General features: G+C 56.4%; 7 protein-coding genes, 1 long non-coding RNA gene and 1 other non-coding gene across 19 annotated transcripts; 5 read left to right on the top strand and 4 right to left on the bottom strand.

The window, feature by feature from the left end:
- Positions 1-7,144: 7,144 nt before the first annotated feature.
- LOC118656235 (keratin-associated protein 10-2) lies at positions 7,145-13,980 on the top strand. Of its 5 annotated transcripts, none has more exons than XR_004967552.1 (6): positions 7,158-7,310; positions 7,544-7,576; positions 8,350-8,493; positions 8,741-8,896; positions 13,296-13,634; positions 13,902-13,980. XR_004967552.1 is itself a non-coding variant. In XM_036309290.1 (5 exons), the coding sequence occupies exons 2-5, from the start codon at positions 7,571-7,573 to the stop codon at positions 9,046-9,048; spliced, it is 363 nt and encodes a 120-aa protein (XP_036165183.1). In that variant the 5' UTR covers positions 7,152-7,310; positions 7,544-7,570; the 3' UTR covers positions 9,049-9,155. The 5 variants fall into 5 exon arrangements, 2 of the variants coding, with proteins under 2 accessions (XP_036165183.1, XP_036165182.1); XR_004967553.1 differs by having other exon boundaries at positions 7,159-7,310; positions 13,296-13,499; XR_004967554.1 differs by lacking the exon at positions 8,350-8,493 and having other exon boundaries at positions 7,145-7,310.
- Positions 13,981-14,117: 137 nt separating this feature from the next.
- On the top strand, positions 14,118-19,226 carry ALDOA (aldolase, fructose-bisphosphate A). Of its 3 annotated transcripts, none has more exons than XM_036309286.1 (9): positions 14,118-14,258; positions 16,500-16,626; positions 16,711-16,922; positions 17,423-17,477; positions 17,607-17,767; positions 18,103-18,186; positions 18,302-18,476; positions 18,638-18,837; positions 18,924-19,226. In XM_036309286.1, the coding sequence occupies exons 2-9, from the start codon at positions 16,515-16,517 to the stop codon at positions 19,017-19,019; spliced, it is 1,095 nt and encodes a 364-aa protein (XP_036165179.1). In that variant the 5' UTR covers positions 14,118-14,258; positions 16,500-16,514; the 3' UTR covers positions 19,020-19,226. The 3 variants fall into 3 exon arrangements, with proteins under 3 accessions (XP_036165179.1, XP_036165181.1, XP_036165178.1); XM_036309288.1 differs by lacking the exon at positions 14,118-14,258 and adding an exon at positions 15,079-15,219; XM_036309285.1 differs by lacking the exon at positions 14,118-14,258 and adding an exon at positions 16,172-16,327.
- Positions 19,227-22,207: 2,981 nt separating this feature from the next.
- Positions 22,208-29,911, top strand: PPP4C (protein phosphatase 4 catalytic subunit). Of its 4 annotated transcripts, XM_036310049.1 has the most exons (9): positions 22,208-22,329; positions 22,475-22,631; positions 26,531-26,582; positions 27,092-27,142; positions 27,329-27,430; positions 28,041-28,214; positions 28,312-28,438; positions 29,202-29,391; positions 29,477-29,911. In XM_036310049.1, the coding sequence occupies exons 2-9, from the start codon at positions 22,534-22,536 to the stop codon at positions 29,604-29,606; spliced, it is 924 nt and encodes a 307-aa protein (XP_036165942.1). In that variant the 5' UTR covers positions 22,208-22,329; positions 22,475-22,533; the 3' UTR covers positions 29,607-29,911. The 4 variants fall into 4 exon arrangements, with proteins under 4 accessions (XP_036165942.1, XP_036165943.1, XP_036165944.1 ...); XM_036310050.1 differs by lacking the exon at positions 27,329-27,430; XM_036310051.1 differs by lacking the exons at positions 22,208-22,329; positions 22,475-22,631 and adding an exon at positions 22,675-22,960.
- Positions 29,912-30,298: 387 nt separating this feature from the next.
- TBX6 (T-box transcription factor 6) lies at positions 30,299-35,540 on the bottom strand. Its single transcript, XM_036310044.1, is given in 8 exon segments — positions 30,299-30,902; positions 30,984-31,167; positions 31,250-31,323; positions 32,396-32,466; positions 32,546-32,692; positions 32,775-33,042; positions 34,235-34,520; positions 34,523-35,540. Coding segments are annotated over 8 exon segments (1,386 nt in total). The 5' UTR covers positions 34,671-35,540; the 3' UTR covers positions 30,299-30,694.
- Positions 35,541-35,695: 155 nt separating this feature from the next.
- YPEL3 (yippee like 3) lies at positions 35,696-38,951 on the bottom strand. Its single transcript, XM_036310053.1, has 5 exons — positions 38,814-38,951; positions 37,959-38,141; positions 37,813-37,856; positions 37,515-37,623; positions 35,696-36,181 (listed from the first exon to the last, which is right to left on the bottom strand). Exons 2-5 carry the CDS (start codon positions 38,073-38,075, stop codon positions 36,092-36,094), a joined length of 360 nt encoding a protein of 119 aa, XP_036165946.1. The 5' UTR covers positions 38,076-38,141; positions 38,814-38,951; the 3' UTR covers positions 35,696-36,091.
- A 99-nt stretch (positions 38,952-39,050) lies between these two features.
- Positions 39,051-43,184, top strand: LOC118656609. The gene is made up of 2 exons (XR_004967644.1): positions 39,051-39,201; positions 41,996-43,184. It is a non-coding gene; the product is annotated as an uncharacterized LOC118656609 (long non-coding RNA).
- On the bottom strand, positions 40,126-46,109 carry GDPD3 (glycerophosphodiester phosphodiesterase domain containing 3). 2 transcript variants are annotated; one of them, XM_036310046.1, is made up of 10 exons: positions 45,483-46,109; positions 45,176-45,218; positions 44,834-44,969; positions 44,712-44,757; positions 44,441-44,559; positions 44,272-44,361; positions 43,811-43,944; positions 42,265-42,324; positions 42,109-42,160; positions 40,126-40,325 (listed from the first exon to the last, which is right to left on the bottom strand). In XM_036310046.1, exons 1-10 carry the CDS (start codon positions 45,619-45,621, stop codon positions 40,188-40,190), a joined length of 957 nt encoding a protein of 318 aa, XP_036165939.1. In that variant the 5' UTR covers positions 45,622-46,109; the 3' UTR covers positions 40,126-40,187. The 2 variants fall into 2 exon arrangements, with proteins under 2 accessions (XP_036165939.1, XP_036165940.1); XM_036310047.1 differs by lacking the exon at positions 45,176-45,218 and having other exon boundaries at positions 45,483-45,622.
- A 140-nt stretch (positions 46,110-46,249) lies between these two features.
- MAPK3 (mitogen-activated protein kinase 3) lies at positions 46,250-52,498 on the bottom strand. The gene is made up of 9 exons (XM_036310045.1): positions 52,329-52,498; positions 51,214-51,396; positions 49,337-49,526; positions 49,040-49,156; positions 48,663-48,777; positions 48,144-48,275; positions 47,877-47,986; positions 47,629-47,783; positions 46,250-46,825 (listed from the first exon to the last, which is right to left on the bottom strand). The coding sequence occupies exons 1-8, from the start codon at positions 52,496-52,498 to the stop codon at positions 47,661-47,663; spliced, it is 1,140 nt and encodes a 379-aa protein (XP_036165938.1). The 3' UTR covers positions 46,250-46,825; positions 47,629-47,660.
- A 1,039-nt stretch (positions 52,499-53,537) lies between these two features.
- Positions 53,538-53,644, top strand: LOC118657117. Its single transcript, XR_004967856.1, has one exon. It is a non-coding gene; the product is annotated as a U6 spliceosomal RNA (small nuclear RNA).
- Positions 53,645-53,907: the final 263 nt, after the last annotated feature.

The raw sequence follows: 53,907 nt of genomic DNA, 5'->3' as shown, positions 1-53,907 counted from the left end.
AATGCATTGGTCTCTATAATGTTAACCAGATGTAGAAAACTCATAAATTCATTTTTCTATAGGGTCTGAAAAATTAAATAAAAAGAAACAAAACACCATTGAATACAATTTGGACACATCAGTCACATTTTCATAGCTTATTTCTGTTAATAGTTTGTGCTTCTGTAGCTATTTTTCCTCCCCTGGATAGTCTTCTGAAAATTAAAGGTTAAAATCAGATTGTTGAAGATGACGCCCCTGGTTGCCTAACCGGTATCCATTCTCACCGTCTTTCTTATTTTGTTGGGGAATAAATGTGTCTATTTAAAAAAAACAACAACTATATTTCCCAGCTTCCTTTGCAGTTAGAGGCCTGGCCAATATGATGTAAGGAAAAGTCATTATGTGGGATTATGAGGAGAGCTTTTTGAAAGGGAGTCAATGCAATGCAGTCACAAAGAACTAACTATAGGTGGTGCTTAAACTGAGGTTTGAGACCAGGCATGGCCTGGAGTTGGCTCTGTTATCTTCCCAGCTCCTTGCAGGCTCGTTGTGAGGATGAAATAGAAATAGTGTGTATAAACTACTTTCACAGGCCTGTTAGCTGCTATTATTATGAGCACTTGCAGTACACAAGGCACTGAAATACTAATATGCTTTGCAGACACTCTCTTATTTTTTTAAATAATATTTTTTATTGATTTCAGAGAGGAAGGGAGAGGGGGAGAGAGATAGAAACATCAATAATGAGAGAGAATCATTGACCAAGCTGCCTCCTGCACGCCCCCCTACTGGGGATTGAGCCCGGAACCCGGCAGGTGCCCTGACCGGGAATTGAACTGTGACCTCCTGGTTCACAGCTGGGTGCTTAACCACTGAGACACTCGGGCTGGGCGACATTCTCTCATTTAAGGGTCATTACAATCTTACAAATAATCTCCCCATTTTAAAGCTGAGAAAACCGAGGCTCGGGGAAGTGAAATGACTTGCCCCTGGCTGCATCGTAAGCCGCAGAGCTAGGACTCAGGGTCAACATGACTGCTGCCTTCTAAGTTGGGAGAAGAGAGGAGAGGAAGAAAGGGGGGAGCAGAGGAAGGGGTGAAGAGCAGCACGCGGGAGACATTCCCCCGGGTGCTAAGGGACAGCCGTTCTCCTCTGACCTGTGGCTTACCCTGGAAGAGAGAGCAAGAAAGGGAAGACTCCTGGGCCATGAGCTGGTGAAGGTCAGGCCCCAGTTTCGTTAGAATCTGGACTCTCCTACGTTCCCTTCCTTCGTTAGTAATTTCTCCTAGCAGTCCGAGGCTGCATGGTCTTGTCTAAGATAAAGGATCAGGGGAGAAAAAGAAAGTTGTTCAGAGCACTGGCTTTTAACTTTTTTAACCGTAACCACTAAGAGATAGGTTTTACTTCCTGACTCAGCACAGGCGCACACATGCGAACTGAGCCCAAACTTCCTCCCCTGCTCACTGATCCTTGTGCAGTGCACTGGGGCATTTTCTGTGTCGGTTTAATCTCCCCAAATTCTGGCCGTGCCCCACCCCATGAAGCCAATTTCACAAACCATTGTGAGTAACGACCCAAGTTGGAAAAACCTTGGTTTCTCAGCTTTTTTTTTCATTAATGCTCTCCCACGGAGCCTGTTTTAGACATTTTCTTTCCTAATCGCCACTCTTTGTGAAATTCTGATAACAGATATACTGTATATCTGTGCTTTATATATAAAAAAGTAAAGGGTTTTTTTTTGCCCTCCAATTTTTGCCCCCATGGGGGCAATGTTACCCCTGCTGAGAATGCATTAGAGACATCACACCAACTCATTTTCTGGGCCTTTACACACCATCCCATCAGCCAATGAGCCTGTATCAATCCCATTCTACAGATGAGTAAGGCAAGGCCGAGAGGTTACATGAATGGCTGAGGACAGAAATGGCTGATAAGTAGATTGGGAATCCAGAGACCCACTGGGATCCTAGCTCGGCTGTTTAATTACCCGAAGGTCGCTTCCCCGCACGGACAATGGTGGGATTGGTCCAAAGAAGTGTTTTCTGTGTTGTGGTTTTCTTCCCTGTTTGACCTAATAACAAACATTTACACAGCACTGACTCGTGTCAGTCACAAATCAACGCCCTTTACGTGTTTGAACTAAGGTAACCCTCACAGTAACCTAAGAGGGAGGTGCCATGATTGCTTCCCGTTACAGACGCGGGAACTGAGGCACCGAGAGGTGGTGTGGTGCCCAGTCACACAGGTGGTACATGGCAGAGCTGGCATTTGAGCCTAGAAGCCAGATTTCCAGGTACTTGCTTTTAACCATGTACTTAAAGGGAAGCTTTTATCACTCTAGAGATTAGAAAGCCATTATCCCTCGGTTCAAATGGACTGTAACAAAACATTAATAAGGTGAAGAAACTGCTCTAACATTCTAGCTCGATACTATCGCCTGCTCCAATCTGAGCGGGAGGCCTGCTCGCTGGTAAACAAAAGGCCAGATAAGCCTGGACAGAGATGTGCGGAAGGGCGCCTGGCAGCTCACCAGGCTCCTCCTGGAGGAGGCAGAAGTGCTGAAAGCGAATTGGAAAGAGCTGCTTTCCCGTGTGCATGCGCACATTCCTGCTGATCTGTGTCCCCCCTCAAATAAACCCAAGACGGGGTGCACTCCACACCCCGAGATCCCTTATCTGGGCGGACCAGGGGTGTCCCAACACCCCCGGGGGAAGGGCACGAGTCCGGGCACGGGGTGCAGCCACCTGCTTCCGAAGGCAGCACCCACAGGGGGCAGCGTGGGGTGGCACTCAGGGCCCCAGTGCCACGCTGGTGCGGACTCACATGGCCTAGGCCCACCTTCCCGCACAGCCCAGCTCCCCGGGCGGGCCTCTGACCCCCACGCTGTCCCCTCAGACCTGTCACACAATCCACCCTGGGCCCAGGTTTACCGTTTCCTTCAGGCTCCTCGGTCACAGGCTGCCTCGTCCATCCCTTCTGTAGCTGGGCGCAGCCGGCCCAGCCCCGCCGAGGTGTGAGGTGTGACATGGAAGGCTGTGAATAAGTAACCAACAAGCAGCCCCAAGTGGCCTGTTTCCCACCTGATACCCAGGAAAGGGTCCGATTCCCCGGGCGGCGCTCCGGGGAGCGTCCTGGGCCGCGCCGGCACCTGTATTATTTATGCTTTAATGGGACCGGGCCCAGGGTAGGTGCCGCTCCAAACCAGCCCAGTCCCGCCCTCTAGCTGTGCAACAGGACAAGCTGAGGGGCACGGCAGGTGAGTCGGAGTCAGAAAGCTACGTGTCCAGGCCCCTTTTTTGTCTCGTTGATTGTGTGGCCTTGGTCAAGTGTCAGACCTCTCTGAGCCTCCGTTGCACACACATCCCACTGCCCGGGCTCAGATACTACGGCTGCCACTCGCCAGCCAGGAGAGCTGTGCGCCTGATTTAACGCCTCTGCGCCTTGGGCTTCTTGTCCACAAAGTGGGACAAGAGCAATGCCTCTCCGTAGGGCTGCGGGGATGGCTGAGAGTGACATTAAGGGTTGTCATTGTGCCGGGCCAGCGTGGCTCAGTGGTTGAGCATTGACCTATGAACCAGGAGGTCACAGTTCGATTCACGGTCAGGGCACATGCCCTGGTTGCAGGCTCGATCCCAGTGTGGGGCGTGCAGGAGGCAGCCGATTGATGATTCTCTCTCATCATTGATGTTTCTATCTCTCTCTCCCCCTCCCTTCCTCTCTGAAATCAGTAAGAATATATTTTTTAAGAGTTGTCATTGTTATATATTTTTTATTGATTTTTTTTATAGAGAGGAAAGGAGAGGGATAGAGAGTTAGAAACATAGATGAGAGAACCATCGATCAGCTGCCTCCTGCACACCCCTTACTGGGGATGTGCCCGCAACCAAGGTACATGCCCTTGACCGGAATCGAACCTGGGACCCTTCAGTCCGCAGGCCCACGCTCTATCCACTGAGCCAAACTGGTTAGGGCTGTTATATTTTTAAATGAGCCTTTGTTCTATGCCAGATACGCTGCCTGCATTTCCTTTCTGGTCACAGTGAGCCCTGACGGTCTCCGTGCAATCCCTGATGAGGAAGACTGAGGCTCAGTGACCTCAGTGGACTTGCCCAAGGTCACACAGATGCACAGAATTGAAACCTAGATCCTCCCACTTCTAAAATCCCTTCTCAACTGCGTCAGAATTCATTCCATCTAGATTCTAGAAAATGAAAAAAAAAGAAAGAAGAAGAAAAAAAGGCGTGCGCCACCCGGGTGTACTGTCAGCATTAAATAAAACGAAGTCTGCGGAGAGGCCTGTGCTGACGCCGGCTCAGCTCAGCCCAGCTCAGCTTATCCCCCGGGGCCATTTCCCAAGCACAGGACTCTGTTCTCGTAATGAGGAGGCTGCTGAACCTCGTCTCAGACTCTGGGAGGCAATGTTGTCTGATGCCCACAGAGGGGCTGGCGGCGTGAGATCCAATCAGAGCTGCCAGGTTCCCTTGGCACAGCCGAGCCCAGGCCTGCCAGGCTTCTTGCATCTCTGCTTCCTCTGCGCCTCGGGGCTCCCACCCACCCCACGATTGGGAGGACATACCCCTTTCTCGCTTTCCCAGGGGCAGTGCCAAACCACCCGTGATGACAGCTGACATCTCCAGCTTTGAACTGTAGGTAGAGGGAGCACGGATGGTTAGCCAACTATTGCGAAGCCAGTTTCTTCCGGCCGCCAACTAATGGTGTGGTGTGGGAAGGAGTGGAGCCCTGGCAAAGCGGGGTGCATGCATCACCCCTGCTATTGGCTTGGCACTGTCCGCCCTCCTGCATAATGCATGAGCCCATGGGAGGAACAGAATACCGGCGGCAGCCGTGAGCCCAGACACTGCGGCCCATACAAGTGTCCAGGGTGCCTGCCGAGGCTCACATCTCGGCGTTGGCAGGAACTGAGGAGGAGGAGGGAGTATGTGTTACCTGAGGCCTTTCTGGGGCTGGCCTCCACTTGGGCCTCGGGATCCTGCAAAGAAGATAGGGGCCGACGAGAAGACAGCCTGGAGAAGGCAATTTGGCCCCGGCCGGCATGGCTCAGTGGTGGAGCGTCAACCTATGAACCAGGAGGTCACGGTTCAATTCCAGGTCAGGGCACAGGCCTGGGTTGCAGACTCAGTCCCCAGTGTGGGGCGTGCAGGAGGCAGCCGAACAATGATTCTCTCTCATCATTGATGTTTCTATCTCTTTCTCCCTCTCGCTTCCTCTCTGAAATCAATAAAAAATATATCTATTTTTTAAAAGAAGGCAACCTGACCCTGCCTCAGAATCAATGATGGTGACATTGGGACAGCTAGACTCCAGTCTTCTGCTCTTGAAGCCCCCTCTAAGGGGGTCAGGGTGGCATCAAGGGGCACCTCTGTGTGGTTGAAGATGGGATTTGGGACTGAGGGCCAGGAACCATGGCCATTTCCATGGCTGTCTCCTGGTGTAGGCAAGCCCCAGGGCAGCAGCGGGGATGAGGTACATCTGGATGGAGAACATGGGCACAAGCAGGCATATGGCAATGTGCTTTCAGGGGAGATTGCAAGCCTGTGTGTAGAAGCAAAAAGTTCAGGAATGAAGGCAGGAGGTCTGAGTGCCTCGGCTCCCCGACAGCCACAGGAACTCGGGCAGCTGGATAACAACACTTCATGGGTGGCTGCAGTTGGATTCCATCCATTCACAGAATCGGGCATTGCTCACTGGAGACCCCCAAGACCAGGCCAAGTGCTAGGGCTTGGGACATGGAGACAAATCAGACCCAGGTACTCACAGTGTAACTGGGGAGCCAGGCACCGGGGTGGAGGATTCAAATACCTTGTGGTAAAGTGATAGGTATGTATATGGTGCCCAGCGCGGCCACCGCTGCCTGAGGTTGGCAGGAAGACCTCCGTGGGGCAAAATGGAAGTGAAGCTTGAAGGATGAAGAAGAAGTGCAGCAGAGGGGGAACGGGAAGGGTGCGGTTCTAGCAGAGGGAACAGCATCTGCAAAGGCGTGGAGCTGCGAGGCCCTGTGCACTGGCTCAGGCGCCCTGAACAGATCCTGTGATGGAACCTTGAAGGAACTGATGGGGCACAAAACAGTCTTATTTGTTTCCATATTATCTGATCCGCTCCCCCAGGAGGAGTGTAAGCAACAGGAGGGGAGGGAGCGTGCTGCCTTGTCCGCTGCTGGAGACCCAGAGCCTAGAGCTGCGCTTGGCCCCAGCGGGGTGTGTGTGAGAATGGATCAGCCAGAGAGGCAGGACCCAGACTGGAAGGTGTTGTCAGCAGAAGCATTTGGGCCTTATTCTGCAGTCAGTCCGGAGCCTGCCCAGGTTTAAAAATAGAAACGGAACAAGATCTGCTGAGGGTGGAAGGAAATCACTTTGACAATGATGTGATGGCTGAAGAAATCAGATTACTAGGTCTTTTTAAAAATATATATATGTTATTATTATGGATTTCAGAGAGGAAGGGAGAGGGAGAGAGAGATAGAAACAGCAATGATGAGAGAGAATCATCGATCGGCTGCCTCCTGCACGCCCCACACTGGGGATCCAGCCTGCAACCCGGGCATGCGCCCCGACAGGGAACCGAACCGTGACCTCCTGGCTCATAGGTGGATGCTCAGACACTGAGCCACGCCACCTGAGCAGATGATGGAGTCTGAAATTAGGGGACTGTCGATAAAAACGGGTGGGGTCAGGTTGAAAAATATTGAGAATAATTCCAGACAATTTAACAAGTCGCTTTGATTTTTACAGTGTCCCTGTGAGGTAGGTGGCTCCCCCTTTACAGAGGAGGAATGGACTCAGTGGGCCCAGTGACTCGACCAAAGTCACACAGCAAGTTGGTGTTGTGTGTGTGTGTGTGTGTGTGTGTGTGTGTGTGTGTGTGTGTGGTGGAGGTGGGGGTGGGGGGGTGGGGTGGGGGGATCTTTCTTTGCTAGCGGCTCAGGACCCAGCATGTGAAGGGGATCGGTCCTGGCCGGGTAGATGGCGGTTCCATCCCGGGTCAGGGCACCCGCAAGAACCAACCAATAAATGGGCATGAATAAGTGAAACAACAAATCTCTCAATCTCTCTCTCTCTCTCTCTCTCTCTCTCATTAATTAAAAAAAAAAAAAAAAAAAAAAAAAAAAAGCTACTAGTCTCAGAAAATCAGCGGCAGAAGCGAAGCGGGGAGAAGAAATTTTGGGTCTCGGCAGCCGCCGTAGAAGCAGCGCGCGGTTTCCATGGCGACAGTAGGAAGCCCGGGAGGTTTGCGGGCTGTGCAGCCCCCGCGGCCCTTTGTGCCCAACGCGGCGCGGAATCCGTGAACGGTCCGCGGCGCCGAGGGTGCAGGTGACGCGGGTGGTGGACGGGAGGGGGGGCTGGGGTGCGGGGACAGCAGAGGGGTGTGGCCGGGTCGGGCTGGGGCCTGCGCGGGACGTGCCGCCCCGAGTCCCATCGCCACTGTCCGGACCCGGGACCCCCGCTGGGCCCGTTTCCCCGACCGGGGAGCGGGAGGAAGGGCGGGGCACCCGGGCCAGCGGCCCCTCTCGGCCTCTGAGCCCGGGGCGCTCTCTCCTCTGCAGCTCCTGCCTGGCGCGCTGTCCTGCCCCATGGACGTGAGTCCCAGGCCCCCGACCCCCGCAGCGCCCTAAACTCACCCAGACGTGCCTGCCTGCGGGCGGACTGCAGAGGGGGCCCTGCACCCCAATAACCCTCCCGCTCAGGACGAGAGCGTTCAAAGGAATGCCGGGGAGGGGGACCCCCAGCAGGGCCCTTCCCGCTCTTCCAGGCCAGAGGAAGTTTGCCGAGTGATCAAGGAGAAAGGCGTCGAGGCGGAGGGAACAGTGGGTAGAGACCTGGGGTGAGAGAGAGGAGAGGGCACTTGGGGGCTGCCGGGCCTTCAGTGTGGCCGGGGTGCAGGGAGGGAAGGCGGGTGGGTGGGGCGAGGCCCGGGCTTTTGTCTCTGAGATAAGTGAGGACTAAGTCGCTGAGAGCCATCAATGGGTTGTAAGGAAGGGAGGAACACGCAAGGACAACTGCTGTGGGAAGGGGCAGCGCTGCAGATTGGAAGACAGTCAGGGGCAGTGATGTTGGCTGAGGGCTGGTAAAGCATCCCAGACAACAGGTCCATTGGGAGAGACGTTCTGAGAGGAAGCTCAGTCGGTCTGGGTGAAGCCTAGAATGACCACAAGCCCTGTATGGTGCTGAAATGGGGATGACAGGGGAAAAGGGGGTTTGGGGGACAAGAATGTGTAGTCCTGTCGACTCACCCGGCCATCTGGTGGCTGTTCCTCCCCCCTTTCCGGCCACCTCAGTGTCCCCCTGGTATTTCTGTGTTCCTGCAGCCTCCCCTACCTCCTTGTCACCCCTTCCTCCTGTACTCATCCAGGCCTCCTCTAGCCCTTGGAATCCCACCCCGGCTCCCGTCAGCAGTCCTTCCCTGCTGCTCCCCATCCCCGCCATCGTCTTCATCGCTGTGGGCATCTATTTGTTGCTGCTAGGCCTAGTGCTGCTGACGAGGCACTGCCTGCTGGTGAGGAGCCTCTGGGGGCCGAAGGGTGGGCTCTGGAAGAGGAACCCGGTTAGCCTGTGCCCTCGTCTGCAGGCCCTCACTCTGAGACTCCTCTGCCATTCCGTCCCCTCATCTATCCCTTCCCTGGGACCAGAGTTCCTCCTCTGCTGTCTCCTGCCGAGCCTTCTCTTGTCCCTCTCCCCAAAACCGTATCTTGGCTACCCCTCCCCGCCACCTGGTCCGGATCCTGAGCCCTGCCATTTCCTAGGCCCAAGGCTGCTGCACCGATTGCAGCTCCCCCTGCAGGAAGCAAGGCGCCTCCAGGCCCCAGGACTGTTGCTGGACCTGTGCAGAAGCCTGCGACTTCCCTCTGCCCAGCCCAGCTCACTACCTGGATGCCTGCTGCCCCCAGCCCACTGAAGCTGTGAGTTCTCACACTGTCCCCGAACCCCTTGAGCCGGAGCTAGACACCATCTGTACATTGATTTTTGTTGTTCTTGTTCAACATTTATTATTCAGCACAATTCCAGTACCGGGTCGGGTGGAAACAGCCAAAAACAACATAAACAGCCCTGACCGGTTTGGCTCAGTGGATAGAGCATCGGCCTGCGGAATGAAAGGTCCCGGGTTCGTTTCCGGTCAAGGGCATGTACCTTAGTTGCGGGCACATCCCCAGTAGGAGATGTGCAGGAGGCAGCTGATCGATGTTTCTCTCTCATCGATGTTTCTAACTCTATCCCTCTCCCTTCCTCTCTGTAAAAAAATCAATAAAATATAAACAACAACAACAACATAAACAATATACCAGATAATTTCTAATGATGAAATCTGCTTGGAAAAAAGAAACAGGCCCTAGCCGGTTTGGCTCAGTGGCTACAGCTTCAGTCTGTGAACCGAAGGGTCCTGAGTTCGATTCCAGTCAAGGGCACATGCCCGGGTTGTGGGCTCAATCCCCTGTGTGGTGCGTGCAGAAGGCAGCCGCTGATCAATGATTTTCTCCCATCATTGATGTTTCTCTCTCTCTCTCTCTCTCTCTCTCTCTCCTCTCTCTCTCTCTTTCTCTCTCCCTCTCCCTTCCACTCTGAAATCAATAAAATATAAAAAGGAAAAGGAAAACAGGGTATCAGCTGGAGATAGGTGATGTGTGTAACATGTAGAGCATACAATCACCTCTGAAAGTGGTAGTTGAAAGAAAAAACAACCTCTCACAGAGCTCATTCTGTTCACTGAGTGAATACTATGCTCCATTATTATTTTCTCAACAACCCTGGGAGCTGGGTATTTTATAAAACCTGCATATATTTTTTTCTGGCCACAAAAAGCACTGATTACAAAGTGTGCATGTTGTAACACATAGAAAATATAAGGTACTTTATAAACCAACTCTAACTAAGGTTGCTGTTTTGTGTGACCCTCATATACAGTACTAACATACAGTACTATCACTGCTGTATTTTACTAGGATTTGGTAAAAATGGGTCATACCACATATATCATCACAACTGCTACTTACTCTTTTTAAAATATATATATTTTTATTGATTTCAGAGAGGAAGGGAGAGGGAGAGAGATATAGAAACATCAATGACGAGAGAGAATCGATTGGCTGCCTGCAACCCTGGCATGTGCCCTGACCGGAATCGAACTGTGGCTTCCTGGTTCATAGGTCAATGCTCAATCATTGAACCACACCGGCAATTTACCCTTTTTAACTTATCACACCTCGGTCACCAATCTGTGCCTGTGCACGTAGGTAGGTAGGTATTTGTGCCCCCCCTTTGCAGGGGAAACGTTGGCCTGGGGAAGTTTAGCCACTTCCCCAACATCCCACAGCAGAGTCTGGCCTGGCAAGTTGTTCCACAGTGTGTTCGAGTCCTCAGGGCGAAGCCTGGCGTGCAGGGGACAGGCCATTTTTGCACTCGTGGGTTTAAAGATGTTCAGTGTAAGTGAACACCTTCCTAGGCGGTAATTATTTTGGGCTCAGAGATTTAGACAATAAGCTCCTACCCTTGAAGTGGTGACCTTCCTTAAGAGGGAAAAGTGTGGCTAGAACACCAAGCAGATTCATAACTTGGACGGACTGTAGTTGGTGCACTGAAGTCTCTGTCCTTCAGTTTCCTTAGGAACAGTAACAATCACAGATATTACCAAGTTCTCGCCTACTTCACAGCTGTTGAAACTGCAGCTTACAGAAGCTTGAGTGACTGAGCCAGGGCAGAAACCTAGGTTTCCGTTGCCAAGTATCCAATTCATTCATTATTTATTCACTTAACCAAAGATTTATGGAGTTATTGTTGAGACCCTGTGCTGGGCCCTGAGGGCTCAGTGGAAACAGGGTAGACATGGTCCCAGCCCTCACAGGGCTTACATTCTGGTGAAGGCCAGAGAGAAATAAGTAGGCAACTATAATAGCGTGTGAGAAACTCATACAGTGCAGTGGTTGGTTCTCAGCCCTGTCTGTGATCAGAAGCAGGCATCAGAAAGGTCTGGGATTGGATTGATTGGAGTTTGTGATTTTTTTTTTAATACATATTTTATTGACTTAGAGAGGAAGGGAGAGGGAGAGAGAGAGATAGAAACAGCAATGATGAGAGAAACTCATTGATCGGCTGCTTCCTGCATGCCCCCAACTTGGGATGGAGCCTGCAACCCGGGCATGTGCCCTGTGACTGGGAATCGAACCATGATCTCCTGGTTCATAGGTCAACGCTCAACCACTGAGCCACACCAGCTGGGCAGAGTTTGTGAATTTTTAACAAGTTCTCACACAATCCTGCCCCACCCACCAGGGGAAAGAGCTGCCGTGACAAGAGCAGCTCCCTTTACGGAGTGCCCACTAAGCATCAGGCGTTGTGCTTCGTTCTTTCCGCTGATTCCTCACGATGACCTTAAGAATTGGGCTCAGAGACGAGGAACCTGAGGCTCAAAACGTGAATTCGCCAGGCCTGGGCCTGAACTAGACTCCAGGCTGAGCCTGGGCGCTAACCAGTAAAGGTGGCTGGTCTTCACAGCATCAAAGCAAAAGATACCCAAGTGGAAAACTCGGGGCCTAGAGAAACACGAGGGTTAACAGTCTTGTGGAGCTCTGGTTTAATGTACTTAAACAGCAGATTCCTTCCGGAAGTCACCTGGCTGCCTGGGAGAGTTGAGAAATCCATTAGCCAGTTTTTAATGACTAGATCCAATGGACAGAGCCAAGAAATGCTTTTAATACCCTCTTCTCTGAAGTGAGGGCAGGGGAGCCTCTCTCAGCCACCAATTTTGTGCACAGAATGACAGCAGGGTCCTCCAAAATCCCACAGAGCTGACTTCATCTCCAGACTTGGACTCCCCAGAGACACCCCAAAGCACACCCTCATCAAACACAGCAAAACCACTTTGCTCTCTGTCCCTTCCACCATGACACTTCTGGCCTCCTCCTTGGGAGCCAATTCTAGTGGCAGTAGCTCCAGCCCAATCCAGCCCCCTCTACCTGGAGACACTAGGTCCCTTCCCCTCACAGGAGCCCCTAGTGACATCTGATAGTACCAGTCATCCGGCACCGCACCCCGAAACCTCAGCTGTTCAAAAGGTCATTCCCCTATTCCTGGCCTGGCCCAGTGTCTGATCTGTGCAACTGTGACTGTCACTAGCTCTGTCTTAGGACTCAAGATGCCAATTTTCTGTCACACACCCTGGGCGTGTGCTGCCCCAGCCAGTTGGCCTGACTCCACTTAATGCCTGAAGCAGTCTCCGATCATCTCTGCCCCAGGACAGGAGGGGAGTCGGCTGGAGTCGGCTGCTCCCCCTTCCTGTCTCTAGGACAGGCTATTCTTCTCCCCAAGAGGCAGACCTTCTGTTTCCCTGGGAACTGAGAAGCCTCTTCTTTCTCCGTTGCCTACAGAGGGAGAAATTATGTGCTTTGGTTTATCCATTCATCCCACAGTCATCGCTGAGCATGAGTCCCCATGCCAGCTCCGTGGAGACGTGAGATGAACAGTCCCTGTCCTTGCACACCCACAGAGAAGCTGATGTTCCCGACCTGGGAGGCAGTGGGTCGAGGGGGGTCTAAGGACGGGGAGCAGGCAGGCCAGGTGCATCCCAGCAGCATCCCCCAGATGCATTCCTTTGGGCAATCACTCCCCTCTCTGAACCTCCATCTCCTCTTTTGTAAAGAGGCTCCTCTACTCAAGGTTCTGACAATTAGGAGATATAACTTTTTGAGACATTAAACAATTTAATATGCAATTTAAATTGCATAAACAATTTAAATTGCATTAAACAATTTAAATATGCAAATTACTATTATTAAAGATTTTAAAACTCATTCATGAATGCAGTCTGCCTTGCACAGAGTAGGTGCTCAGAGATGAGGAGATCTTGCAGTTTGGTCTCATGCCAGGAAGAAATCCACAAAACCAACAAGTTATTTTCATCAGGGACAGAAAATGTGTGTGCTTTCCCTGCCTACTGACTTTCAATTGCCCTGGGCCACAGAAATGTAGAGCCGTCACTGAGCTGGGCACTGGGACACCGAACGCTAGCATGGGGCCAGGCCAGAAGCCCTCTGGTCCTGTCTCCTCGCCTATAAAATGGGGAGAGCGAGAGGACCCCCTGAATAGTTTCTCCCAGCCCCTGAACTCAGCTGTTTGGAACATTGCCTCCTTGCTGATTTCTCAACAGCACGGATTTGATTTGTGCCCAGGGATGGTGGATGGTACTCTCTGTTCCACTGGGCAAATGGACTTTCCGGGCCTGTTCCCTTCTCCCCTGAGGGACGCAGCCTCAGGCTCCGGTCCCCCTTCCTCCTGCCCACCTCCTCACTCCCTTCTCCTCTCCCTCAGGGCTGGGCCCCGCGCTGCCCTCGCTGCTGCCCGCTCTGCGACTGTGCCTGTGCGTGCCAGCTGCCTGACTGCCAGAGCCTCAACTGCCTCTGCTTCGAGATCAAGCTCCGATGAGGACCCAAGTCCCTGCCCTCGGGGGAGTGGGCAGCCCCCAGGGCCCACAGGCCCTCTTCCCTGAGGGGCCTCCGGCCACTGGGACCACAGGTGGGCCGCCTGGCTCACTGGCCTGGGAACCAGCAGTGGAGAACTTGGCTCTCAACAGAGCAAGACCTGGGGAGCCACTGGCCGGCTAGACTGCAGTTCCCTCACAGGGAACACCAAAGACGGGGAGCCCCGCAGGTGCCGGCCCTCCTCTTCCCTCCCCAGTAAATGATGCTAACCACGGGTGGAACTTGGACCTAAGTGTCAGGATACAGGGTACCTGGCGTGCCCAGTCCATGGGCTCTTGGTTGTTTTGGGGTGTGGGTCTAGCTAGCACCTGCAGCTGCACCCCCTCTAAAGAAATGGGCTCCAGAGAATCCATCGGAGCCCAGGAGGGGGAGGGGGTCAGAGGAGGAGGCAGGAAAGGCCACGTGATCGGAGTCCCCTTTCCCCTTCTCCCCACAGATCCCCGCCCAGAGATTTATTTCCCTTTTGAGGGCCTGAGACTGGATTTCCAAGGAAGAAATTCCCTCTGAGTTACGGGTGAGTGGGCAGGGGCCCTCCCCAGGCCTTAAAATAGGGCAGGCCCAGCTCGCTCCCCGCTTCTCGCACTCGGGGCCCCACGCCGGCCTGAATGTCAGAAGCTTCAGGTTTCCCTAAATATAGGTCCCTGCCCGTGGATCCGGGCAGGAAAGGGCAGGGGTCAGTGGAGAAGGTTGGGGACACTGGCGGGGGGAGGGCAGGCGCTGCTTTATAACCCAGCCCGGTGCCGCCTGGCTCACTCGCTGCTGACCAGGCTCTGCCCGCTGCTCCGGCCTCCAGGTGGGCGCCAGCGGGAAGGCGCTGGGTGGGGCCGGGCTGGAGGGAAGACCTAGGACGGGGCGCGGGATGTGTCTGGGAGGCTGATCGGCGTGCGACACATTTTATTCTGAGGCGTCAGTCCACGGGACGGGTGTCCCGGGCGCTCAGCTTGCGAGGGCCCGAGCGCAGCCGGCCCCTTCCTCGCGGCCCCGCGGCCTCTGCAGCCTGCGCGCACCATGGGGCGTGTCGCCCCGCACCGCCGCCGCCTCGCCTCCCCCAGGCAGCCCGCGGCCTCCTCGTCCTCCGCCGCTGCCACTTGCACCCGGGCCAGCGAGCGCGGAGGGGCGGCCCGGGGCCTCGGAGCAGCCGGCGGGCGTGGCCGCCAGACCCCGAGCTCGGCCTCCAGGGACGGTCGCCACCCGCACCCGCCGCACCGCGCAGGCCGGAAGCTGGGGTTGGGCCGGGGAGGGAAGCGGAGCTCGGGTCTTCCCGGCTCCTCCACCCGCGCCCCCGCCCCCCGCCCCAGCCACAGCCCCATCGGGGGCCCCAAACCAGCTGAGTCACCGCGCCCAGAGCGCGCCAGGCGGGGGGAGAGGGAGAGGGAGGGACGGGGCCGGCGGGATGTGGCCCGAGTCACGTCCGAGGAGGATGGGGGGGGGGGGGGATGTCGTGTTCTCGCCGCCCGCGAGCCGCCTCCGAGCTTCGCCTTTGGGGGCGGCCGCTCCCAGTGACTCGCCTGCCATTGGGCGCCCGGGCGCCTGCAGCCCCGGCGAAAGGAAAAACGCAGCGGAGGGCGGAGCGGTGCCCTTATAAGGCCGGCGCCTCCTCCCGGGCCGCCCACTCGCGAGCTAAATAGCCGGCGTTCCTCTTGGAATGCGCCGCAGAACAGGCTGGTAGTGACGACCTCCGCGTTCGCTCCCGCCTCGCCCGCCCGCCCGCCGCCCGCCGCCGCGACACCGCCACGCCCGCCCCCCCGTGCCAGGTGAGCGCGCCTCGCCACGTGCGAAGGTCTGAGGCCACGCGAGGGGGCCTGGGGGCGGGCGGAGCCCCCCGCCCCGGGTCCCGGCATCTCCTCCATCATCACCCCCGCACACACACGCGACTCCCAGCCCGCACTCCCCAGCCGCTCCAGCTGGCGCTCGCCGGCTTCACTGCGCAATGCGGGCTCCGCGCGCTGAGTCATGGCGGGGAGGAAGCAGGGCGAGGTGAAGGGCCGGTCCCCCTCCCTGTTCTTGCCGGGACCCCTAGTGCAAAGGATCATGGCCCCTTTGCCTCTGCAAGGAGCCTGCGAGGCAGCGAGGGTTAGGGGCCAGGCCGTGTACTGCTTCAGGTGCCCTAAGGCGGGTGGGGGCCCTGCCCGGGGGCACAGGCGCCCCTGGCGAGGAGGGCAACCCTTGGCAGCGCCTCTTGCCCTATTAACACCTTCCCTGTCTTTTCTTATCGGGTGACCTTGATTCTGAGCCTGGAACAGCTGCAGCCCGGCGAGCAGACAGGAGCGCTTTTCAGGGGAAGGGGTGGGGCGCTTGCCTCTCCTCCGCACGCTTACCCTGCTTGAGCAGTGAGATGGGCAAAACTATCCCTTTCCTCCGCCTCGGGCCGGGCTTCCTCTGCTGCCCTTTCCTGCCTTCTGATTCCCTCCTACACCCTTCTCCATACCCTTTTCCTCATGCCCTCCCACCCCACTCTGGGGGGAGAAGCCTGACCTTGGGATGTCCTTGAGGCCTTGGTGCCAGTCCCAGCTCTGGGATCTTGGATGGATCGGAAGGAACGCCCCTATGGCAGTCAGATCTGGGTTCTAATCTCAGATCTGACCCTTGGGTTGCTGTATGACTTGAACACAGACCTTCCTCTGGGTCCTTTCAGATGAGGGGGTTGGGCCCTCTGCCTTATGCAGACCTCTAAATTCTAAAAGACTGCGATTCGATTTTGCTTCTAGGCAAGGTGACCCCATGGCAAAGCGCAAGCCAGAAGGGTCCAACTTCTACACGAGCCATCTGTCCATGGCTCTGGCCTATTCCTTTGGCCCAGATGCCAGTATGCAACCCCACCCTCAGCTGGGCAACACCCAGCAACACAGAGAGTTAGGAAAGGTACAGGAGGCAGGCCTAGTATAGGGAAGTCGGGTGTAGGGGAGAGCTGGGGAAGTACCCCAAGACCTGCTGGGTGTGGGAAGGGGAGGTAGGGAACTTGGCCCTGGCAAGGGGCTCTGTTCATTGGGAGACCCAGCTAACCCATGCTCCCCCATGTGTCTCCTCTGCTCAGGCACTGACTGGCACCATGCCCTACCAATACCCAGCGCTGACCCCGGAGCAAAAGAAGGAGCTAAGTGACATTGCTCACCGCATCGTGGCTCCGGGCAAGGGCATCCTGGCTGCAGATGAGTCCACTGGTGCGATCAGGACACAGTGGGAGGAGGGCCCAGGCGTGGGGTGACAGGCTGATCCCCCTGTGACCACGGGCGATTCCTTTCCAGGGAGCATTGCCAAGCGGCTGCAGTCCATCGGCACTGAGAACACCGAGGAGAACCGGCGCTTCTACCGCCAGCTGCTGCTGACTGCCGACGACCGAGTGAATCCCTGCATCGGGGGTGTCATCCTCTTCCATGAGACACTCTATCAGAAGACAGATGATGGGCGCCCCTTCCCCCAAGTCATCAAATCCAAGGGTGGTGTTGTGGGCATCAAGGTGAGGAGGCTGGGCCTCGGAATGTGAGATCTGAAATGGTCTGGGGAAAAGCCTCATTTGCTTCGAGACACCTTGCCTAGAAGCAAAATCGAAAAGTCATCCAAAGTAATAGGCTGGCGGGGTGAACATTGGGCTGGGAGCCTGGAGACTTGGGGAGGAGTCTACCCCAGACCGGATGTAAGGAAAGCTAGAAACTGCCCTGCTTGGTATTTTTAATCCTCGAAGTTCTAAGAGCAAGTCATTACCCATTATTATACAGATGAAAACCAGAAGCTCAAGGCAGTGGTGTGTTTTGCTCACAGAGTTAGCAAGTAGTAGGTTCCCAGGCTGTCTGTCGAATAATAACCCCCGTATCCCGCCTCAGGATCAGATACTGTAGCCAAGTGGAAACATTTGAAGCCCAGGAGGTGTCACGTGAGGTTAGGTGACGGAGGGCTCTAGCGGAGAAGAAGGTAGTAGAGATTGCTTACTTGCCTTATAGTGTTGTCCTACCCCAACAGGTAGACAAGGGCGTGGTACCCCTGGCAGGAACAAATGGTGAAACTACGACCCAAGGTGAGAACTGTTTGGCTCCTTGCCTTGCTGACCAACCCACCCAGGTTGGTGCCCCTCTAAGAGCCCAGGATGAGTGGGAGACACTTGCCCCCTCCTCTGCCAGGCTTTGACTTCTCATCCCCTTTCCAGGGCTGGATGGGCTGTCTGAGCGCTGTGCCCAGTACAAGAAAGACGGAGCTGACTTTGCCAAGTGGCGCTGTGTGCTGAAGATTGGGGAACACACCCCCTCAGCCCTTGCCATCATGGAAAATGCCAACGTTCTGGCCCGTTATGCCAGCATCTGCCAGCAGGTGGGCCTGCACATCCCCAACAGGCCAGCTTCCATCTCATTTGGTTCTAGAGTGTCATCTAGCCTGCCACCCATCTGCCAGGATGTCTGCCTCCCCCAAGGCAGCTGCTCCGGATCCTCACCAGTCATCAGGCTTGAGCCTGTGGAGGACAGTGGAGGGCTTGTGTGGGTTGATCTGAGGAGATCCTGTGTCCTACATCCTGCAAAGCTGAGGGCTTTGAAGCCATGAGTCTCTGTCTTCGTGGAGCTAAGGCCTTGGCCAGTGGTTGTGGAGGGCTGTAGGCAGAGTTGAGGCCTCTAGGGGGTCTCATAGCTACTCTGTCCCTCACCCCACAGAACGGCATCGTGCCCATCGTGGAGCCTGAGATCCTCCCCGATGGCGACCATGACTTGAAGCGCTGTCAGTATGTAACTGAAAAGGTAGGTTGCTTCCTGCCTGGGCAGGGTGGTGGGTTGGCAGCTGGGCCAAGGGCCTTGGGGCTGACTCCTGTCCCCCCACTCCGCCCCACCCCACTTTGGTCCTGCCCTACTGTAGGTGCTGGCTGCTGTCTACAAGGCTCTGAGTGATCACCACATCTACCTGGAAGGCACCTTGCTGAAGCCCAATATGGTCACCCCAGGCCATGCCTGTACCCAGAAATTTTCTAACGAGGAGATTGCCATGGCAACTGTCACTGCGCTGCGCCGCACAGTGCCGCCCGCTGTCCCTGGTGAGACCCGCACTCTCATCTTGCCCTCTGGGAGGTAGACAGACGGTATCCACAATCTTTATGCCTGTTGGTCTGGTTTCCAGGCCAGCTGCTGGGAACTCCTAGCAGTCCTCTGGGTCTCGGACTACAACCCCTCTCCCCATTTCACCTTTGTTTTACAGGGATCACCTTCCTATCTGGAGGTCAGAGTGAGGAGGAGGCATCCATCAACCTCAATGCCATCAACAAGTGCCCCCTGCTGAAGCCATGGGCCTTGACCTTCTCCTATGGCCGGGCCCTGCAGGCCTCCGCTCTGAAGGCCTGGGGTGGAAAGAAGGAGAACCTGAAGACTGCCCAGGAGGAATACATCAAGCGAGCGCTGGTGAGGATGGAGCAGCAGGTGGGCAGAGTGCCGGGGTGGATGGGATTCTCAACACAAACCTTACTCTGGCTCCTCTCCCCTCTTAGGCCAACAGCCTCGCCTGCCAAGGAAAGTACACCCCAAGCGGCCAGACTGGGGCTGCAGCCAGCCAGTCCCTCTTCATCTCTAACCATGCCTACTAAGCAGAGGTGATCTAAGGCTGCCCCTCGAACACTCCAGGCCCCACCCCCTGCCACACTCACTCTTGAAGAGGCCTCATCCCGGGCTCCAGGCTGCTCTTTCCCAGCACTTTTGCCTCCCTTGTGACATTGGTTGCGTGGTGTTGTCTGTGTATGCCAACTCCAATGCCCTTTCCAGCCCACTGCCAATAAACAACTATTTAAGGGGGAGTTTCTTGTCCATGTTTGTAGTGTCTGAGTCAGGGGAGTGTCTGGGGAGGTGGCCGAGTCCAGAAGAAAGAGCTCTTGTTTTATGTTCTTCCTTCTTGGGTAGGAAAATGGTGAAGGGATGGGGTAAGACTTTCCTGTTTCGTTTTATAGTTGCCCAGGGTTTCAAGAGGAGAGCTTGTGAAATTTTCTTCAACCATCAGAGGCTCTTACCCCTTCCACTAGCAGCATCAGATAAGGCTCATAGTCGGGGAGTGTGTATAGCTGCTGGTTGTAGGAGGCTGCAGGCTCAGACTCTTAGGCCTAGACCTCAGGGTGCAGAAGGCCCTGTGACAAAAACAGCCACAGACAACAGCTGAGATTGCCTGAGTCTCTGAGCCAGGCAACATGAAAACGTTCTGTATGAGTAGATGTTTTTCCCATTCAAGCTTCAGGCTTTATTGCTGGAGATCACACTCTTTCTTGGTGGAAACAAGAATATTAATGCAGCCTGGCGAGTGTGGTTCAGTGGTTGTGGGTTGACCCATGAACCAAGAGGTCCTCGGTTCGATTCCCACTCAGGGCACTTGCCCGGGTTGTGAGTTCGATCCCCAGTGGGGGATATGCAGGAGGCAGCCGGTCGATGATGTTTTTCTCTTGATGTTTCTGTCTGTCTCTAAAAAATCGATAAAACATACTTTCTTTTTTTTAACGAATATTAATGCAGCCCTGCAGGTGTGGGCCCAGCTAGGTTTCAGAGGTGGAGTGTGGACTTAGGAACCAGGAGGTCATGTTTTGATTGCAGGCTCGAACTCCCTAGGGGCATGCGAGAGGCAGTGGATCAATGATTCTCATCATCGGTGTTTCTCACTCTCTCCCTGTCCCTCTCTGAAATCAATAAAAAGATATTTAAAAAAAAGAATATTAATGCATATTTCCTTAATCTACACTGTTGAGTCTGTCAGTCTTCCCATTTTAATAGGAAATGGGATTAAACTGGCTACTTAGTCTTCTTGGGCTGTGGAACCCCTTGAAGAATCTGGAATCCTCTCCAATGCCAACAATGTGCAGAGACAGAACTCAGGTTCCAGGTTAAGAATGAAGCCTCTAGCAGCTAGCTGCTGCATTCCATGGAGCCAGAACGAGGGCCCTGCACTTACCCCTGTCATGCTGTTGCAGAAAACCGGAAAAAAAATCAAGCAACACTTCGAGTTTGGAATTACACTTTTTTTTAAATCACCGGTGGGCTTAGAGAAAAATAAATTCAAATTCTAAGCAGACCTACAAGCAGAACTTTCCTTTTTATTAAAGAGCCAGCCCTATGTGTGCTTAGTGGTTATCTCGCTGGAAGCTGTGGCCTTGAAAACAACACAGTGATATCCAATTAAAAAATACATCTAGCCAAAACCCGTTTGGCTCAGTGGATAGAGCATCGGCCTGCGGACTGAAGGGTCCCGGGTTCGATTCCGGTCAAGGGCATGTACCTTGGTTGTGGGCATATCCCCAGTGGGAGATGTGCAGGAGGCAGTTGATTGATGTTTCTCATCGATGTTTCTATCTCCCTTCCTCTCTGTAAAAAATCAATAAAATATATTAAAAATAAATAAATAATACATCTGGTATGGCTTGTGAGTATGGGCGTGTCTAGTGTCTGGCCTACAAGGCCAGACAGCTAAGTTTATCTTCCTTATTATTCAAGCAGCCTAGAAAGCAAAGTTATATTTTTAGAATAAGAGGCTGTCTAAAACAGAATTTCAAACAGTAGTTTTACAAAATAGGGGTTAGCCTTCTCTGCCTCGGACCCTCCCCCAATCACCCAGGCTGGGTGCAGCAGTAAATACACCAGATATTCTCAACTGTTGAAGGTCCTAGTCATAACCAGGGACGTAGTATTCCTGCCACTTCTCAGATTTTCTGATATGGACCCTTTCCTGTCTGAGCTTCCTTCTAGAGGAAAAAAAAAAATCTTGGCCTTCTGATCTCTCCGGACCTACTAAATCCATGTAATGATAGATATAGAACTGATTAACCCTAGGACCTTCTAGGAGTTTAAGAACTTGGCCCTGTCCTTCTCTGTACATTTCTATATGTTGCCGACATACAAAATCAACACTCCCACAGCCCCTGCAAACTCTGGCCCTCATTCTGTGCCTACGGTCAACCCTGAAACACCTGAAATAAAGCAAATGGAAACTGAAGGTCATGGAAGACGGTGAAAAGGACGTTCCAAAAGGGAGCACCTTGTACAAGACTCGTTTAAGGACTAGTCGCTTCCTCTGCCTGCAGGAACAGAGACTAGGGGAGCAGAGGAACTCGAATAGCACTGCAGGGAGCTTTGGGCTTCTTATGACTGAACTCTGCAAAGTGTGATTGATGGGTGGAAGCTAAATCAGAACACAGCTGTTCTGGGTTCAAATTTCAACCTTGACTCAAACCCCAATTCTTAGCTATGCAAATGTGAACAAGTTACTTAACCTCTCTAAGCTCGTTTCCTCCTTTAAAAAGAAAAGGGATAAAATGTGAAGACGACAGAAAGCAACGGAGGGGTGTCAAGGGGACCCCGCAATCAGAGGCCATGCGGACCGGCACAGGCGTGGCGGACTTTGTGCCTCTAACGGGGAGGTCTTCCCGGCAGAGTCCCCCGTGGCCGCGGGAGGCGGTCGGGCTGAGGCTGCCTCGCCCACCGGGGAGCATTCGGGGCGCCCGGTACCAGGGCGGGCGGCCGGGGCGAGCCAGGCGAGTCCATCCTCGGGCTGTCATGGCGGAGGCCGACCAACACAGGCCAACAACACGTGTATCCACGTCCCTGGCGGACCCGGCCGGGCCTCGGCCTCCCCAACTGAGCCGGGGGCGACCCGGCCCCGAGATCGCACCCCACGGCCACAGTGACTTCCGCCCGAGGCTGACTTCCGGGTCCCGGCTCCCCTCCGCCCCGGCCCGGAGGTGGGGGCGGGGGCGCGGCGCGGGGCAGGGCGTGTATGACGTCACATCCGACGCGCGGCGGAACTCGCCTCCTTTGCTTCCGCGGAGGGGCCGGAAGTAGAAGCGGCGGCGGCGGCGGCCCGGAGCGGAGGGAAGGAGGGGGAAGGCGGGGAGCCCCGGAGCCGGAGCCGAAGTCGCAGCGGCGGTAAGAGCCGGGGACCCCCTAGACCACCGGCCCCCGCGGGGGCAGCCGGGGCGGTGGGCCGTGAGGGGGGCGGGCCAGCCTCGGAATCGAGCCCCCCCCCGGACCCCCGAGGGACCTTCTCACCCGCTCGCTTCGCCTCTCCCAGGAGAGCCCTGTGGGGCGCGGAGGGGCGGCGGCCCCGGCTCGGACCCGCCGGGGTGGGCCATGGCGGAGATCAGCGACCTGGACCGGCAGATCGAGCAGCTGCGGCGCTGCGAGCTCATCAAGGAGAGCGAAGTCAAGGCCCTGTGCGCCAAGGCCCGGTGAGCCCCGGCGCGGGAGGCCCGCGGCCCCGGCCTGGAAACGCTCCCGGAGGAGAGCGGACGGAGGCCTGGGCCCGAGCAGCCCGCGGGGACGGCAGGCCCGGACCGAGACTTGGAGTGTGGGGGGATGTGTTCAGTGAGGCGGCGAGTGACCGAGAGTACGGGGGACGCGCAGGGAAGCGCCCCTGCTATGTGCCGGGGGGACTGACCTTCGCGGGTAGGCCTTGCAGAGGAAGAGGACACGCAGGAACGTCAGCAAGAACCGAAGTGCAAGGCAGGGACGCTAAAGACCCTGGTTTATAACACAGAGTCCAGCCACAACCCCGGAGGTGGGGCATGGTGCCCCCCTTTGACAGACAGATGAGGGCTCTCCTGTTCAGAGCCAGCCCAGCGAGGGCGGGAGGGAGCCTGAGCCAGTGCTCGGGTCCTGTTCTTTTCAGGCCACGACGCGAGGTGGAGTGAGTGGGGTCCTCTCGTGTGCAGGGTGGGAGCCTGAGACATGGCGGCAAATAGGCCAGAGTAGAATTCAGCGTGAATTCGTGGCACGAGGGAGGCCCGGCTTCGAGCTCTGTGGGAGCAGGAACGCGTAGTGATTAAAATCGCGGGCTCTGGGGGGTCATGGCTGTAGGTTGGAATCTGAGCTTTGCCACTTACTATCTGTGCTGGTGGTCCCCGAGGTCTCCGGAACGCTTTGTTGTTTTTCATCTGTAAGTTGGGCATCATAGTACTGAATAAGACGGCTGGAAGAGTCCGTAAGTTGGTGCTTGGGGTGAAGTTAGCAGAGTGCTTTGGTGCAGCGTGAGTGCTCAGCAATCCTTAGGTGTCACTGCTATCACTGTGTAGGGAGATGGCAGTGCTGGTACGGACTGAAGTCATCGGGGAACTTCTAACAGAAAGTGGCCTTGAAAGAGGGAATAATTAGGGTAGCGGATGGGAGCAGGGCCAGGGAGGGCGGCCGTCCCAGCAGGATGAGAGGAAGATCGGGGGCCCTGAGGTGTGTGGGCAGCCGTGAGGAGACCAGTTACCTGCCTCCTCTGAGGTGCTGTGTGACTGGCTTCCGCCAAACTGGAGACTTGTGAGAAAAGAGCCAGCCTGGCCCGGGTGGCTGAGTGACTGAGCATCGACCTATGAACCAGGAGGTCACGTTTTGATTCCTGGGTGGGGAACATGCCTGGATTGAGGACTTGATCCCCAGAAGAGGATGTGCAGGAGGCAGCCAGTCAATGATTCTTTCTCTTCATTGATGTTTATATCTCCCTCTCCCTCCTCCTCTGAAATTAATAAAAATCTATTTAAAACAGAGAGAGAAAAGAACAGAATTACCCTACACTTACTGAATAGCAGAAGCACTATTAGCCTGGCTTTGTACTGGCAAAGAATTTATATCCATTTCCTCCCCACCACAATCTTGTGAGGTTGGAATTGTTTGCTCCATTTTACAGAACGGAGGCTGTGACTCCTAGAGGCATAGTGACTCGACTAAAGATCACCCAGAGAGAGGGGGGCAGAGCTGGGTGCTGAACTTGTGGCTCTTTGCTTGGCTCCCTCCCACCCCAGACACTCTAGCCCCCAGACAGGGCCTGTGTGGGTTTGGTGAACAGGCAAGGCCCCTTTTTAAATGCTTGTTTGTGGCTCTTCCATGTTTTGTCTGCTTCCTCTGTCTTGATGGCATTTTTAGGAACTTAAACCAATTGCTGCCTGGCACCATTCTTTTTCCCATATGTCTTATCTGCCCCCGTAGGACCTGGATCAATTTGGTGGTGATGATAGCTAAAGCTTGGGAAGCATGGTGGAGTTTCCAGAATAACAGAGAAGTTATATATTTAGTCACCATTGTGTTTTGCAGCAGCCCTACGGAATAGGAGGGCAGGAGTGAGTATTTGAGAAGAGAAATCTGAGTCTTAGAGAAGATAATGTCTTACCCACAGTCTGACTGATGGTTGGAGGGGAGGTTGATTTTGCATCCAGGTCTTTTACTGCTCTCCATGCTCATGGGCAGCCAGGCAGAGACAGTTAGACCATGAGAGGCTACAGAGGACGGAGGGGTGGGAGGTCGTGTCCAGCTGAGACTGAGCCGGAGCTAGGAGGTACTAGAGAGGCTCGAGTTGGCCGCTATTATCTCAGGCCCAGTGTGAAGGAGGCCAATTCTAGCACCGGGCCATGGCTTCCTGGGGGCCCACCAGTGACCCAGGCCAAGGCTGGTAGTGTCGAGAGCTTTGGCTTGCTCAGAGGGTATACAGACTCGACCCTGGGAATTACAGAGGCCTGAAGTGTGTGAGCTGACTTGCTCTTATTAAAAAGTCAGCATATTCGAAGAGCAGGGATTTTGCATCAGGTGGTCTTGAGTACGAATTCCATCGCTGAACAGTATGACCCCGGTCAAGTCACTTGACCTCTCCAAGTATTTGAAATCATCATGAAACTCAAATGAGAGTCTTCATATCCAGAGACAGGCCCTGGCACTTGGTGAGCACTTAGAAAGGCAGTGTTAGCTGTGGACGTAAAGCTGAGCAGGTGCGAGCCCTGAGAGGGCTGGTGATGTGCTGCTGGTGACAGAGATGGGGTCATTCCACACCATGCTGGCCCTACTGGCAGGCACTGCGGTGAAGTTTTGACCCCGAGTCCGGGAGAGGCTGGCATAAATTCTCAGGAAGTTGGGCTCCTGGGTTCCAATTGAGACACCAGCTTTGTGACCTTGATCCTGCCCCTTTTTTCTGTGAGCCTCGGTTTTTTACCTGTCAGATGGGGAGGAAAAGAAGCTCCCCCAGTCAGTTGAAAAGGTCGTTATAAGCAGTTGATGAGGAATGATGTTCAACACAAGATGCAGTACAGGGTGGAGATCCTGGTTGCTGCAGGGCCCCCAGACTACAGCCAGGGCCTCCCTCCCATTCCTAGAAAGCAAAGCACACCTCCTTGGAGCTGCCTTTGTCATGCAGCGTGCCCTGCGGGGCCTGTAGGAACCGAGTCTGGGAGACCGGCAGAGTCAGGGCTGAGCCAGGCCTGGGCCACATCAAAGTGGCTTGATGAGAGCGCACAGACCCTAGAGTCAGGTTGCTTTGGTTCAAGTCCCACCTGTATGACTTCAACCATTTTCTTCATCTGAGAAGTGGGAGTCATCACAGTGCCTACCTTTGAGGGTGGTGGTTTGATTGCATGTGTCATCCATGCAAAGCTCATACTAGAGTCCTGGCGTATGGTGTGAACGGGAATGTTCACCGCTGCTATTACCATCAAGGATGAAATCTGGAAATTGTACTAAAATCGGGTGTCTGAACCTGACAGTGGTTTTAGGTCATGCTCACTCACTTATGTCAGACGCATTGCAATGAAAGATGACAGAATGAAGTCCTCACTTCCTCTAACTAAATAATGAAAAAAAGCAACAACGTATCACTTTGAAGATCACTTTGATGACTGGCCTGCCCAGGGTGAGCCCCTTGTGCATTTAGACAGCCTGGGAGAAGGCCCCTGTGGGGTGGAGAGGAGCTGCAGGAGCTCCGCCAGGGCACAGCCTCGGAGCACTCCAGCGGAGCGGGCAGGGCAGGGAGCAGAGGGCTCCGTGCAGAGATCTGTTTTCTGGGAGTGCGGACGCGTGAGAGGAAGCGGTGGAGGGTGAGGGCTGGGAGGTCAAGGCTGGGAAAGCCACAGCCTACCGGGGAAAGGCGTTGAAAGCTAGAACAAGAGTTTGGGCTTCGGCTTGCCGGCAGCGGGGGAACCACGGGAGGGTATTGAGCCGTGAGGGCTGTGGTCAGCCTTTCCTGGGGAAATTGCGCACCTCACTCCTGCCCTGTAGAGGTTCAAGGACTGCCGCATATCCTTCCTCCCCCCCACCCCCCCCAAAAGATCGGGAATTGGCCTGGCCTGGCCTGGCTGTGGTGACCCTGTTCTTCTGTCTGCAGGGAGATCCTGGTAGAGGAGAGCAACGTGCAGAGGGTGGACTCGCCAGTCACAGTGAGTACCCTCTGTCCCTCCGAAGCCAGCGTGGTTTGGAGGCATGTAGACATTCGCTGTAGCCTTGTGGGCTCCCTCCTCCCTGGGAGCCCCATCTTCAAGGGCCCCTCGCTGTAAGAAATGGAAGTTGTGGGAAGGGGCTTTTGACTTGTTGGAGAGAGACTCTGGGCCAGGGCAGAAGGACCCTCCGTTTGGTAAGTGATTCTACTCCACGTTTCTACATGTTCTTCGTTGTCAGGACTTCATTCTGGGCACCTTGAGGGGAGCAGGGAAAGCAGGGGCCAGGTCCTCCCAGAGCTGCAGGTCTGAAAAGACCTGGCTCTAGCTCTTGCCCAGAGAATAGCTGGCATTCACTGTGGGACGGAGGGGGATTGCAGACCAGGCTAACGGGCGGGACAGTAGGTTTTGGGCGGAGAAGCGGAGGCTTAGCTAAGAGTGACCGTTGGGAGATGTCCCCTGGGAGCAGAGGCTTTCCGATGGCGAGTTCCCACACACCTCTCCCTTCCCAGGTATGCGGTGACATCCATGGACAATTCTATGACCTCAAGGAGCTGTTCAGAGTGAGTGTGGGGCAGCACTGGGGAAGGTGACCTGGAGGGTGACTGGAAGGCCCCTTTGAGAGGGAAAGCTTGAATTTGGTGAGTGGAGTGGGGGCAAGAGGCCTCTAGTTAGGTGGGCCCTTTGTGAAAGAAGGGCTTCAACGTGACTGAGTAGGGGACAGTTTAGGACCTTCTCCCTCCCCCCAGGTGGGTGGCGACGTCCCTGAGACCAACTACCTCTTCATGGGGGACTTTGTGGATCGTGGTTTCTACAGCGTTGAAACGTTCCTCCTGCTGCTGGCACTTAAGGTGGGGACTGCTGTCTTCTGGAGCCCAAACCTGGGCCACCTCAGGCCTGACCTGTCTGCATCCTTTCCGCCCTCCTCTCCTGCTCCATCCACCCCCAACTCTGAGCTGTGCTGCTGGTGATGACAGATTCTGCTTGGCAAGGGTGGTCACAGAAGCTTTCCTTGACTTGGGGGCACCTGATTGGGCCCCTGGAGGATGAGGTCAGAGGGGTGGCATTGTAGGGGAGGGAATAGAGGCTCAGTCTGTTCAGAAAATGACAAGGAGTTGAGTTCAACTGGATACAACATCCACTGGTGGGAGAGAGGTTGTAAGAGGCCAGATGACAAAGCACCTTGAATGTCTTGCTAGTCTTGGTCCTGGTCTCTATCTGGGAGGTGAAAGAAGAACCTTTAGGTGTGTAGTTGATGGGGTGCCGGGGGGGAGGGGGTGTATTTTCTGAAGGAGGGCTGGGAGCCTGTGAGGTGGGTGCAACACCATTCAGGCAAGAGATGGCATGAATCTGGGCCAGGGTGGTGATGAGGATGGAGTGGGGCTGACAGATGTGAGGAGATGTAGGAGGGAGAGAGAGAGCCTGGACCCCAGCCCTAGCTTGGTGGTTGGTTACTTTCAGGTTCGCTATCCTGATCGAATCACCCTGATCCGGGGCAACCATGAGAGCCGTCAGATCACACAGGTCTATGGCTTCTATGACGAGTGCCTGCGTAAATATGGCTCGGTGACCGTGTGGCGCTACTGCACTGAGATCTTTGACTACCTCAGCCTGTCAGCCATCATTGATGGCAAGGTAGGCTGCCCAGGGCTCCGTGGGGGTGGGGGTGGGAGAGGTGGGAGAGGCACTGGGCCTCAGCCTCCCTTCCCTCCTGTCTTGCTCTCCCCTGTAGATCTTCTGCGTGCATGGGGGCCTCTCCCCCTCCATCCAGACCCTTGACCAGATCCGGACGATTGACCGAAAGCAGGAGGTGCCTCATGATGGTCCCATGTGTGACCTGCTCTGGTCTGACCCTGAAGGTGAGGGCAGGTGGGGCCGAGCAGCCAGGCTTTAGCCTTAGTTTGCTGAGACACTGAGTGCTTTGGTTAAAGCAAGTGCCTTGAAAGGACACTGAGACCAGGTACGTTTGGGGAAGAGTAGAGCGGGCTGGTCTTCACTGGCGTCTGTCCTTGACCTGCAGACTGGCTGGCACCCTCAGAGCAGGGGCATGGGGAGCTGGGTGCTTTGAGCTCGGGCGGAATTAGGGTCTGTGTATCAGAGCCTTGTTTAGGACAAAATCATTGGCTCCCTGCATGCGAAGGGGCTTTTGCAGAGGTCAAATGCTTACAATGATCGGCCCCTGAGAACCCCTCATTTGGGGAGCTCCTGAGCTAATATGGAGCAGGGCTCCTTCTGCTATAAGACAGTCTCCACTCTCCCCTGCCGCGCCCGAATGCCCTGTTCCTGCTCCCAGACGAACTGTGGCAGCCCTTGCTCACACCTGTATGCGGCAGCGTGGTTCTTAGAAGCACCTCCTTTCACTCCCTGTGCACCTAGTTGGATAGTAACGTGCATGGCCACTCCGACTGAGGTGACTCCAACTATCAGGAAAGTCTCATCATTGGAGCTTACCTGCTTCAACATTTGCAGAACCCCCCAGGACCCCCAGAACACAACCAGGCCCTGTCCTCTTGCCCCACAGGCCTGATTCGGGGAGGGGGCAGGATATTCTCCTTCGAAGGGCAGTGGGCAGTCAGATGTCTTGAGGACACCTCTCCCCATCTCTGCCTTCATTTGCCTCAGACACAACAGGCTGGGGTGTGAGCCCCCGTGGGGCTGGCTACCTATTTGGCAGTGACGTGGTGGCTCAGTTCAATGCAGCCAACGACATTGACATGATCTGCCGTGCCCACCAACTGGTGATGGAAGGTTACAAGTGGCACTTCAATGAGACTGTGCTCACCGTGTGGTCGGCACCCAACTACTGCTACCGGTGAGCTGCCTGGGTCAGGGGTCACGGTGGGGGTGGGATCTAGGCTGACACACGCTAACTCTCGCCCTCGCCCTCCGACTTGCAGCTGTGGGAATGTGGCAGCCATCTTGGAGCTGGATGAGCATCTCCAGAAAGATTTTATCATCTTTGAGGCTGCTCCCCAAGAGACGCGGGGCATCCCCTCCAAGAAGCCTGTGGCCGACTACTTCCTGTGACCCCTTTGTCCCCTGCCCCCCACCCCCCTCCAGTCCCTCTGGCCCTTGGACCACTGTGACTCTACCCTCTTCTCCAGATGGAGGCTGGGCATGGGGGGCTGTCCCCAGCTCTGCTCTCCCTCAAAGAGGGCACTTCGAGGGTGAGGACTTTCTCTGGAGAGGCTCGGAGCCTGAGCTCCATGCGCCTCCTTTCTCCCCACCTGAACCATGAAGTTTCCAATAATTTTTGTTTTTCTTTTTTTCATTTTTTTTGGTTTGTTTTTAGATAAAAATTTTGAGAAAAAGAAAAAATTCTAATAGAAGAACTACGGTCTTTGGATTTGTGTCAGACTTGATTGGGGATGAGTAGTGCTGCTGCCTGGGACCTGGGATGGACCCCACCGGAAAGGTGAGGCGCAGGCCAGCTCACCTGCCCAGAGCCTCCTGATCCATCCACTGACAGTGACTGCTCCTGAGCGCGGTAGAGGCCGGCCCTCAGAGACGGCCTGTTTAATTCTCAGAACAGTGAGTGTCAGGACATTGCTTCCCCCGTTTTCTTGAAGAGGAATCAGGCCCAGAGCAAGTGGATTTACACACAAGATAAAGCAGCTGGAAATGGCAAGTCTAGATCAGGGGCCGGGGTCTCCCCACAAAACCTTTGCTCACCCAGTCCCTCCCAGGGCCAAACACCATTAGCCCAATGTTTCCGGAGCACGGATGTCTTTTGAGTTTTATTAACAAAAATACTCTGGTGTGGCTCGCACTGGGGCAAGGAGATAATGACTAGCTGAGCCCAAGGGTGAAGCCAGGAGTTGGTGGTGCTGGTCCAAAGCCCCATTTGGCCAGGCAGAACCTCCCTCTCTTCGCACGGAGGTGAGAGCCTGGAAGGGGAAGCTGGCCCCAGCTGGACTCCCAGCAGCTTAGCCAGAGCTTTGAAGCCAGAGGGGGGTGGGAATGAAGTCAAAGTGTGAAGTGGGGTGGAGGAGGCCCAAGGCAGCCATTTGGTGTGGGGGATGGGGTCAGTGGAAGTGAGGGGGCTACAGCCTGGGGGAAGGGAACTGGAAATTTGTAATGGAAGACTGAAGGAGGCAGAGGGGCCTGGCAGTGGCTCAGTACATTGGTTTGGACCCCATATCCAGATAGGCCCCAGGGTAAGGTAAGGGCAAGGGGCCCCCTTGGAGGAAATGTGAGGCAAAGGGTGCTGGGGGTGCAGCCGCTGGGTATCCTGAGCTTCCTGGCCCAGACTGCAGCTCTAGGAATGCAGCTGAGTAGGGGGCTGGGCGCCCCGAGTCTGGAGCCTGAGGGAAGCTGGGGTTCCTGAAGTGGAAAAAGGTGTCAGAACATTGGAGAGGGACCCCCAGACTGGAACAGCCCAGTCTGTGCCCTGGTCCCACTCACCTGGTTGGTAGGTGACTGGGAGCCCCATGGAAAGCTGCAGGGTGCAGAAGGTAGGCCTCGGCACTGGAGCCACCACACAGAGGAGCTGGGGCAGGGGCAGCTTCCCTGGGCGCGGGGGCCTGTTCTGGATCTGACTCACGAGCATCCCCGCCCAGGGTGGAGTCACAGGGACCACCTGGTGCATCTCGGGAGACAGAAGAACCAGGTTGGGTGGAGGGAGATCAGCACCTCAGGCCTGGCCCCATCACCATGGGGACAGTACTCACCTCCACTCCCATAGGCCTCTGTGGCTATTGGCTCTGGGCCCCGCAGTTTCCTCTTAACACGGGCATCTCGCTCCCTGGGAAAGACAGTGATGATGGTGATGATGATATCACTTACCAGGTGCTAGACATTCACCCTACCAGGTTTCATACTATACCCATTTTTTCAGATGAAGGAACTAAAGGCCAGAGAATTAAATGACTAGAAAGTAGTAAAGCTGGGACTTATTCCCCACTTAGAACTTTCCAGTGGTTTCCTATTGCATTTAGAATAAATGGAAACTTCTTCCCAAGCTACGATGCTCATCCCATCTTGCTCTGGCCATCCTCACTAGCTGCCTTTCAGTCTTCTCTTCTGTCCCCTGTTCACCTGCTTAACTCATCCTTGTCTCCATTCAGGCATAACTTCCTCAAGGAGGTCGTCTGACCACCCATAGCACAACATGCCCTCCCTGGTAACATTTGTAATAGTTACACTGTTACATTTGTTAGGGTAATCTTGATTAATGTCTGTCTCTTCTGCGTAATCTTGATTAATGTCTGTCTCTTCTGCCTTGAAGGCAAGGACCAGTTCAGGGGGCTGTCCTCAGAATAAAAGCCAAAGTCCTAATTAACCCTTTACTGTTTAACATAATCTGTCTCCACCTCTCTCGCCATTCCCGGGTGTGTTCCCACCTCAGGGCCCTTGCACATGCTGGTTCCACGCTCAGCATGCTGTTCCCAAATATCCACATGGTTCCCTCCCACGTTTCTGTCTAGTCTTTTCTCAAAGGTCTCTTCTCAGTGAGGCCTTTCCAGGCCTCTTATCTAATAAATACCTCACTGCAATTCTTCCTTGCTTGCTTTTGTCTTTAGAACTTATCCCTAACATATATCTTCACTGTTCTTGTTTAGTTGTCTACTTTGCCCACCAGTGTATTAGTTCCATGAGGACAGGGCTTTCATTTGTCCTCTTTACTGATGCTTCTCCAGTGCCTAGCACTGTGCCTGGCACATAGGTGCTAAATAAGTATTTGTTGAATCAGTGAATGAATAAATGTTTTTATTTACCATTAAATGTCTATTAATTCCCCACTATGTGCTTGGCACATAGTGGGGAATTAATAGACATTTGGTAAATGAATGAGTGAATGAATGAATGGTGCCCACCTCTTACAGTTTCTGCCATTCTCCCGGAAACCTTTGGCAAAGGGGTTGGCTGCAATCTTCAGTTGTGTGATCTGGGGGCACATATCCAGAGTCAAAGCTGCAGCTGAGGCAGGGTACCACCACCCACCCCCCTCAAGCAGGGTCACTCACCCGTGGGTTCTGGTAGGCTGTCACAGAGATGAACATGGTCTCAGGGAAGCGAAAGGAGGCAACGCCCCCCCAATGTTGGCTGCAAAGCTGTGCGGCCCGCACTAGGTGTACGCGGGGCTGATACTTGTGCATGGAGTGCAAGATCAGCTGGGAGGGAAGAAACAGAAGTGACCCCTAGCCCTGGGTTCCAACCCCAACCCCCAGCCTGGGGTCCCAGCCTGGGCCTCACGTGGCCATGAGGGTCCAGTGTGCTGTTGGTGAGTTTGACCCGATGGAAAGATACAGGCTGCCGCATCCAGTGGGCACCAGTAGCAGGGGAGTCAGGGTGAATGTAGACACGGTCAGGCAGGCGGGGCTCGGCTTTGCCGCTGGGCTCCCAGCGCCGTCCCTGCCAACGGTAGCGAGCTCCGTCCACTGGCACCACATCCAGAAGGAACAGGTAGCGGGCCTCAGGGTCCAGGCCAGTGACTGACACTCGACAAGCAGGGAACATGCGTCTGGATGGGAAAGAAGACAGGAGTGCCTTGAGCTACCCAGCAGCCACAAGCAGGCACAGTGCTGACAAGGGGGCAGAACCACCAGCTCAGAGTTTTGTCAGGGAACATTCGAGCTGGAGTTAGAACTGAGGGGAGGGCCTGGAAGCTTGTTCCATCCCATTTTATAGATAGGAAACAAGAGACAGGTTAGGTGATCGGATCGGATCAGAGTCACAAAGGTTGAAGCAGAGCTCGCAATCCTGACTCTGGGCCCTTCAAACTCCATTTGCAGAAGCAGGGGGGGTGTCACACTTTTCTCCTGGAAATCTTGCCAGGAGCCTCTTTGCTCTCCACCCTGAGGATCTCACCTGATCTCCAGCACCATAATCTACAGCACTGGACAAACTTGCTTCAGGGAAGAAAGAAAGAAAGAAAAAAAAGCCCTGGCTGGTATGGCTCAGTGTTTGGAGTGTTGGCCCTTGCACCAAAAGGTCTCAGGTTTGATTCCTGGTCAAGGGCATGTACTCGGGTTGCAGGTTCAATCCCCAGCCCCGATCAGGATGCATGTGGGAGGCAGCAACCATTGATGTTTCTCCCTCCCCTTTCCACTCTCTAAAAATCAATGGGAAAAATGTCCTCTGGTGAGGATTAACCAAACACACACACACAATCCCAACCCTGCTTTCAATGGAGAAGATACCATGCCAGGGCCCGAGTTCCTTGCCTAGATAAAGAGCTCCACAAGGCCACACACTGACCATATCCCTGCCTCCAAGGTGACCCTGGATCTAGTCATGTGCTGACAAACTTTAATGCTAACCCTGATCCTAGCCAGACTTCTCTGACGCTGGTCACTGGCTGGCCCTTGACTCTAGTTATAGTCTGAAGCCCAACTCCAGCCATACACTGGCCCCTTGATCTAGGCCACATACTAAGCTATAATCCATCCAGACTTTCTGGACGGGACCCAGACTGACCTATGACTCTTGCCTTAGGTTGGTCCCTAAACCAGCCACAGGCCTTTGCCACAACATGACCGTGATCGGTCACTGAGTAACCCCTGGCCCAGACCACAATCACATTCTGAACGTAGACAGAGCTCTAGCCCCCCTAGAAACCCTCAAACTAGCCCCATCACCAGGAACTCTGCCTTTCCCAGAGACCCCCCACCAGGAACACACTGGGTCCTCTGACCCTGGCCCAGCCCCCTCACCTCCCAGCTTTGGTGATGATCATCTCTGTTCCCACAGAATTGAACTCTTTCCACAGCTCCTGGTTCTCCAGGCTCAGGCTGACTCCAGGGAGTGAGTGAAGGGCCTCTGGGGCTGGAGGAGACGGCTCAGTGCCCAGGGCTGGGGGCAGAGGGGGAAGAGGTGGGGGAGCCGCCAGGGTGCGGGGAGCAGCCTCAATCCCGGAGAGGAAGCAATCCAGTTTGGGAGTGTCCAAATCTGGAGATGGGGGGAGAATGAGGAGCCAGCCCAGGTCCACAGCAACCCTCAGTCCCTACAGAGGAGCTCCTCCCAAAGCTCACCGGGGTAGCGGTAACCCTCTGCCAGGGCAGGCGGGAAGCTGGAATCGGTCACTGGCTGGGGGGGCCCAAGGCGGTAGCCGGTCCCCAGGGAGGGGTACAACTCTCTTGGGTGATACATGGAGTAGTCCTGTCTGGCCTCAGGTCTGGCTGCCTAGAGTCCCCTGGTGCTGGGAGATGCCCCCTTTATAGCTCACAGCTCAGCCCCTTCCAGACCCAGGATCACAGCCCCTCCCTCTTTGGGGCCCTGGAGTTGGGCTGGGGTGGAGACCCCTGGGGCCTGGAAGGGGTACAAGAGGGGGCCGGATACCTGGGCACCCTCCCCCGCAGGCTTCATTAGCCTCGACCCCCTGCCCCTCATTACATAATTAACTCCTCGGCCTGATTGATCCCCGGCACTTGGACAGGGACGCAGTTTGGCGCTTCCGGCCAGCTGGTCCCCGTTCCCACGGGGGGAGCCCCAGCTAGGGCTAAGCTACTGAGGGGGCGGGGCCTGCACCCTGGGATGGAGCCTGGAGTCCTGGGGCAGACCTTGGCGGCTCAGACTCCTAGCAGGTGACCCCCACCACCCTCACTGGGAGGATGGGGCTTGGAGGGAACGAGCCGGCTGGAGGGATGGAGCCTGAGCATATTGTTACGCAGGGCACTGGAGTCCGCAGCCAAGGGCCGAACCCTGGAGTCCTTCCTGGTTTTCATTCTTCACCTTCATTCAAGTCTCAAAAGTTTACAGATCTCCACAGCTCTACAGCCCCCAACCGGCTGCTGCCTGGGTTTTTCAGAAGGTCCCGTGCTGGGGAGCCCTGGGAACTACACTTCCCAGCAGACACAGCGCCAACTTAGCCGCAGAGAAGATCGAGAGATGCCGCGGGGGCTGCTGGGTGGTGGCAAAACGCTAAGGTTGAGAAGACGATCAACCGAGATCAAGGTCTAGGGAGCCAGGGTGGGCTCTGGAATCCCGGGCAGTGAGACCTGTCCCGGGTCCTAGAGAAGATGGCTGAGGCCAGGCCGCAGGAGCGCAGACTCCCACCTTTAGCCGGTTCCTACCTACCTGCTGCCCCACTGGGGCTCAGATGGGAACAGGTCTATAGAGGCAGGATTCTGCACTTGAGTTCCCCCTTCCCGATTCCACATAAGCCTGGGGCTGTCTCCGCTTCATTGTTTTATTATATACAAACGCTACAGAACTAGGGGAGGGGACACGCGTGCGGTAAGAGGCGCCCAGTGGGAGGAGTTCACAGGGCAGACGCTGCACTGGGCTAAGAGAACAGCACACAGGGCCATATCGATAGGGTAGGCGGGGCGGGAAGAGGTTAAAAAATGAGATCCAAGCCAGCCAGATCGCAGGGAAGTGGGGGTGGTGGTGTCCCACCTTCTGATCTCCCCCCAAGGTCACAGTGCATGCAATAAAATATATGTACAAGAGCCGAGTCCTTCCTCTGCAGGGCTCTGCGGGTCCAGAGCTCCCTTCCGGCAGCGAAGGGAAGCCAGTGGCGCCCCCTGGCGGCCAGGCCGGGCTGGAGCCACATGAGGCAAGAGTGGGGGTCAGTCCCAGCCGTTGTCTTTGATCATGTGGTTGAGTTCAATGATGTACTTCCCCTCTTTGTACTTCTGGCTGCTCTCGAAGGCCTGTTCCTAAAAGGAGGGGAGAGCCTGTCATCCCTGGAGCAAGGGCCTTACCAGCAGGGATAGAGGTTGGGGCATGGATATGACTGGCCCTATTTCATATTTGAGGAAGCGGTCACCCAGAGAAGCCAAGCCATCTGCCCACAGACACAGAGCTGGTAAGTGGCAGGGTCGAGTTTCTCACTAGTGGGATAGACAGAACTCCCTGAATAGTGGGCACTTTTGAAAGCGCTCATGTTGGCTCCAACAATGAGGATATGTAAGTGTCTACAAGACCCAGGGGTTACAAACTGGTAGCCTGAGTGCCAGTGTTGGCCTACACGTGTGTTTGTTGGCCAGCAGGGAATTTAATAGAAATAACTGAATTACTAACATAGAGGCAGGCTGTGCTGCCTCCAACCTATGTTGCCCCTTTTTCACATCCACAGTATCTGCTTGGCCCTGCAAGCACTTGAGTTTTTGACCTCTACACTGGCCACCTCTTTGTTTTACAAAGTTCCAGGGAGGCCAAGCCACCTGCACAGGTACACAAGGCAAATCTGTGGCAGGGCCAGGGCTGAACTCTGGTCAGGGCTGCCTGTTTGCCTCTGCCTGGGGCATCCACATCACCGAGGCCCCACAGCTCCAAGCAGCTGCAGTTTCCCAAGAGCATCTTCTGCTGCTGCATCTAATCTGATCTCCATAACAGTCTTGGGTGCCAAGTGGTGGCTTTATCCTCCACTGCCAGGTAAGGAAATGCAACTCGGAGCAGTGAAATCAGACCCTGGACAGCAGCAGTGGTAAGGAGGGCAGTGGAAAAGGAGGCACATGGACCCAAGCTCTGTGCTGCTGTGGGGTCTTGGGCAACCTCTCTGACCCTCTGAATGGTAACAGAAGCTGGGGTCAAGGGTTTGGAGTTAAAAACAAAACGAAGTAGGATTCTGGTCCCTATTATGTTACTTGCTGGATGTGTGACCTTGGGCAAGTTACCTAACATCTCTGGGCTTCCTTCTTTTGTAAAGTGAAGAGAAAGTAGACTCTACCTACAGGATTGTTGTAATTATTGTTGTGATGCACATAACAATAAGCATTTTTGGCAATAAATGGTAATTCTGATTATATCATCCTCTCTAAAATGGAGTGCTTGTGCCTGTGAGGAGATGGATGGGTTAAGAGAAGAAAAAAAAAGCTGTTGTCTGATGTCAGAGATGAAAACATGGTCAGGGGATGAAAAGACTGTTTGACTTTTCATCCCCTGACCATGTGTGAGCTGGGCCCATACACTCTGCAAGATTATCCGATGGCTGCTTATGATGTGAGGTCATGTCAAAAGCTAGCTTGGGGTCAGAGGTCACTGACTCACATATTTCCAGCCCAAAGTGGTCTTGCAGTTCTCGCAGTGGATATCAGCGACAGCATGAAGGCCTGTCAGCAGCACCCGCTCCTCGGCTGGCCCGCAGCCCACGTTCACCCTGTGGGGACATAGGAGCAGTCCCAGGGAGGGTCCCGCCATCACAAAGCCCAACTCTAGCTTGTATCCAACTGTGTCTGTCCTTAGCTTCTTGCCTGAACCAGAGGGCTTTGGGAGTCTCAGCATGGTGCCATGGGTCACAGGTCACAACAGAGGTCAGGAAAAGAAAGACAGGAGGCCAAATACTCACACAGAATTGAAGAGGTAGGCACGCCCCTGACTGCCCTGGAAGGACTGAAGGATGGAAGGGAGAGAAGAGGGGGTCAGGGTTATTGGTGGGGAGCTGCCAAGCGGCCCTCAAGCCTCCCATTCCAGCCCCAGCTATGATCTGGTTACCTTGGAGATGAGGTCGTCGTGGTTGGCCAGGTGGGCACGGCAGTGGGCACAGCTATACCTCCGGTGACAATCATCTAAGTAGGCCTGAAACGTCTTGGGTTTTGAAATCCGCACCATGGCGGGGGCCAGGGGCAGTGGCCCCACGCGGGGAGCGGCCCACGGAGAGCAGAGGGAGCCCAGTGCCTGTTGGGGAGTGAGTGAGTGTATGGTCAGGACCCCAGCCACACACAAGCAGGCACGCCCAGGGCCACGGGGACTCTCTCAGTGTCACACTTGGCTGCTGTCACCTCTCCCCAGAGCCAGCAGGCTCTCCAGGGGCCAGAACTGGCTCAGTTTTGACTCATTGAAGAGGCCTCAAGTTGCATCATTGGGGAAACTGAGGCTAGGAGGAGCCCAAGATGAGTCACCCACCCGCTTTCAGCCTCACCCCAGCTGACCTGGCAACTGAAACTGGAGGAAGGGGCTCTAGAGTGGATGAGCTGTCAGCTCTGTTTAGGGGAGCAGGAAGGGGCTAGGAATTGGATGGTCTTTAGGACCTCAGCTGAACTGCGGGGGGCGGAGCTGGGGGGCGACTGCAAGTACCATACAGGGAGCTCACCTGGGGGAAAGGTCCCGCACCCGGAGGAGGCTGGGGCCTCCCCGAGGTTGGAGGGTCACCGAGGGGGGTGGAGCTCTTACCTGGGGACGCCGAACCTCGTCTATGCCGAGGGGCTCTTACCTGCATCGCGGAGCCTTACCTGAGACCCGGGGCTCACCTGGGGCGCGGGGTGGGGGGCGGGCGCCAGGGAAGGGGACAGTCCTCGCTGGCGGGGCGGGGCGCGGGGCGACGCGCAGCCCTGAGGATGCGGGCCTCACCTCGCCTGGGCGCGCGGGAGCCCGGTCCGCCGGGGTGGCTGGCCTGGGAGTGGGGGGCCCTGGTGGGCGCCGTCCCCCACCCCGGCCCGGTTCCCAGTCGCCGCGACTTGTTTACACCGAGACCAGCTGCTGCCGCCGCTGCGGCGGGAGGGGGAGGGGGCCAGCCCCTGGGCCCCGCGGCGCCGCGGCCAATCGGCGCGCAGCATGCAAATGAGGGGGCGCGTCACACCGCGGCCAGCGCAGGCCGGGCTACCCTGCCCCCGCTCCGGCTCGGCCGCCCGGAAATGCGGCTGCCGCCCGCAGTCCGCTCGCCGCCCAGCGGCCCGGCCCGGCCCGGCCCAGCCGCCCCTCGGGCCTCCCGCGGTTCTTGAAGGGGCACGTGTCTGAGGTACCTGACCTGCGCGGGGTTCGGAGGGGCACGGTGTCTGGATGCACGCCCCCGGGGACAGAATAGTCATAATGGTCTGCGTTGCCCACCGCCCGGGCCCACCCTCCATCCCCGCTGCAGCTTCTGCTGCTGTTCGCGTTCTGCCGAGGCTGCCCGCCTGCAGGAGGCAGAGGTGGCTTCTCGCTGTGGTCCAGCCCGCGGTCTGGGCCATTGCACCAGGGACAGCCGCGGAATGCAGGAGCTAAGGGCGTGGTCGGTTAGACCCGGGACGGCGCCTGGGAACAAGCGAGCCCGGCTGAGCATCACCTCCTCCAGGTGGCGGCTCCTCCGATGCCCGTCCTGCAGGCGGGGTTGGGGTCCGCTGTGGGCTCCCCTGCCCGTTCTCACCTGAGTGTTGACACACGTGGGCCATGCTAACCTTGTCGTGTTCCCTGCACGGGCCCCAGGGCCCGCCCGGGCCTAGAGTCGTCCACAAGCTTGTAAAAGCCGGTTTCGTAAATGAGTGACAGACCTACCGGCTGGAGAGGGCTGGGGAACTGGGAGCTTCTGGAGCAGGAAGCCTGGGCGTGGAAGCTGGCGTGGGAGGCAGCAGGTGGTGCTGAGGACCCGCCGTCCGCCATGCCCACCTGTGCAGCCAGGTGAGGAGGCTCAGGGGTCAGCCAAGGCCCTCGCTGTGGGCCTGGCGCTCTTAGTGGCCTCAGGAGAATGGACCCATTATCTGTGGCTCTGAAGGGACATTCCTGAGGAGAGTGGAGGCCAGGCTGGCACAGGGTGTGGCATTACTCTGGGTCTGGAATGTGGTTGAACCAGTGGGTCAGGCTAGTTCCGGGCCCCAGACTCCTGCCTTAGGCCGCCATCTTTAGAGTTTTCTAGCATCTCTGACACCCGGACACCCTCTGCCCCCTAAAAAGAATGCAAAAAGGCTTGACTAAAAATAAAATATTTATTGGGAAAGAGAAACATTGTTGAGGGCAAGGGCCTCAGGCTTAGGAGACGGGGGCCGCTGCTCTGTGGTTGTCCAGGTAGCGCCTCAGGGCTGTGGGGTAATCAGTCATGACGCCAGTGGCCCCCAGACTGTAGGCCACTTCAAAATCCGACTCTTCATTAAGGCACCAAAATACCACCTGAGCGGGAGAGAGGCATCGTTTCCAAGCAGCTTGACCTGGGACTCCCCATTGCACCCAGCTGGCCAGAGCTCTCTGTGGAGGCCTCCCCGCAGCGGCATGCTGGGGAGCTGATTGAGCAGTTTTCAGAAATTTTTCAAATTGGTTTTGGACACACCCATTATTAAATACCAAATTGCATAAACTTGCAATTCCGTAAACCGTATTAAAAACAAAGGCAAAATGCCCTAGCTGGTTTGGCTCAATGGATAGAGCATCGGCCTGTGGACTGAGGGGTCCCAGGTTCGATTCCAGCCAAGGGCACATGCCTGGGTTGCCGGCTCGATCCCCAGTGGAGGGTGTGCAGGAGGCAGCCAATCAATGATTCTCTCTTATCATTGATGTTTCTCTCTCCCCTTCATTTCCTCTCTAAAATCAATAAAATATATTTTAAAAAAATAAATAAAATAAAAACAAAGGCAATAAAATCTAAAAACTCATCACTTCCTCATACTTCCATTTTACTATCACTATGCCCTGGAGATGATTTATGTCTGTCGAATGTGTCCGGTGGAAATACTCTGCAAGGATGTGCTACCTTGCATCTCTTCCCAGCTCCGTCCAGTGACTTCATACTGGTAGCCTGAAATGGGCCGAGGCAGTATATACGCCACGGAAAGCCAGTGGTGGACTGTTTGCCAGCGGGCCAGTGCCGCCGGCCTGCCCGCACCTGCCACTGCTCTCCCTGCCCTGACTCCTGAGTCTTCTCCTGTGGGCACCGACATAGGTGGGACCGGGATCTGTGCCCTGCGCAGGCCAGTGGACCTCTGGGTTTCCTAATGAGACAGCTGAGCGTTCGGGTCCAGCCTCCTAGAGCTGAGGTGAAGCCCCCAGGAGTGGGAGGGCTCATCCTCACTTACCCTCGTCCAATCAGTGGCTGGTCTGTGAGTAAGCTCTCCCATCCATCCCCACTGTTACCACTGGAGCCCAGATCCTGTCCGCGGCAGCATCAGCCTCCTCATGAGACTGCTTCCACCGTGGCCCCCACAGTCACTTCGCCACACGGATGACCCTCACTCAACAGATCTCAACTGGGTCACGGCTCTTCCCTCAAAAGTTTCCCCTCCCTTTGGGCAGAAGCCCAGGCTCCTTACGGAGGCCCTCGGCTGCCTTCTCCAGCCCCCCTGGTGCTGCCTCCTTCCGGCGTAGCCCTCTCTGCTTCTCAGACTGCCAGCCTCTAGCTCCTCTGGGCCTCCCCACAGGAGCCTCCCGCCTGAGTGCTCTCCCTTGTCCGCCCCTGGAGCCAGCGCCTCACTTCTCCCAGAGGCCTTCTCTGACCCCACAGGCCAGCGCACTTGCCTTTCCTGTCCACGAGCTGCCCCGGTGCTGGTGATGGCCAGCTTCCTTCCGCTCCTCTGCCCCGGTAAACTCCCTACTCAGTACCGTAGTGCCCGTAGTGCCCGGCATATATGCTCAACCAAGGTTTGCTAATTAAATGACCTGGTCAAAGCTGGAGCTTGGGAGCGGGAGGAGGTGGGCAGGCTCCTGTTTCTCTTCTGTCTTTGCCCAGCCCCTCCTCAGGGGTCAGGACAGTTCAGTACATCACCATAATGGCTAGCATTTATCAGGCCCTTGCTAAGTACCAGTGACATACCCAGAAGAGCTAACTCTGTCATTATCCCCATTTACAGTGAAGAAACCAGGCTCGGAAGGTGACCTGCCCAAGCCGCCAGCCGGCAGCAGCAGAGCTGTGGCTGGAACGCTGTGCCAGCCCCCGCCGGGAACTGGGGCGGCGAAGCCTCACCTGCACTCCTCGCTGCTCCAGGTGTTGGATCAGACTTTTCCTCATGATGAGCCTGGTGGGGAGGGGGCGGCAAAGGTCAAGATGAGGGGGACTGAGGAGAAGGGCGGAGGCAGGCCTCTTTGGGGACACTCCACCCAGCCGTCGCGCCCACCTCACCATTTAGTAACCACGGCTGTCAGCTTGTTCAGCCCAGAGCAGGAGAATGGGAAGTAGGTCCTGTGGAGAAGGGGTGTCGTGGTCAGTCCATGGGTCTCTCTCCGTCACGGGGGTGGAGCGTGGGGGTGGTTGTGATCCCTGACCAGTGAAACCTACCCCCCGCTAAAAGAACCTTTGCAGCCCTGGCTAGTTTGGCTCAGTGGATAGAGTGTTGGTCTGTGGACTGAAGGGTCCCGGGTTCAATTCCGGTCAAGGGCTCGATCCCCAGTAGGGGGTGTTCAGGAAGCAGCTGATCAGTGATTCTCTCTCATCATTGATGTTTCTATCTCTCTCTCCCTCTCTGAAATAAATTTAAAAAATTTTTTAAAAAAGAACCTTTGCAGTTGCCCGGACAAAGAATTCACCCTTTGTTCAGTGAGATCCTACTCCTATATCCTTGACTCCATGCTTTGAGGGTGTGCCCACCCCTCACTGTTTTTCAGAAGCGGAAACTCAGTCTTGGAGAGTTTGATTAACTTGCCCGAGGTCACGTGCAAGTCTGTGGTGGGGCCAGGGCGGAAACCTAGCTAGATTCCCAAGCTGGACACAGTCTGGAGGTCCTCCTGGTTGGGCCTGACCAGCTTCTGAGAACAGTCAGCGTTTAATGGGTCGGCTACTTGCCCCCGCTTGCCCCACTCCAGGGGAGACTTCAGAGCCCCTCCACAGGGTCCCAGGGCAGGCTTGGGAGTCAGGCCCAGGGTAAGCCAGGCCCCGGACTTCTAGCCGTATCACCTCGAGCAAGTTACAGAAGCTCTGAGCCTCAGATTCCCCATGTTCTGTGGGTCATGATTCCTATAACTCCTGGGGGTGCTGCCAAGTAAAGCTCAACTGACCAAAGGATGTGGAAACACTAAATCCTGCATAAACATTCTATACACAGAGTTCTGTAGAATAATGATGTCTTTGTTGCAAAGGGTTGTGGGGGCTGGCTGGGCCTTCTCATGACAGCAGAAAGCAACTGGGCCACCACAGCCGATTCTCTGAGAGCAGGTGGGGGGAGGGGGCGGCCCGAGAGCTGGCGAAGTATCCACATTCCTCATACTTTACCCAGATGTTACTTTGTTAATCCTTGTTTCCCCGCAGGAAAACACTTGCTTTTCCTTTGGGGCATCAGAGTGATGCTACAATTAACATGCGTCTCCCTGTACGCTGAGGGCCTTGCCCCACCCACACTGGTCTTTATTACTAGTGTTCCTGCACCTGGAAGAGTCGGCAGTCAATAAATACTAGGTGGATGAATGGATGAGTAAGTGAACCTTTTGTTCCAAAACTCTATCCACACCTACATACCAGTACATTTGCACTGAGTTTCAGAGGGTTCATGGTCCTCTTAGTATCCATGAATGCTGGGTGAGAGCCTCTGTCTTCACAGTGCTGTGGGGGTTATCCTGAAGGTGGCTGGGGACCCTACAAAATGGGACTTGAGATGGGGGGTCGGGTTTCTAAGGACAGAAGCGGCTGGAAGCCTGGGGGAGGATGGAGAAGGGAGATGGGGACCTGTAGGTACCTGTTGATGATGGTGGGCAGGAAGCACAACAGGAACCTCTCAGGGATAGGGACAAAGGGCAGCAGCCCCAGGTAATACAGCAGTAACAGCCGGATGACTCGGCATCTGGAGAAGGAGAGCGGCATCTCGGGGTTCTGGGAGGCAATGGGGGGGTGAGAGGAGTCAGTCTGCTGCTGGGGGAGCAGAGAGGCTTGGGCTGCAGGGGAAACAGCTTTGGAATATTCAGGAAACCCTACTATCTGCAGGATCAAAGCCACATCTTGGCCCCGCTCTCAAGGCCTGAATGCACCCTCCCTGTTCCCAGCAGCATGACTTGACTTGGCTCACATACTTCCGCCACCACCTCACCTCTCCAGATCCCCCAGAACCCCCCGGACCCTGCCAGCCTAGGCCCCCAGGTTGGGCAGGGCTCCAGCGCCTGGGAGGAGGGGCTGCAGGCACAGGGAGGGAAAGGGCCTCACAGCAGCCTTGCACTTCTTCATGACTGAGCTCTTCTCCGAGGCCCAGATGGTGATTTCATTGCGGTCAAAGTGCCTCACCAGGCTGGCTATCTGGAAGGAGGAGAAAGGAGATGAAAGGGAGTCGGGCCTCTCCCCAGGCCGGCCCTCCCCACCGTGCCCACAGCACTACCTTGTGAATAAGCTTCTCGTTTTCCTCTTTGACCTCCACACTCACGGGCATGCGAGGGAACCTCTGGAAAACATCCTCCAGACGCACCATGTGCCTGTCTGACCCACGTGCAAAGTGGCCTGGGGGGTTTTGGGGAGAGAGCAGAGGAGGGCGGGCAGTGGGAGTGGGAACCCAGGGGAAGAGGGGCAAGTTCCGGAGCAGAAGAGAGGGCAGAGGTTGAGGCCATGGCCCCTCAGCTGGCCCAGCCCAGGGCTCACCCCCATGCTCTTACCTGGTGAGAAGTAAACCTCCAGCTCCTCCTTGTAGAGGGGCAGCTCCTGGGGAGGCAGGGGCATGTCACCAGGAGGCTCAGTGGGGGCTCTCTGGGTCTGGGGGGGCTAGGGCAAGGCCCACCTCAAAGTCCAGGCTGCCCACATCCTTGTTCACGCCTGACTGGCGGGACAGGTTCTCGTCGTGGGAAACCACCACCACACCGTCCCGGGTCAGCTGACAGTCCAGCTCCAGGAGGTCTGCGCGCTGGGCCATGGCGCTAAGGGAGCGAAAGTCAGTGGGTCGTGGGGCACAGGGTGGTGGGGAGGTTCAGGGTAGCGGGGGGCAATTTAAAGCGGGATATGCAGCCAGCGCGATGCCTCCCGGGGCTCCAGTCACCCAGACTAGGAAGTGCATGGCACCCCTTGGCTTCATGCCGCGCACAGCTGGCACGACCTCACAGCTCGGCTGGGCGGGCGCACTCACTTCTCCATGGCCTCCATGGTGTTCTCCAGCCTCTCTCCAGACCCTGTGTGGGGCAGCGCGGTGGGTCCCTGGGGCTGGGCCCTTCCTCCCCCCTGGCCCCTGCCTCATCACCCCGTCAGCCCAAGTGGGCAGCCTCCTTTCCTCCTTCCACACCCTGCCCTGTCACCTGCTCTCCTCCTGCCTCGGTCTGCCATCTTTCTAACATCTGGCCCCTTAGACCTACCCCTCTCTGCTGTCCACCTTGGCACGTGTCTTGCTCTCCCTATTCCACCCTCAGTAGCTTACAACCCCCCACCCCCCAGCTCACCTCCCCGGTGGGCTCCCAGGCGGGGCCGGAAGGCCGGAACCCTAGGTGTGTGCAGCAGGCGAGGCCGGCGCAGGAAGAAGATGGAGAGCACGGCATAGCTGCCCAGGGCGGGCAGGGCATAGTACAGCACAGAGCTCATGGCCGCTGCCTCCCGGGCTCCGGCTGCCACCAGCTCAGCTGTCGCCGGTGAACTGTGTTGCCTTGCCGATTGCCTGGCTGATGTAGGCTGATTCCACCACTGGTCACCACCACGCCCCTGGGACCTGCTCAGCCTGCTGCTGGCCCAGCGCCAGGCTGCAGGGCTCAGCTGGGGATGGAGTACAGGCGGGAGGCGAGGCCAAGAAGCTCTGGCCCTCACACTGCAGACAGCAGCGCCCCTCTCTGCTTGACAACACTGGGGGAGTCAGGTTCCCCCGCACGTCTGCTATAACCTCCCCCTTGACCACTTGTGCATGTGGCCAGGGGCTACCATCCCTTCCATTCTAGAAAATCCAGGGGTGTGTAGGTGCCAGAATCACCCCCGAATCACCCCAGCCAGTTAGGAAGACATCAGAGAGGGGAGAGGACAGTGACTGAGAGGAAAAGTGACCCCACTCTGTCCAGGAGGTGGGGCTTCTCACACACCCATCTTCAACCCTGGCCAGCGGGGGAGCCAGAGGTGCCAGGGCAGGTAAAGCCACAGCTGGAGGCTGCTGGGCTGGAGGTCAGTCTTCAAAGCAGCCATGGCGAGGGGCACGGCATCGGCAAACACAGACAGAGCCAAGGGCCATCATATACACATCTCTATATTTATATATTAGATACAGGCACAGGTGGGCAGGGGCCCCGGGCTCTCCACGCCCCCACCTCCACTTCTGCTCACCCACACACAGAAGCAGCAGGAGTTAGATGTGGCAGCTTAGGGGGAGGGGGCTTAGGCAGGGCCCAGCTCCTCAAGGATACTAGCCCTTGAGCCTTAGGAATGTTCCTTGAGGGGAAATGGGTGGGGTTTGAATGAGGTGAGTGGGGCCGAGTCCCAACTCAGTGTGCCCTATCCCCGGCCGTCCCTCAGGAGGTCACAGGGCAGCCAGGGCCCTTCGATTCCAGAACCACCAGAGACTGGGACAGCTCGGGGAGAGGAAGGCAGAGCAGCTGAGAGGAATCTGCTTTGGGGCCACCTGAGCCACAGGTCCTAGGAGGGGGGAGGGAGGAGGCCTGGGCCTGCCTGAAGCCGGAGGCCCGAGCAAAGCGAGGGAAGATGGCCAGGCCTGCCCTGTCCCCGATCTGGGCTGCCGGGGTCCGGGCTGGGCACAGTGTCCATTTTCTAACAGTCCAGCAGGGGAGGGGCAGACAGGAGGCAGGGCCTAAACAAAAAGACAGGCAGGAAAGGAACCATTAGCAACAGGAGAGCACCTGCCGGAGCTCTGACCTCAACCCCTTTTGTTTCAATCCTACAGTTGAGTGAGATGTACCTGTTTCCTCATAATGGGGACAACCTTAGTACCTGTCTCACGGTACTGCTGCAAGGGTGAAATGAGCTCATACACAGAAACATCTAGAACAATGCTTAGTGCTCTGTGTTTGCTCTCATTACCAGGACTGTCCCCAGGAAATGGAGCTGCAGAAGGGAAGTGTCTTGCACAATATCACACAGCTCTTACTACGTGTCAGACCTGGGGTTTGAGCACAGGTGTGTCTGCCCGCCCTCTATCAGGCTCCAGCTGGCAGAAAGACCGGAGGTGAGGGAGGGAAGAGGGGTGTGGGTCAGAGTCCCCCAAAGGTGTGTGAACTGCTGACCCGGGCACCAGGTGTGAGAAAGCGTGGCATCTGGGTCAGGCTGAGAGCTGCTAGCCCCTCCCAAAGCAATTGCGGCCCCACCTGCCACACTGGGAGGGGCAAAACCTGGCTCCGGCCCTCAGATGGGTGAGAGGGGCCCGCAGTGACCTCCAGGGCTGGGGGCAGCAGGGTGTTGACAGATGGGAGCCATTTGGGGCTGGGGGAAGGAGGGACATGACGACTGGCAGGCCACAGGTCCATGGTCTGGGCAGTCTCTGGCCCTTCTGTTGCGACCACAAACATGGATCATGGGCATGAGCTTTGACTGTACAGGATGTTTGGTACCCTGGTCTCAGAGTGAATCAGCGCGTGGGCGGTGGGGCGCACTCACCCAGTCCCGGGGAGCGGAGGCATCTGTTCAGGTTAGGTGGCCTCCAGCACCCCAGGCTGGAAGCGGGCTGTCTCCTGGAATATGAGCTCCTTCAGCCGCTCCTTGGGCAGATCATCCAGCTCCATGTCAAAGGTGAAAGGTTCCTCGGCCACTGGCTAGGGTGGCAAAGATGTGAGACTCAGGCCAGAACACGAGGGAGGCCTACCCACCCACTGACCCACCAGGCCTGCTCCTGGTGGCTGACCCACCTCATCTGTTGGGTCGTAGTACTGCTCCAGGTAGGGGTGAGCCAGGGCTTCTTCTACTGTGATCCGTTTATTAGGGTTAAAGGTCAACATCCGGTCCAGCAGGTCAAGGGCTAAGGAAGGGCAGGAATCAGGGGTCAAAGCGAAGGCTCGGGAAGTTGCCAGAAGTACTGTTTTGCTTCTCTGTGCCCAGGGGGCCTGTCTACTCAGGCAGCTGCTGGGCTCACGCACCCAGCTTTCATCCCCCGTCAGCCCCCATGTCGCTCTCACCTTTGGAGTCTGACTTGGGGAAGAGCTTGGCCCAGGCCACCTTGGTCTTGGAAGGCAGAGACTGCAGGTAGTTCCGGGCCTTCATGTTGATGATACAATTCAGGTCCTCTTGGGATGGGGAACCCAGGATGCCTATGGGTAGGGCAGGTGACTTGGTGAGAGATCCTCTCTCCCTTCTGGGAACAGAAGGAGCCAAGAACAGGAGCTCCCACAACCCATCCCATGCCCTGACAGTTATCTCCAGCCAATACTATGATGATGAAGCCAGGGGTCTGGACGCGGGCAGCCCTCAGTTCAGATCTCAGCTCCAGCACTTCCTAAGTGTGGGCTGCAGCCTTGCTTTTCCCATGTGCCAGCGGAGAGCATCTATATCACTGAAATACTGTGAGGTGCTGCAGAGGCTCCAAATGTGGTGGGACTCCTGATCCGACTCCCACAGGCTCACCGACCCTGACCTCAAAGAAATCTCACTTCCAACAGACTAATCTCCCTTCCCCTCAGCTGGCCAGGCCCCCTCACCCAGAATATGGTTGAGCTGGTCCAGGTAGTGCTTGCCAGGAAAGATGGGCCGGTTGGAGAGCATTTCAGCCAGAATGCAGCCCACAGACCAGATATCGATGGACTTGGTGTAGCCCTGGGGAGGGGGAGAAAGTGGTGGGTCCCGGGGCCAGCCTCAATGGGTCCCTGTTGTCTGGGCCAAGCCACCACCCCAACCGAGATTCAATGCTGCAGGAGGCAGAGAGCAGAGCCTGGGAAGAGCTAGTGCTTAGCTTCTTTCCAGACCCCAAGGACCAGAGTAATGTGACCCGGCCCAGGGGGTCCCTGCCTGGCTCAGAGGTGGCTCCAGGGCTTCCCGCGACCAGGCCCCTTCCCTTTGGGGGTGGGTGGCCCCCTACCTTGGAGTTCAGCATGATCTCTGGGGCCCGGTACCAGCGCGTGGCCACGTATTCTGTCAGGAAGCCAGTGTGGTCATGCTCGGGGTCGGCGATCCGGGCCAGGCCAAAATCGCAGATCTGGAATCCAACCGGGGCTGCTGAGCTTGGCGCTCAAGGCCTCCCCGCCCAAGCAGTCATTTCGCCATGCCCCTGCCCATGCGTTCCCCTGGATGGCAGTGCCCTCCTACTCTGGGGGCTAGGAGTCAAATGGAAGCCCCAGACCCCGGCGGGAGGAGGGAACAGGCACTCAGTCCCGACCTTAAGGTCGCAGGTGGTGTTGATGAGCAGGTTGGAGGGCTTTAAATCCCGGTGAAGCACGTTAGCCGAGTGGATATACTTGAGGCCCCGCAGGATCTGGTAGAGGAAGTAGCAGACGTGGTCGTTGCTCAGCTGCTGGCTTTTGAGCAACTTGTACAGGTCTGTCTCCATCAGGTCCTGCACAATGTAGCTGAGGATGGTATCGGAGACCCCACAGGTGGGGGCAGCGGGAGGCACTTGGTTAAGAAGAACGGGCTCTGGTGACTAGGCTTTGCATGCCCTCCAGCTGGCGCCCCTCAGACTCAACAGATCTGCCAACCCCTATTACAGGCTGGGCAAGGCCCAGGCTCTCAGCCTCTGCTGCATCTCAGCTGGTGACCTGAGCAAAAGCACTTCAGTTCTGCAGGGCAGGAGAACTCCAGCGAAGAGCAGCAGCTCTGGGGTTAACCTGCTGGTGTCTGAAATCCCCACCCCCTGCTCATTGGTTTTACCACCTCACCCTGTCTGCACCTCTATTTCCTCGTCTGAAAAGTAGGAAAAAGAATGGTTCTTTCGAGAGTGGTTGTGACGATGAGATGAGATGACCCATGTAAAGAAGCCAGCGCAGTGCCTGGCACGCTGTAGGTGTTCAGCAACATGAACTCGTGTTGCTAGTATAAATGCCTGAGCCACATGAGGGTTAAATGAGATAATGTATGCATACCATCTGGCATGCAATAAATGTTTGCTTAAAAATAAATGCCTACCTTATGGGAATGGTTTGTGCAAGACAAATGAGGAGACACTCCCAACAGCACGCTCCTGTTCAAAGAGTGCTTGGCCGTGCATCAGAAGAGAGGAGTAAATGTCCTTAGATAATTTAAGATGACACTTGCATGCATGCACACACACACACATGTCTCTTGGCTTGTCTCTACAAGAATAAGGGCTGTCTTCTAGAATCAGCCCCACTGGGCCTTCTGAGAACATGCGGGCCAACCCTGTCTTATAGATGAAGATGCTGAAGGTCACACGGCAAGCTGGGAGTGAGCGTGGCGGTTTCCTGCGCGCAGTTTGTGGTGGGGGCCTGCAGACGCTGCGGTGCCAATCCCCATGCTTGGGTGGAGAACTGGGACTGACTAGGGTGGGTGGAGTGGGCGAGAGGTGACAGTATTAGAAGCTGCTAACAACAGAGGCAGGCAGGAAGTGGACAGCAAACTAGGAAAGTGATATGGGGGGAGGGCAACAAAGGCCAGGCTGTCCCTCCCTGGGCAAGGTGCAAGGCCACAGGTGACTGGGTGGGACTCCCAGCAGGAAGTCCTGGAGAAAGGACAGGGTTTCTTTTGGGGGAGGGGCAGAGGCAGCAACTGAAGGCTTTCTGAGCCTCAATCTCCTCATCTACGAAAGGGAGCCGAGACCTGTCTCATCGGGCAGGTGGGAGGTAGAATTCGAAATGTGAAAGCCCTGGGCAGGCACAGCGCCTGACGCATAGTAGGCCCGCAGAAAGGGGCAGCTTTCTTCTTGCCTCCCAGGCTGAGGACCCAGAGGGGAAAGAACCGTCTGTTAAACAAGAACTGGCTGTGGGCAGAGGCTGGGTCCTGTCACAATATTGGACATATCAGGAGACAAAGCCCCATAGAGGCCATCTTGCCCAGACCCCACAGAGGCACAGCAGAGAGAGCAGCCGTGCCCCAGGCCACACTGCCTGGCTGCAGCAGGCAGGATTCACCCGAGGCCGCCCGGCCCTCCGACCTCCTGTGGCCTCTTTTCCCCTAGGTTTCTCTCACTGGGCTAGTTCTGGAGGGTGACAGGGAAGAAGGAAACAGAAAGAAACCCAATGTTCTCCCAGCCCAGCTCTGAGGCCGCCTGGACAGCCAGCTGGCCAAGGTGAAGGATACACGTCCCTCATGGCATCCAGGGTAGGTGCCCGAAGAATGTCTCGTATGCTGATGACATTCTCGTGGCGGAAGCGCAGCAAGATCTGGATTTCCCGCAGCGTGCGCTGGCAGTAGGTCTGGTGCTCGAAGGGGCTGATTTTCTTGATGGCCACGCGGGTCTTGCGGACGTGGTCGTAAGCTGAGCTGAGAGGGCCAGAGAGGTGGTGTTGGTGTGGTCCTACAGAGGGGGAGGCCAGGCCGGCTGGCCCCACCCAGGCCGTGGCCGGGAAGGGAGGGAGCCGGAGAGGGCTCTGGCCAAGTGGTAAACAATGCTGGTTCCTTCCTGCTGCGAAGGCCTGCGCTCTCCAGGGAGAAAGCTGGGGACCAGCCAGGCAGCCCTTCGGTGACTTCACAAAGAGAGGAAGAGCGGCCGCTCAGACTTCCCCTCTCTGCAGCCCGCTGGCTTCCAGCGGCCCTGCCCCGCCCCGTGATGGGCTCCCGCAGCCTGGACAGGTCGGGGGCTGGGAGACGAGTGCAGGGCACACAGTGAGGCAAATACCGGGGGAAGGAGGGAGTCACGGGGGCTGGAGGGAGGGATGAGGCAGGCAGGGCTGTCAGGGCAGCAGAGCTGTTGCCCATGAACAAAGCCCAGGGCACACCGTGGGGAGGGGAGAACGCACAGCCCCCCCGAAGTTGCGGGAGGCGCTCCCGGCCCAGCCCAGCCCAGCACTGCCCAGCCCCGTGCGCTGCTCGGCTCTCCCGAACCCCTCGCCGGCCTCCCCGGGGGCACCCCAGGCATCCCCCCCAGAGGAGGGTCCTCACTCCCTCTCCACGAAGGGTAGCACCGTCCCAGACCCCATTCTCCCCACCGCACCCCCGTGCACAGGGCCCCGGGCCCCGCAGCTCCCCCACACCCAGATCGCCTCCCTTCACCGCGGAGAGGTCGGTTCAGGCTCCAGCCCCTCCTGGGCGCACGCAGAGGTCCTCTCCCCGGGCGCTCCCAGCCCGGCCGACCCCCGCCCCTCGGGGCGCTCGGACCTCAAGGCGCGGAGAGCACCCGGCACCCGGGCCCTCCCGGCCCGCAGCCCCCGCCCCGCCGCTGCCCCCGCCAGGCGCCCTGCCCGGACGCCCCTCACCTGACCATGCCGTACGCGCCCTCGCCGATGTACTGCAGCTGCGAGTAGCGCGGGCCCACATCGAACGGCTGCCCCTTCACCACCTCCACGTCCCCCGCGACCCCCGGGCCGACCCCCTCGGCTCCCCGGGGCTCCCCGCCCCCGCCCCCCTGAGCCGCCGCCGCCGCCATCTCCACTCCTCCTCCCGCCGCCCGCCTCTCCCCGCGCCCCGCCCGCCTCTCCCCGCGCCCCGCCCGCCTCTCCCCGCGCCCCGCCCGCCTCTCCCCGCGCCCCGCCCGCCTCTCCCCGCGCCCCGCCCCTTCCCGCCGCCTTGTCACCCGCGGAGCCGCGCGCAGGCCGGTCCCCGCGCGTCCCCGACCCGCGCGGCCCCGCGGCCGTCACGTGGCCCCGCGGGCGCGCGCGGCGTTCCCACGGCTGGTGCCCGGCCCCCGGCGCCGCGGTCGCGGTCGCGGCTGCGGGGCTCCCAGCGCTCCCGCCTCCCGCCTCCCGCCTCCCGCCTCCCGCCTCCCGCCTCCCGCCTCCGCCTCCCGCAGGACGGCCCGCCCCGCCCGCCTTTCGCGCACCCGGCGGGGCGGCCGGGAAGCTGCCCGCGGCGGGGACTGGGTTTGCTGGAAACACACCCGGAGGCTTTTCTCAAAAACAGCAAAATAGGCAACATTGCTGTTGTCACTGGAGTTTGCAAAACTGAAATCCTGTCAAGATGGCTTTTTTATTGAATGTATTGGGGCGCCATTGGTTAAAATTATATAGACCATTCTATAATATGCATCAGCTGTAGATAGTGCTGTGTGTTCACACCCCAAGTCTCCTTCCATCACCTTTTACCCCCCAATCCTCTCTTCTACCCCACACCCTCTTCTGCCTCCCGCAGCCTCCGTAAGACCGTCATCTTTGATTCTATGCTAGACTTTATAGTTTGCACACGCATTTGATCGCTTCCGTTTCTTCGGACAGCTCCACAATCTGGGGGTCACCTTATGGCTTTAGCTGGACGAGTGGGGCCATGTCTGTCTTGTTCCCCGGTTTTGCAGATGGGGGACCTGGGAGTTGGGGAGCTGAGGCTCAACAGGATATCTTCTGGCACAGAGGCAGGCAGGGCTCTTTTTAATTCCATTCTGTCTCCCAGAGTCACAGACCGTCAACAGTGAAGACCCGGCCCTCAGAGACGTCAGTCCAGCCCCTTCACTTCGCAGGGAAGAGGGAGCTGGTGTGCTCGCTTCGGCAGCACATGTACTAAAATTGGAACGATACAGAGAAAATTAGCATGGCCCCTGCACAAGGATGACATGCAAATTCAGGAAGTGTTCCATATTAAAAAAAAAAAAAAGAGTAAAAAAAAGATGGGAGCTGGAAGCTTCAGAAAAACACATTTGCTGGCCTTCAGTCAGTAATCGCTTTGTTTCTTTCTTCCGAAAAAGCTGGGAGGAGGCCCTTATATGTATTATAGATCAAGAGACAAAGTGGGCCAGTAATTATGATTCTGAAATTGCTCATAATTGGATCTATGACCGGGCACTCTAATTCAGATTAATGAGACCAAGTTGCTGGCTCCCAAAAGCCCACAAGTCAGTGAAGGTTC

This window comes from Myotis myotis, unplaced genomic scaffold, assembly GCF_014108235.1.
Source record: "Myotis myotis isolate mMyoMyo1 unplaced genomic scaffold, mMyoMyo1.p scaffold_m19_p_5, whole genome shotgun sequence".
NCBI lineage: Eukaryota > Metazoa > Chordata > Mammalia > Chiroptera > Vespertilionidae > Myotis > Myotis myotis.
This window is presented reverse-complemented; position numbering and strand designations above follow the sequence as displayed.

Coding starts and splice junctions, on each gene's coding strand:
- LOC118656235 (XM_036309289.1), top strand. Junction 8,494..8,740: donor TGACGAGGCACTGCCTGCTG/GTGAGGAGCCTC, acceptor GCCATTTCCTAG/GCCCAAGGCTGCTGCACCGA. Junction 8,897..13,295: donor GCCCCCAGCCCACTGAAGCT/GTGAGTTCTCAC, acceptor CCTCTCCCTCAG/GGCTGGGCCCCGCGCTGCCC.
- ALDOA (XM_036309285.1), top strand. CDS start 16,187: ATGGCAAAGCGCAAGCCAGAAGGGTCCAACTTCTACACGAGCCATCTG. Junction 16,328..16,499: donor AACACAGAGAGTTAGGAAAG/GTACAGGAGGCA, acceptor TCCTCTGCTCAG/GCACTGACTGGCACCATGCC. Junction 17,478..17,606: donor TGGTGAAACTACGACCCAAG/GTGAGAACTGTT, acceptor TCCCCTTTCCAG/GGCTGGATGGGCTGTCTGAG.
- PPP4C (XM_036310049.1), top strand. CDS start 22,534: ATGGCGGAGATCAGCGACCTGGACCGGCAGATCGAGCAGCTGCGGCGC. Junction 26,583..27,091: donor GGGTGGACTCGCCAGTCACA/GTGAGTACCCTC, acceptor CTCCCTTCCCAG/GTATGCGGTGACATCCATGG. Junction 28,215..28,311: donor CAGCCATCATTGATGGCAAG/GTAGGCTGCCCA, acceptor TCTCCCCTGTAG/ATCTTCTGCGTGCATGGGGG.
- YPEL3 (XM_036310053.1), bottom strand. CDS start 38,075: ATGGTGCGGATTTCAAAACCCAAGACGTTTCAGGCCTACTTAGATGAT. Junction 37,624..37,812: donor GCCTACCTCTTCAATTCTGT/GTGAGTATTTGG, acceptor ATGTCCCCACAG/GGTGAACGTGGGCTGCGGGC. Junction 36,182..37,514: donor CCACTTTGGGCTGGAAATAT/GTGAGTCAGTGA, acceptor CCCTCCTTTTAG/GAACAGGCCTTCGAGAGCAG.
- GDPD3 (XM_036310046.1), bottom strand. CDS start 45,621: ATGAGCTCTGTGCTGTACTATGCCCTGCCCGCCCTGGGCAGCTATGCC. Junction 42,325..43,810: donor CTGCCCACCATCATCAACAG/GTACCTACAGGT, acceptor CCTTCTCCACAG/GACCTACTTCCCATTCTCCT. Junction 42,161..42,264: donor ACAGCCGTGGTTACTAAATG/GTGAGGTGGGCG, acceptor CCTCCCCACCAG/GCTCATCATGAGGAAAAGTC.
- MAPK3 (XM_036310045.1), bottom strand. CDS start 52,498: ATGGCGGCGGCGGCGGCTCAGGGGGGCGGGGGCGGGGAGCCCCGGGGA. Junction 49,157..49,336: donor ACACCACCTGCGACCTTAAG/GTCGGGACTGAG, acceptor GTTGGATTCCAG/ATCTGCGATTTTGGCCTGGC. Junction 48,778..49,039: donor AGATCATGCTGAACTCCAAG/GTAGGGGGCCAC, acceptor CCCCCTCCCCAG/GGCTACACCAAGTCCATCGA.